We start from the raw sequence: 72,089 nt of genomic DNA, 5'->3' as shown, positions 1-72,089 counted from the left end.
GAATCAGATCCTGGCCACCACAGATTTTGAGCTCTTCTCATGTACTGTCTCCTGTGGGATGATTTATGCAAGTGTTTCAGTGAACAACACTAATGTAGCACATACTCCTACAAATGCATGCCCAACAACTCTCAAGTACTGCAAGATATAAAGTTTCAGTTCACCGTAGAGTCCTTGGTGTCTTCTTACGCTGATCAAAACTTCCCCTTGCACTGCTAGGGCAGGAAGCAGATGCTATTTGTAGATGGGCATCCACACTGGACCTGGAAAGACATTCACTGAAGCCATCCCAGAGCTTTTCTTTAATAAGGACCTTCTTAAAATTTCGTTTCTATACCCAGCCACTGAAACTTGAGACTTGGTGTCTATTTCTCTCTCTGTAGCTCCAGTCTATATTGATCACTGGGTTTGAATTAGCCTGGTATGGTTAAGGGTGGTGGGCATTATGAGCATGGACATACAATAAAGCTTATTCTTCTAAGTAACCAGACTAAAACATTTTAAGCTGCATTAAAAAAAAAAAAAAAAACAGCAATTGACTAAATTGTCTCTACTTTGGGTTTATTTGTTTGGTTTTTTCTCCTAATACAAACCATTTAAACTTCTACTTAAACATAGGAGCCACATCCACTAATCTAGACAAAAAATATTTACATAACGGTTTGCTTGCTCTTTAGGTCATATCTCTGGCCTTGAAACTGTCAGCTCAATATGTAAGGCAGGCAGACACCATTTCTGATTTTCTGCAATACTGGACAAAGTACTACTTATACTGAACACTGAATCCTCCCTTCAAGTGTTAGGCCACATTGCTCCTGTATTTCTGCAAAGGGTGTCTCAGTTATTGACCACTGTGTTATCCTTGTTCAGGATATTGTGCAGTTTTCTCTGAGTAAATGAGATTTTACAGGAAAAAGATACCAAGACCAAATATCTGAGACCAAACTAGATTTTTCTGGGAACTTTTATCCATGTACCAATGTTGGTAGATCTCACACCCATTTTAATAAGCTGCCTAGCATGTAACAGCTCACTAGCTGCGACCATCACTCATCCCCCACCAAAATACAAGCAGGCTAATATGAAGTTAAGGAGAAATAAAGAAATTATTATAGGGGTGAAACATCTCTCCTGTGAGGAAAGGCTGAGTCAGAGTTGCTCAGCCTGAGAAGAGAAGACTCTAGGAACATCATGTAGGACTTTTCACTGCCTAAAGAATCTGAAGAGTGCCGGAGAAGGACTTTTGAGTAGGACATAGTGAAAGGAAAAGGGGCAATGAGTTAAAACTAAAAAAGTTTAGGTTGAATATTAGGAAGAAATTCTTCACTATGAGGGTGGTGAGACACTGGCACAGGCTGCCCAGACAAGTTGTGGATGCTCCATCCCCAGCAGTGTTCAAGGCCAGGTTGGATGGGGCTTAGAGAAACCTGGTCTAGCAGAGGGTGTCCCTACACACGGCAGGGGGTGTTGGAACTAGATGATCTTTAAGGTCACTTCCAACACAAAACCTTTTATGATTCTGTAAAGCAGTAGAAAAGACAGGCATGTAAAAGTCAAAAGGCTCTTGCCTCCCTACCAACTTGAATAACAATTTGGTGGGATAAAATACTCTTGCTCCTGGTATATGCATTCCTCAAAACCTAGTGCTCAAAGCTTGTTTCAGTTCCTAAAAATATATTTTGCTTACATCCTTCACTCTTACTATATAGAATATCCACAGAAACAGAGTCCACACTACTGGCAGCATAATCTCTGAGAGCTGGAACACCGCTCAGTATTCCAGCATTGGCAAATGAAAAGTAGTGAGTACAATTAGTTGAAACAATACTTAAATGCCTTGGTACATTTTTAATCCTATGCAAACACCAAGATGACTGCATCCCCACAGTAACTCTGATGACTTTAGTGTACTTAAAATGGATTTAGCTCATCAAGAGAAATGCTAGACATGTCTCACTCTTTAAATATATTCATTTCCCTTTGAAATTGATTTAATGAGGAGGCTGATTTAGCCTATACAATCAGCAGAATCAGACTTTAAAATTGCATACTATATTACATTATCTATATGTATATATATGTGTGCACAAGCACATGTACATCTATAATTTTGTACAAAAAGATATATAGATAGGCACTGGTTTTGCTCTTTGGTCACCTCTAGTCATCTTTCCACAGAAGACAGTTAAGAAAAATAATTCAGGAATCCTATGCTTCCTTAAAAAAAGAATATAATCTGGCCTTCCAAATAAAAGGTTTATAACACCTGAGGCCCTGAGTGTTAGAGGATTCTGTAGAAAAACAGAAGAGGGTAATTGCAAAGGCAGTAGCACATATTGCACTCTTATCAGATATTAAATTATATTAATTTTATTATATTAACATATTTTAATTACATATTATTATATTATATTATATTTTATTATATTTATAATATATATTCACCCTCACTAAACAAGCAGAATGAATACCCTCCCATTGATTACAATGATACATCCCATTTGGTATTTGAAAGAAAAACAGGTTATGATTTATGTGTGTGCAGAGTATTTAAAAGCTGCTAGCATTTTAGGGAAAAGTGCAGTAGCTTGTTTTTTCTACTTAGTTAATGTTGAGTTTTATGTACTAAGACTGAATTATCTTAATTTCTTTCCAGGGGAATAAGAAATTTGTGACAACAGTAGATTTTGAAGCAAAGCAATTTAAATTTTATAATTACTAGGTAGTAAGAGAAGGGGTAAAAGTTCAGGAAGTCTTCATTTGAGGCTGTGTGTGCTGATTAAGTCAGGATGGAATTGCTGAAGAGCATTAGCTGGTTTCTATGGGATGCGTGCAAATTTTATACAGAAGATGTGCAAAATGCAATTTTTCATATTGTTACTGTATAAATCACCTTTGTAAGCAATTCATTATCTCTATTCTCACTTTTTGCATAAGCCATATCTTATTTACAAGGCTAGTTTACACATAGTAACCTAAAAACATAATCTAATAGGAGAGATCTATAGTCACTAAATGTCTCCTTTCCATTCGTGTTCTATTTGCTGGTTTTTTAGGAATAGCAACATGCCTAGAGATGTGGAGAGGAAAATGATAGCTGCCTGAAGCTATTTGAAAGGTTTTAGTTAAAAAAAAAAAAAAGAATTAATTTAGTGTAATGCTGGATATGGCTATGAGTTATTGGATAAAACTGAGAAATGGAAAATAATGGCTGATTATTGAGAGGAGAAGTGGGAAAAGAAGACGAAAGAGACTGAGACCTATTAATCCTTAGAGTAGTCTCCAAAGGGGAATAATGTAAACCCCATTTCTTGACATTTAAGAGTAGACTGAACAAAAGGTACATTAGGGAACAATACCACATTATCAAAGAGATTAATGAGAGATCTAACAGAGCTTTGCTGCCTGTGTAACTGTCCACTGATACAAACTAATAAACTGTTATGGAAAGTTCTCGTTCACTGCAAACATGACAGGAGTTTTCTTAACTTTGATCAGAGGTATAGACCTGTCTTTTTAATGAAAAAAATATCATATTCTCCCCCAGTTCTTTTCTCCAACTCCTCTCTTTCCTGCATCATGAGCTCTTATAGCCATGTATCAGGTAGGAAAAGCCCCAGGAGTCAGCCATCCTTCTGATGAATCCCAAAATCATAGCCAGAGCTCAAAACTGTGGAGACAGTAAAACAACATTGATGAGTAGCTGTACTACTAAAATTTTTGTAAATATCTTTATCTCACAAGAATTATTGTGTGAGTTTAGTGAATGGTCCATTCATGCTATATTCGTTAGATCAGCTGACAGGACATCTTTCAAGAAGGATACCAAGATCTTCAGGGAACTGCTGAAAGTAAAGATTTGATCAATTTTTCTCAAAAGCATAAGGAATGGGACTGGATTATCTTTTTGTTTGTTTGTTTGTTGTTTGGTTTGTTTTGTTGTTGTTATTTTTGGAGTTTTTTTCCTGCTCTGTCAGGCTGCTCTATAATTTCTTTTGTAAGTTGCTCAAACTTCTTGGATAAAAAAAGTTCATGATATCATAGAACCATAGAATGATATTGTTGAAAGTGACTTTAAAGGTCATCTAGTCGAACCCCTCCTGGAGTACTGTGGGACACCTTTCACCTTCTGAGATGACTCAGAGCCCAGTCCATGCTGACTTGGAATGTTTCCAAGAATGGGCCATCTACTACTTCTCTGGGCAACCTGTTCCAGTGCCTCACCACCTTCATTGTAAAAACTTCATTCTTGTATTTAGGGTAAACTAACCCTTTTGTAGTTTAGCAATTACCCCTTGTACCATCACACCAGACTTTGTTAAAAAGCCTGGCCCCGTTTTTCCAATAAACACTTTTGAAGTGCCCTCCCAGAGCAGTCTTTTCTCTGGGCTGAGCAACCCCAGCTCTCTCAGCCTGTCTTCACAGGAGAAGTGCACCAGTCCTCTTATCATTTTTGTGGCCCTCCTCTGGATCTGCTCCAACAAGTCCATGTCTTTCCTGTGCTGAGGACCTCAGAGCTGGACACAGTATTCCAGGTGGGGCCTCATGAAAGTGGAGTCCTTTCACCTGGCTATACTTCTTTAGATGCAGCCCAGCATACGGGTGGCTTTTTGAGCTGTAAGAGCACATTGTTGGCTCCTGTCCAGCTTTTCAACCCCCACCCTGTGTTGATATTGCAGATTGCACTGACCCAGATGCAGAACCTTGCACTTGGCCTTGTTAAACCTCACAAGGTTCCTTTGAGTCCATTTCTCATGCTTGTCCAAGTCCTTATGGATGATATCCTACTCCCCAGGTATGTCAACCACACAACTCAGGTGTATGTCACTTGCAAATTGCTGAGGGTGCCACTCGATCTCACTGTCTATACCCCTGATGGAGACACTAAACATTACTGGGCCCAGTACAGATCCCCAGGGGACATAATTTGTCACTAATCTCCATCTAGATGTTGAGCCACTGAGCAAAACTCTGTAGATGTGACCATCCAACCAGTTCATCACCCACTGACAGTCCACCCATCAAATTCCTCTCTCTCCAATTTAGAGAGAAGGATGTTGTGGGCACCTTGTCAAAGACCTTACAGAAATCCAGGAAGATGATAGTCACACGTCTTCCCTTGTCCACCAATGCAGTCACTCCAACATGGAATACCACTAGGCTGGTCAGGCTAGACTTGTCCTTGGTGAAATTGCATTGGCTGTCTTAAATCACCCTCCTGCTCTTCACGTGCCTTAGCAGAACATTTAGGAACACCTGTTCCAATGAATCTAACTAACGTTTTCTCAGTTCTATATATTGTTTGCATGGCCATTTCTTCTTCAGTTCCAATTCCATTGATTGTGACTGTGGTCACAAGGGTTTTCAGGATGAAGAAGAGACGAGAATGTTGACTCCATGATCAGAAGGCTTGATTTATTATTTTATGATATATGTTACATTAAGACTATACTAAAAAGCAATAGAAAGGAAAAGGTTTCTTGAGAAGCTAGCTAAGCTAAGAATAGAAAAGAATGAATAACAAAGATCTGTGTCTCAGACAGAGCAAGAGCCAGCTCTGCCATGAGTGGTCAAGAAATCCAAACACCCACAGGAGACCAATCACCTGTTGCATTCCACAGCAGCAGATAACCATTGTTTACTTTGGTTGCTGAACTGCAGCTTGTCACAAGGAAAAATCCTAAGAAAGGATTTTTCATGAAAGATGTCTGCGACATGTCACCTTTTTTTATTTAGTTAAATTAAAAGGAAAAAGTGTTTGTAATTTTCTCTGCTGTACTCATGCCGAAGAAAAAGACAAACACTTGACAGGTTATCTGTTGCCAATCAAACTCCACTCAAGTGCTCCTGTGGAATGCACTGGGAATTTCTTCACCTGTAGAACATAAAATTCTATCATATTACTAAAACAATTCTATAATATAAGAAAATGCAAAAACAATGCAAAGAAAATTCAAGTCCAAGCAGCTGAGTTTCAGGAAAAGTCCATGGCTTGAAGATGTTCCTCTTTGCCATATCTGAAAGTTTCTTTTGGTCCTGAAACAGGCTTGCTACAGAAAGGTCCATCAATATTTATCAAAAGTCCATTGACAGTCTTCAAACAATTTTGAGAAAATTTCTGAAATGTCTTGCCACAGCCCTTTATTGAACAACTTGGGCTGAAGCCAATCCCTGGCTCCTCAATGCCTCTGAGCTGCTGCCAGCTCTTTCACCCTTTTTTATTCAATTTAATTTTTTTTTTTTTTTTTTTTTTTTTTTGTCTTGTCGGAAAGAGCAGCAGCAGCAGCAGAGGAGCCAGAGAGAGGCCCTTGGGGGCCCTGGCCCATGTGGAAGGATCAGGAACCCCAGACCTGGCCCACAGAAAGGTGGCCCAGGACCAGAAGGGGGAAGCAAAGCCCCCAAACCCAACAGGAGGCTGGGAGGTGGCCCTGGCCCAAGCAACCAAGGCAGACAGCCCAGCCCCAGCCCCCGAGGCAGGCTCTGCATTGGCACAGACCCGCACCCTGCTGCCAGTACAATGGCAGAAGGGGTGACCAAACGCTTGCTTTCCCCAAAACCACCGAGGCATGCCGGCAATGGGAAGACAGAAGCTGTCCCGAGAAACTTCGTCTCGGGTCTGGGGATGTCCTTTCCCCACAGCAGACAAGCGATGCTCGCTTCCTGCTGTGCCCTCTGCCTCTGCAATGCAAATGCACCAGGTGTTCCTCCCATCTGCCTCACGGCACCACCTCCACCCCCTCTGGGCTGGGGACCAGGGGCAGAACTTTCGGGACCCACCTCCCCCTCGCCGCTGGGGCGCGCGAGGGGCGGCAGAGAGATTCGCATCCCCCAGGGGGAAACCCCGGACCAAACACCCCCCAACCCGCCAAGAATGCTGATCTTGAAAACAGGCAGTCGCGCTGCGCCCACAGCCAGCTGTCGGGCCATGCCTCCTCCACGGAAGGACAGGCTGACGCCCTCTTCCCCTGTCCCAGCTCCCCCCGTAGGGGCAGCCCCGGGACAACCCGAAAAACTCGGGGAGGAAGTCACGCTGGATGCAGGAGGCGCCGCTGCAGCTGCCGCCGGCTCCAAGGCAGCCTCTGACGCGGACATGGAGAACGGAGTCTCCGCAGGGGCGGGCAGCGGGGCCGCCTGGGGAGGCGGCGGGGGCGGCGGGGGCGGCACGGGGTCGGCAGCTTCTTCTGCGCCGGACTCTGACATCGGCCGCGGAACCGCAGTCGCAGAAGGCGGCGGGACGGCCGGGGGGAGCGGTGGATCGCTGTTGCCCAGCAACATCGGCGCAGCCGCGGGAAGCGGTGTCTCTGAGATAGATGCAGGCAGGGAAGCCGGTGGAACCGCGGCTGGAGCGCCCACAGGCTCCCCCGGAGGGACGGCCGCGGGACGGGCCGCGGGGGGAACCGCCCGCACCCGCGGGGCGGGTTGGGGCGGTGCCCGTGGCGCTGGCCGGGGCGGTGCCCGTGGCGCTGGCCGGGGCGGCGCTCGGGGCGCTGGCCGGGGTGGTGCTCGCGGCGCTGGCCGGGGCGGCGCCGCCCACTCCCATCCCCCCTGAGAGCAACGGGAGGGGGGAACAAACGGCTCCGTCTGAGCATGCTCCGAAGACGCAGTAAAAAAAACTTCGGCTGCGGGCGAAACTTCGCCCCCCCACTGTGGTTCAGGGGGGCTGGAAAGCAGCAGAGCGTCCCCCTCCAAAGGGTCTTCCCCCGGAATTGGGGGGAACGGGGCTTTGCCCTTGCAGTTAGCAATCCAGGGAAAAACAGCTGCTCTCCGTTTCAAGACTAGAAAGAGCTTCAAAAAGGTTGGATAAATCGAGGGGCATCCGAACCCCCGGTATAAAAAGAATTGGAAAATGGAGCCCATACACTCCCAGACAAACACATCGAGGGCATATAGCACATTCGTAAAAAAACCAAAGAGCTTTGCCCATCGAAAAAACTCAGAGAGATCTGCCTCCAACAGGAGAATTCTGTCCTCTTCACCCCATTTTTGCCAGAGGGCAATAAGTTTCTCCTCTGAAGGGGAGAATGGAACCTCATCCTCTAGGGGAGGAGTCCTCCAGATGAGCAGCCACAAACTGCGAATGACCTCATCTTTAGGAGGGGAAAAACCAACAGTACCTTGTGACAGTGTCCAGGACTCTCTGGCTATCTGCATGGTTCTGCTGAGCTTTCTGAACATCTTCCTGGAGGCTTTTCAGAAGGTTCCCTTTGTGGTCAGCCTTGCTGTGAACTCTGTCCAAATTCGGATCTTCAGTTCTTCAGCTCCTGGCTAGAATCCACTTCTGTGGTCACTTGTGAAGCAACCATCAATGCCACACATTTGAGATTTACCCAGTGCAGCAATGCTCCTCTGGTGGTCTCACCAAGTGATGATTGTCCTCCTCAGTCGGGGGTCACCAATTGTGACTGTGGTCACAAGGGTTTTCAGGATGAAGAAGAGACGAGAATGTTGACTCCATGATCAGAAGGCTTGATTTATTATTTTATGATATATGTTACATTAAGACTATACTAAAAAGCAATAGAAAGGAAAAGGTTTCTTGAGAAGCTAGCTAAGCTAAGAATAGAAAAGAATGAATAACAAAGATCTGTGTCTCAGACAGAGCAAGAGCCAGCTCTGCCATGAGTGGTCAAGAAATCCAAACACCCACAGGAGACCAATCACCTGTTGCATTCCACAGCAGCAGATAACCATTGTTTACTTTGGTTGCTGAACTGCAGCTTGTCACAAGGAAAAATCCTAAGAAAGGATTTTTCATGAAAGATGTCTGCGACAATTGATAATTATTAAATATGAGTGTCCTAACTGGGAACTGTGCACAATATTCTAGGACTGGAATACCTGTTGCAAATTTGATAATATTTTCAAATGGTGGTGGTGTTAGTACATGAAAGATCATGTGGGTACAGAATCACATTTGCTATTTTTCATGGTCATATTACACATTGTACTGAAGGGTGTCCTGTGATTGACTGGAAGAAACAGAAGTCTCCTTATCACCTCCAGATAAAAGCATTCAGTTTAAAGTGGACTTTATGTTCCAAGTTCCTCAAGGCCTGAATCTCAATTTTCACTATTAAATGTCCTCCCTCTTTTTTTTCCCACGCTCAGAATGATCCCATTTACCCTGTACAATATTCTGCCTCTGACTGATCTTGCAATCAATGTATTCATTACATGAAAACACACCCCTAACTACTTACTCCATGAATATCTTTTTTCTCAGTTATAGCTCCTTTTCCAACACACCTTTTATAACTCTCCCATCAACCTGTTCCATAACCACTTGAGTACTTAAACTAAACTCATCTTCCTTGATTTAAGTAATTGTTTCCATCCAGTCTTTCACAAAAATTTTGATAAATCAAATCCTCCCATGAATCACATAAGGCTTTTAAACTCAATCGAAATTGATTAAATATTAGTACATTTTTCATTTATTTTTCATTTAAGGAAGAGTCTTTTGATTTACATTCTGAATAGTTTATCTGATATACTCCAACCAAAGTAATCTCAAATCCAAACTGAGACACAATTAGTTTCATTATCTCCACTTGTCTGTGGTCATGCTAATTGCCAGTTTTTGAATTCTTTTTATAGATCCTCTTGTTGAATACATGTTGAATACATTGCTTCTGAAGCAAGACACTTGCATTTAAACTTGTGTTGTGGCTTTCAGGATTTTCCTCACCAAATCACATATTCATGTTCTAGGTCCTAAAATTCATACTCCTGGCTGCCAGAATTGAGGCACTGCCATTACATGAAGGATCACTTCTGTAGGTTGGTAGGGAAGAATACTTGAGGTGATTGACTTCAATTTCCAGGCTAAAGGGATTGGGTTGTCTACACTCATTTATGAAAATGAAATCCTACTTAACCAGATTGATATTGTTCATTCCATGATGATTGGCTCAGTGGATAAGAACACTGGTTGGTGTGTTCTCTGCACAATTCCACATGCACACAATTCCATTTCAAAAATAGAAAACAGTATTTTTATTGTGACAATGGTTGAACACAAGTTGCATAGAGAAGTGGTGGGTTGTCCAAAAGTGGGTATATTCCAGCCTGGACTGGAATTATATTATATTACAGCCCCTAAACAACCTGCTCTAAGAAGAGGGGTTGGATCATGCTATCATCTCCAGAGGTTCCCCACACTAACATCCAAAACAACAACATCACTTCTGTGATACATTATTTTGTGGTTTGAATAATTCACATTTGAGTTGTTGAGTGCGGAAGTTTCCTGTCAAGGTGTTATTCACTAGGGTAACTGAGAATTTCGTCCTTTCGCTTTGCCCTGCAAGTAGCTCTAATTTCTTAGCTATAAGACTTTTATAGACTGTTGTAATTTTTAGGTGTTCTTTGTGGAGGTCTGAAATTCGTATGAGGTTTGTATGTAAAAATATGAGTTCTTTTCCTTCTGCCATCCTCTCTCAGAGAAATGCAGATGGATAAATTCAGTATGCTAGACATGTTTTCTTCTACAGAAAGAGCAAAGAAGCCTTTCTGCCCTACTTTTGGTAGAATCTGAGTCAGTTTGAACAACAACAACAACAGGTAGTAAAACAGAGATTTCTTGTTAACAGCCTTTGTTTAAATAGATAAGATTTTGGTGTGCAGCTTTTGTAGACACTGTAGCTAAGTTTTGACTCTTAGTGCTTCCTAAGGCAGCATCCAAAGATGTGTCACTTCATGGCAAAGGGTAGCTGCTCAAGGAAATACCCACGCTGAATAGCTTTTCCCCATTTCTTTCATTGTTACTATTATTTAAGAAATATTTTCTTGAGTTAGTGAGATTTTACATTTTTTTTCCTTTTTATACACATGATCTGGAATAACCAAAACATACTACAAATGGTCATATAATTCTGATCTAAGGAAAAGTTTTTGGTAGAATTTATTTCATGTCTAGGAATGGTTTGTTTGGTTTAGAGACCTGTTGTGTTGTGTCTGTATAAGTTGGACAGTTCTGTTCCCCCCTATCACGTAATGGTTTTCCCCTGGTTCTCTCTTCCCTCCCCTGTGCTGCCAGTTATCCCAACTCCTCCACAGTTGCCTTGGAGATTAATGTATCCTTTCTCAAATCCCTCCCCAGTGCCCTGTCCATCACTTGGCGCTCCCACCCTTCTCTCTAGAACTCTCTAGAAACTTCCAGCTAGAGCGTCGAGTGATTGGCTCAGGGGCCGGGGCCCCACCATCAAGTTATCCCCATTGGTGTTCTCCCTAAGTCAATCTTTTGTATCCCACTCCCCTCTGAAACCCTATTCGTCCAAGGACTGACTCCTCCCTTGTTTCCCTCCCTCCTTATAAGCTGTTGCAACTTCCCCTATCTCTTTTTGGCTGTCGGTTTTCCCTGGGGCCCAATAAACCTGTATTCACCACAGCTGGAGAGTGCTCTCTTCTTATTTCTGCTGACTGTAGCCATAAGCCAAGCCATGTCCTACCACAAGGTCACGCGGCTGTCATGGCACAGAGCCTTTGCCTTAGCTGCTGTCCTGAACCATGGAAATCAGGATAGTACTCCCCTACTGGTAGCAGTGCTGGATGGCTAGCTGGGACGTCCAAGAAGGACAATTCTACTCCAGCGTGACTGCTTCAGAGACCTACATTTCCAACTACCATTTTGAGGAAGAAATGTGGACACAGAGAGGGACAAATGGGTGTTTAAAAGTGTATATGCACACACACACACACATAAACACACACAGACACACATACACGTAAATTAGAGTCAAAAGATAAAACAACTCTTTTTTGTTTTCTCAGATAGTTATAGCTATGTATATTTTGGTAATGAGATAGGCCTCTTAAACAGAGGTCTGCAGCAGGATAATAACTTTGCAAAATGTGACTGACAGTTACTGCAGAGCCTCTTTAACTGTGCTTTTACTTCTATCAAGAAGGCCTTATACTTTTATCACTTTTCAAACACGTTCTAGCTGCATGTGCTACTGAAGCTTCAAAGGAATGAATAGAGTTTGTATGAGCTAGATGAACTGATATGTTCAGTGAATACATGACAAAGACAATGCTGTATCATACAATCACACCAATAGAAAGGACTGCTTTACCTTCTGGATAAGGTGTTCACACAAACAGACTGCATTACAAGTGATATTTTAGGTAGAATTTATTGCTAGTGGGTGTCTGTGCTGAATATCTGTTGCAATTATATACCCAATTGTATTTGACACTTTTAATAAAATCAGAAACACAGGATTGTTTTGCTTGGAAGGGACCTTTACAAATCATCCAGTTCCAATCCTGTTGCCATGGGCAAGGATTTCGTCCACTAGATCAGGATGCTCAGAGCCCCATCCAGCCTAGCCTTGAACATTTCCAGGGAGGGGGCACCCACAACTTCTCTGTGCAACCTGTGCCATTGCTTCAGCACCAGCACAATAAATAATTTACCCTTGATATGTAATCTAAATCTACTGTCTTTCAGCTTAAAGCCATTCCCCATTTTCCTATCACTGCTTGTCATTGCCAGAAGTTCCTCTCCAGCCTTCCTTATACATCTCTTTGAGGTAGTGGAAGGCTGTTCTTGCCATTCCTGTTTTTTCCTTAACTGATGTGGTATGTTTTCCTTTGGGAAAGAGCAGTTTTAGAACTGAGCACATCTTTCTATCATGCTCAAGAAAATAAGAAATTAATAAATTATGGCTAAGACTGATGGGAACCTGGGACTTCTATTGTACGTGGATGTCATAGGTTTGGTAGCAAACTCTGAGGTTCTTCAAGCTTTAGGGTCATCCAGCTCCAGTCCTCAGGAAATTATCATTTCATCATATTTCTATTTAATTGATATTCATTGCAGAAATAGAAAGCAGAGGTATATCAGGCAGATGTGCATGAGTAGCTCCTTGACTGTCCAGCCCAACTTCTACAAAGGATAGAGGAGATACAAGCTTTATTAACTCTAATTTCCTACAATGGAATTGTTTTCAGCCCACCACTTCTGTCACTTGTACATGATCTACTAGCAAAGATTTTTTTTTCTTGCGAGGAAGGGACTACAGAGCTCTCTCTGGAACTAAGATTTCAAGTCCTTCAGTTGGAACTTGGAGCTTAATTATGTTTGAGGATTTGGCTTAATCAAAGTCCTGGATTTTGGCATCAAAAAGTAAAGCAAAACTAAATCCCATTATTTTAGAGGCATAGAAATGTACATATAAATCCTCTGAATGAACTGCTGGCTTCGGCTTTAGAGTGTGAGTGTGTGAAATCTTAAATTTATACTAGAAGTGATGCCTCTTCACAGCAATACAATAATCATTATGTGTTAATGATTCCCTAATGACAGATTTAACTGAACATTCAGCAAGAGTTTGTAAGAGATTAGAACTTGGCAAAATTTGCTTTGATGATCCCAGTGAAAATAGAACAGTCCAAGAAGGAAGACTGCTTTGAATTTTATGAGTTTCACATTTTTAGAAAAATCATTTTAACTGAGCAGTGGCCATCTTGGTGGTGGGCTTTGTGTTAGTTATGTTGGCTTCATCTACAATATCATTTTTGGTCCTGGTACCTATGCCCTCCAACCTGTGGACCACACTTAAATTCATTCCCTAGATGTACACTCATTTCTTTCTAAAAAGAAGGTAGGAATGTCGACTGAAGTTTATGTATCCAGGTCCCATCCCTATAGGGGGTTAAATTATGAACAGCAACATGCCCATTAAAGATAAGAAAAAAATAACAGAAACTCTGAAGAGGTTGTTCATCGTGAAATTCTCTTTAACAATGTTATTCACCATCCTCTGTCAGAGGATCTAGACTAATGGCAAAAAAAAATACTATCAACCTTAAAACAATTTATTCAAATGTAATCACTGCACAAAGTAGTGTAGTTTAGCTACATGGGAAATTGAAAAGACCCACATTATCACAGTGATAGAAGAAAAAATATAAAACACGGATGTGTTTTGTAAAGATTAATTTGGAGACTTTCTGGAGGTTTATCATATGAATTTTGTGGTATAACTCTGGTCTGCAGCTAAGCACCAGGCAGCTGTTTGCTCACTCCTCACTGCATCTGGATGGGTGGAAGTGGATTCAAAGGCCAAAGTGAGAAAGCTCATGGGTTGATATAAGAACAGTTTAATATAATTAATACTAATATTAACAATAATTATAGTGATGAATGGAAAAATAACAAAGAGCCTTCAGATCCCTTGTATCCTTGGACCAAAACTGTACCTGCTGACCTTCAGTCTCTCCAGGCATTTTCTGCCAGAGGCTTCAGGTGGGTCTGTTATCCCTGGCTCAGAGGTGCAAAGAACATATTTCACACTTTGTCTTGTCTGGACTGTCCCAAGTACTATTGCACAGCTATCTCCCATTTGATTTTTTTTTAAGGCTTGTTTCTGCTCAGGGCCCATTCAAAGTCACAATTCTGGATCACTCCATAGAGAAAGCTTATGATCAGACTGTAATTTGGAGTGTGCATTCTCCAAAAACCTACAAAACTTCAGAAATCCTGTGTTTATCTTCTGTTAAGTGGTCAAGACAGAGCTATTTTTTTGCCTTTGTGAATGGCTTTATCTTTATCAAGTGATCCCAGCTGCCAGATTTCCTTATGCTCTAATTCCTGACTAGTGGCCCCAATAGACCATCATCGGTAACTAATATTTCATATATCTCGAGGCTCACTTAGAGAAAGGGACAAAGAGGTTTCTGTTGCATTTATTATTTCAGTCTTTTCCTCATGTTTTTGTGACTGCTTTTCTGCAGAACTGGCTGTGTCTTTTGGTTCTTTCTTCTTTTTCCTCTTAAGAAAACCTTCTTCATATCTTACTAAATGAGTCCTCTTCTCCTTCACAGGAGATCTTCCAGAACCATCTGGACTCAATATTGTGTAATGTGCTTCAGGAGTTTTTCTTGAGCAGGGAGATTAGACCAGATGACTCCACTCTGGGCCTTTCTAACCTGACCCATTCTGTGATTCCATTTCTCCCTTTTAGTTATGGAGGTGACTGATCTAGTGTCTGGATTAGCTCTACTGTTTTTTGGTCTGTTTTCCATCTTTCTCACTGAGGGTGATGCATCATAACCAGCAGGGTTGTGCCTCTTTGGAACAGCCACAGCATTTGTGGTTTGTTTTTTTATTTGCAAACATTCTACAACTTTGTCTGGATCCTGTAGCTTTTGGGAGTTAAGTTTCAGAACATTTGAGATCACCTTTGAGACACCTCCCCATATTCTCCCACATGTTGTGCCATGCATCACCATACTCTTATAAGGACTGGGTGATATTCCTATATTGCTTGTTAGCTTTAGGCAAAACCAAAGCAATAGTCCTGAGAAATACCAATAGAAATATTCTAATTATTCTCAGTTGTTCAAGATACTGAAAAGTTATTGTAACTTTCATAGAAGAAAAAAGCTGTCATTCTGTCTTGCCTCCACAAAAAAACCCCAAAAAACCCCAACAAACCACAACAACAAAACAAAACAGAACCAAGAAAACCCCAAAAACCCCACCCCCACCAAGAAAAAAGAAACCAATCCCCCCCCCCCAAAAAAAAAACCAAATAAAAAAACCCAACATCCAAACAAATGAGTAAAAGCCATTATTGTTAATTGTCCTCATGAAATGGCACCTACAATACAGAGCCCAAATACCAAGGTCAGTGTTTTTAATAACAAATCTCCCCAGCAAAATATCTCTAACCACTACAGAGCACAGCAAACTGCAAAAGCCAACACCAATTTTTAACATGTACAGCAAGAAAAAGGGAAGGGTAAAGATCAGATAAAATAATATCAAGAACAGAAGGATCGATATTGTGACCCAAAACTGTTAACAAGTATAAATCCCTTCTAATACACTCTGGTCAATCTGTTATTAAATGAAACCCTTTGAGACTCCCATTGAGTGTCAAAAAGATCTCTCATGGCTTAAGCCCAGCCAGCAACTAAGTGCCACACAGCCACCCACTCACTCCCCACGACAGCAGAATGGGGGACAGAAAATTCAAATGGTAAAGAAAGGAAAACTCACACATTGAGGTAAGAACAGATGAATAACTGAATTAAAATTAAATATTACCTTATTACTACTACTCCTGCTGCTACTAGTATTGCTTCTGTTAGTACTACTGCTACTACCTCTACCATTATCCTAATGAAAATGAAAACAACAGAGAAAGACGAGTGATGTAAATGAAAACCATTGCTCACCACCAGCTGGTCATTTCCCAAGCAGCAGCCTCTTGGCCAGTCTCCCCCTCATTTATTGCTGAGCATGACACCATATGGTCTGGAATATCCCTTTGGTCAGTCAGGGTCAGATGTCCTGTCTATGTCCCCTCCCAACTCCTTGTGCACCTCCAGCCCCCTCATTGGTAGGTGGGTGAAGAGCAGAAAAGGCCTTGGCTCTGTGTCAGCACTGCTCAGCAATAACAAAATCATCCCTTGTGTTATCAAAACTGTTTTCTCCACAAATTCAGAACTTAACCCCATACCAGCTACTCTGAACAAAATTAACTCTACTCAAGCAAAAACCAACAGAATAAAATAACGTTTGTCATTTTGGGAAGATATGCTGTATTTTTTATGTCTAGCACATAGTTTGCATTTCAAAGCCTAAAATTCAAAACAAATCTACTTAGCGAATTCTGACCCATGCTTATGGCATGAAATAAATCTGTCTCTGAAATTTATTTGTAAAATGCAAGTTTTGGAGAATGTGATCTTTGCCAGTGTCTTCTAGTGGGAAAGGAAATGAGGAGAATGGTCTTTCAAATGGAAGCCAGTCTGTTTTTCTTCAGTGGAGAATGAGTGTTCATCATACCACAGTTAGAGCAGAGGCATAAAAATAGAGCAGATCCATCCAATATTTTGAACTCACCCCCCAGTTAACTGCTAATCTCTAGTAATTTGCAGTTCAGAGACTCTTGAGGCCTTTCTGCCCCTGGAACATGGTCAAGGTTTTCTCAGAAAAATTAGGACAATCAAATAGTGTCTTTGGAGGTTGTCAAAAGACAAATGCAATTTTCTCCCTGTGCTCCAAATTTTAAAAAGGGAAAAAATTGTGTTAGCAGGTTCAGCTCCTCTTCATTTTTATACTTCATCTCATAAAACATAAGAAATACTAGTTTCAAGCATTGGTACATATTTAAAACTTTTCACACTAATGAAGACTGGTTCATATATGGTCTTGAAGGTATCATTTTCTGTCATCAGCTCATTCCTTAATTAGTATGTTTATGAATGTAACTAAACCAGCTTGCCAAAAGTGATAGTAACAACTCTCTTTCTTCCTGCTTTCTTTTTTCTATGCTTGCCTGCCCCTGCCTCACAGTTCCCTTAAATAATTTTCAGCTAATAATATTCACACAAAACTAGAATGAATTAAAATTGTAATATTATGTCGGCTCTAAAATTCATTTAGTCAGCAACAGGACCAACATGTACCTGTTCACCAGTCGGATGTAACTTTCTTGTCTGTTTTCCAGATAAATATAGTATTTCCTGAAATGTATGAAAATATGTAATATACTGATTTTTTTTAAATGTTCACCTTAAATTGGTGCATTATATAGAACCCAATAGCCTTGATCTGGTTCTGATTTTTTTTTCTTATGGTCAGGTGAGCTTTATTAATGGAATGGAGACACAATGTAAAAGATAGTAGAATCACACATTTGTATGTGTGTATGAAAATTTTTTGTAAACTTTGTTATTTGGAGCATATGTCCAAATCCTCCCCTTACTCTCCAATCTTGACACAAACTTCATTTTTAAACAAAGCTATTTTAGACATGATTAAAGGCATCCCAAATTATGGGTAAAATAATGATTATATTGTTCACAATTCCTACTATCTAACTATGCAACTGTAGCTCAGCGTGAAGCAGATTGATCTTTTCCTATCTGATTCAATTCCTCTTTCAGGCTTGAGTGTTGACTGTAATTTGCGGACATGTAAATATGTAGAAGTGAACCATAAATAAATTAGTAAAGCCAGAAAAAAAAAAAGCCAGGCTCTTTTGGAACTCTTTCTTTCTTACAAATCAGCAACCTAAAATCTCCAGCCTAAGAGACATACAGGAGTTCAAGCAGTATATTACTCTGCACAAACACCTTTTTACTACATTCTGACAGCTTTTGACAAATGTAACACAGAGCAAAATCATTTGCAATGGCTGCATCTGCCTCTTTAGAGTCTGTGATGAGAACTGCAAAGACTGGTTATTTATTTAAAAGTCAAGTCTATGTGCGGCAGATTTTGTGAAGTGTGAACAGTGAAAGCACTTCAGTGCCATCTTTTCCTGTGTCTAAGTGCAATGCAAGTAGTTTCTAATTTCCTAACCTATACCTTTGGTATTTTAGCTTATTTCCAAGGAACATTTGGCAAATAACCTGTGGAAACAAACCCTTGTGAATTAATTCACAGCATCACCTCTGAAATGAGGATGCATAGGCTTGTTTTGCCTGGGAAACATTGTTGTGACCTGACTGTATAATTGTTCTTGGGATCAGTTGAATGGTGGACACTTTAATCAATGGAAGCATTTCTTTATTTATTCTAAACTTGATTGAATATTTCTTCCCATGATACATCAACTTCTAGCATCTCCTGGTACTGAAAAATGGTAAAGAAGTATTTGCACTGGTTGGCCAGCTCTAGTGTTTAGTGTGGCTTATGATGGTGAAATTTGTGAGAGTCAGTTAAAGCAAAAAAAACCCAACGGATTCACACTTCCAAGCTTTGATGTAAAGATAAGACTAGAGATGTTCCAGTAATGCAAATGAATCAAGTTTTCATGAACTGCCTGATTTTCTCTACATAAGGACTGAACTGAATTCTTTCTCTCTTACCAGTTATCATTATCAGCATCTGACAAATAACCAATTCTACAAGTAAAAAAATCCGGCTCTTTAAATTTGGTTGCTGTGAAAGCAACACAGATTTTATTCAGGCTCCTAGTGTTAGCCTGGTTATTTTGCTTGTTTCCCTTCTCTTACCATTTTCAAAATATACTTTAAACTACAAGAAACAAATCATATTATCTATCCAATAGCCTAATTCAAGTTGCTATTAGAAACACAGCAGCAGAATTATCTCTATTATCTGCTAATTTAAGTATATTGACTTTCTTTCCCCCTGCTTCCTGCCAAGGACTAGCATTTAAGAGTTTGCATGGGTATAGATGCTTGTGTTTCTTATGCAACACTTCCCAGCTACAGGGGCTATACTTGCATGAGATGATTCCTTATTATCTTTCCCCAGGAGATTATCTCCTTCATGGCCTTAAGATTGATTTTTTTTTTCCTGACACTGAATTCCTGAGCATACTGCAGGCAGCATTCTTCACAATTTATATCATCTGCCAAAAAAGCCCAGCCCAACCTATTCTTCCTCTTAGGCAGAAACACAAACTCTTACTCATTATCTCCAAAGACAACGTGTTTACTCTGGAATCTGCTCTTCCATATCTTTCACAGCTCTCAATGCAGTAAATAGTAAGTGTGTTTCTCTTCTACCTGAGAGCAAAAAGTGGTCTTACACTGATTTTTCAATTTTTTTTTTCCTTTGGAAAGGGTGAATTTCTTTTTAATTGCCTGGGCTTTGATCCTGTAGTCAAAATCATACATGTTACAGAACAGGTAAGAAAAAAGCCTTGAGTTTAATGCAGAGGATAGAAACTTAGCAAATGGATAGAACATGGGATTGAAAGGCAGGAGGTTTGGGATTTATTCCTACCATTACTATTTGCTTCTACATGATCATTGTCAAGTCATTTAACCTCTGTGTCACATGTTCCTCTATATGCAGAATTAAAAAATAACATTTCTCTATTCCAGGTAGATACTGTGTGAGGCCTAATTAAAGCCAGTAAAGTGTTTTGAGATCCTTGGATAAAAGGTGCTATAAAAAGTTCCAACTATTAATTGCTTTGTGTTCCCTAGAAGATTTTAAGTCACATACCTCTTTGAATCATGGATCTCTATTAAATGAAGATTGCTATCTGTACAATCATGCAGTTGTTGGCTTTTTAATTTCAGAAACAGATGTCTTGTGAGAGTGAGCCATCCTTACTTACAAACTAACCTACAATTTTAGCTAATACCTCCAGACTTCAGGAATAACACATGAAAACAACATACCACTAACCCAGTTTATTCTCTTTGTAGGTTTCTGCAAATTCTTTTGACTTTCTGTTTTAAGTCCACCACTTTATGTCTTTTCCCGGGAAGATCAAATCTAATCTGAAGTCAGTTTCTGTTATGTTTTGTTTCCTCACCCCCGTTCTGGATAGAGCACCTCCAGGAGGAGGTGAAGGGGATGGAGAAGGTGTATGAATTGACTGAAATCCTATGCTTCTCAGATTACCAAGCTGTAGACTATGCTCCATAAAATGGTAGTATTAAACCAACACGATCTTGCATGAATTCTGAGAAGTCAGAGTTTCTTCTGAACATTTGCATGGATGTGAACCACTGTGCAATGCAATCACTTTTCCTTTGGTCACCTTTTCCTCCTACAGGGTTGAAACAGGCAAAACACTTAGCAGACACCCAAAACCTGTGTTATTTCAGTTCTCCTTTAAGGAATGCTCTGTTTTCTTGCAACTCTGGCAAAAACTGGCCTTTTTTTTTAAGAGAGCCAAGAAATTTATTGACTATCGCTTAATATGACTTCCCAGACTCTCTAGGCAGGTATTTGGTTAATGGCTGTATTACTTTTCAGCAGAATGAACTATTTCTTTTCAAGAAGACACAAACACAAATTAAACCACACCTTTAAAAGACTAAGCATTCTGTAATTGTAATCAATACACCTATCACCTTATGTTAACAAGAGTAGCATGACTAAGACCAGCAAAAGTCAGACATTTTAAATAAATAACACACATCCATGTACAGTTAGCTTCACTATCACTTGGCCAAAAAAATCCATTAAAATATATAAAAGCCCAATTTTTTACATGCTGAATTAAAAGCCATTCATGATTTGGACTTTTGCAATTAATCATGAAGCTGGTAAAAGGAAGAAAGTAAAAGAAACATGTCTTCGGAAAAAAAAGGTGAAACTCTTATTACTGAACCATCTTACTGCTCAGTTTTGAACCCTAGCATTGATTCTGTCAGCACACTTTATCCACCTGAGTGCAATTTAGAATCTTAGAACCGTTAGATGGCCTGTGTTGGAAGGGATCTTTAAAAACCATCTTGTTCCAGCTCCCCTGCAATAGGAAGGGGCACCTTATACTTAACCAGGCTGCTCAGAGCTCCATCCAGCCTGGCCTTGAGCCAGGGTGGGGCACTCACTTCCAGGGTGGGGCACTCACAGCTTCTCTGGGCAACCTGTGGCAGTGCCTCACCACCCTCAAAGGGAAGAGTTTCTTCACAATATCTAATCTAAACCTACCCTCTTTCAGTTTGAATCCATTCCCCCTTGTCCAACATGCTCTTGCAAAAAGCCCCTCCCCATCTTTCTCATAGGCTCCCTTTGAGTACCAAAAGGCCAGAATCAGGTCAACCTCAAGCCTTTTCTTTTCCACTCTGAGCAATCCTGATTCTCTTAGCCGTTCTTCTAATCATCTTGGTGGCCCTTCTCTGCACTCACTCCAACAAGTCAACATCCTTCCGGTGCAGGGAACCCCAGAACTGGATGCAGTACTTGCGCTGGGGTTTCACAAGATCTAAACAAATGCAGTGGTGCTGAGAGGGCTGTGAAGAGTCAAATTCCAAACAAATTTTCACCTAAAAATTGACTTTTTTAGGTGATTCAAGACTAGAGAAAGAGACTGTTCATTGCCAGGCAGAAAATGTCCATAAATGTCAGAAAACCAGCAATGATGATGAATGTAACTTTTCTAAAGTAAAACTGCATTTTTAAATATTTCCAAGGATAAGCTACAAGTTTTTCTCCATCAAAAGCAGGATTAATTACTTCCTCTTGACCTGGGGTCTCCTATAAAAAAGGAACCAGCTTGCTGTATTCAAGTATGGAAGAAAGCTCCCAGACTCTGCTGTGTGTTGTATTTAACTATTTATTCTAAATCCTCCAGCTGCAGCTGGAGTCTCTCCCTTCAATGTTTATTGTTATTTAACCCATAAGGAAATGTAAAGGATGGAAACATTTTTGATTAATGGATTCAGTCCTGGAATTTCTTTGGGTGTGGCTGCCTATGATTTCTGCAGCGTGAATATCTACTTCTAACTTGACTCCACAATAATTTGCCACTCAGGAAAAGGTTTTTGAGTGGATATTAGCAATCTTATTGTCTTTGCCTGTATTATTGCTACTGTTTTGATCATCAGAGAGTGAAAGACTGGAAGATGATACATGTGCAATCTTACAACTGCCTTTACCTAATGCAACGGCAATATTTTTGAGATTGCCAGTCCTATTTCTATGTTTTATTTCAAGCTGTTTCCAACAATTATATAGTAAAGCACCTGTGCTGGATGCGCATCAATAGTGTTAAGGCCAGAAATTTTTGCAGATAAAAGAACTATTGTTTTTATCTTAAATTAATTTTTTCTTATTCAAGCAATCCAGCAGAACAGTCTACACCCAAATTTAGGAATATGCTAAGGCATGAGAAGCAGAAAATTAATAGGTGACTGTATAGCAGCAGCTCTAATTGATATTATTCAAGCTGGTGAAGTACAAGAGCACAAGATATGAAAAGCTAGATCTCAGTTCTAAAAAGCCTTTGTCAAAAGAGTTCAGATTCTACTAGTTACACAGAAAAGAACTGTTATAACTACTTATATTTTTATACAGTTGAGATATACAGAGAAGTGTCTCATCTCCCAATTCATGCACCTAATTGTAAGGCATATAAACAGCATGATTATTTGCTAAAAGGATTATGATTCCTAGTGTTTGGAAACAGAGCTGTTACTTCTTGTAATTATCAATTTAGTTCATAATAATTTCATTTCCAGACACAGTGCTGATTTCTTGTGCTTCCAAAATGATATTCTGCCCATGCATGTGGTACAGTTGCTGTGTATGTCCATCACAGCTGTTTTCTAGTGTGTTTAGAAGCCTTCAGATTCCCAATATGGCTTTGGTTGCTGCTAAAAGCATCAATCTTTGACTTTAATCAGTAGATATGTCAATGTGATATGATCATGTATGGAATATAAGGGCTGTTGGTTTCAGATAGGGTATCCAAGCCTTTTGCCCTTTTAAAGCAAACAGGGCAAATAGATATTGCCTTTATGCTTTTCAACACATTGAGAATGCAGTTTGAGATAGTTGTTAATGAGAGCCTCCTGTCAGGGATTCACCTTCCAACAAGCCCAAGTTGATGCTGTTTACTCCTGAGACAGACAGTACGAATTTCATCAGGTGAAGGTTGCATTTCTTGGCCACTATAATGTACAGGAGAGAGGTGACTTTATCCACAGCCTCCCTTCCCCCTCCACCCTTTCTACACAACTGTTTCCTTGAGCAAGATCATCTGGTAATTTTTGCTCTGGATTCAGGGGCAGTGTACTAGAAACAAGCAGGTCTGGGAAAGACCACAGGAGATGGACTTAATCCTATATCCCAATGGGGATCAGTTATATCTGACTGAAGATTCTCCAACCTGTTCTGAAAACCCTCCAAAATACATCTAAGCAGTGTATTCCAGCACTGTGTATTTTTCCAATCTGCCTAAGCTCTCTGCTATTACCCACCCTGAATTGAGTTCAATTTAATTTCCCAACATTCTTCTCTCTCCAGGATTAATTTAATGGAGAAAATAAAGCATTTATTTCTTTTTTGAAAAGCCCATCACTTATTTTAAGCTCATCACTGTAAATCAGCTCAAGCAATTCCACCTTTCTTTTCATTCTTGCTCATGAATCTTGCATACTCATCCTTGTTTATCCTCAGAGGTCCATGTCCAGCTAGTCTTTAGCTTTTTTTTAAGTGTCCCATCATGGATATTCCTGAGGTTGTATCAATACTGAACAGAGCATAGCAGGTGGTTAATTTTGCATTTTGCAGGCTATACTTTTATCCACACTGCAAAATGACATTTTTCCTTTTTACAGAAACATAGTATTCTTCACTCATATTCCCTTGTGGTGTTTCATGGCCCTCTGCTAGGGAGACTGGACAGAGTTCCCTCTGTAAAATCAGTCCTGATTCCCCAAGTGAGCTTAAGTTTTGCTCAGCATGTAGAAATCTGTGCCCTCCAGCAATCAAAGCATTCAGTGATCATACAGGCTTCTGAGAGCAACTCATACTTTAAAACAAAAGCATTTAAAATAAAATCTTAAAACCACAGGAAAAAATATGTGCACATCTACGGTATTAAGTACCTAATTATCTCCCACAGCTGGATCCTAACCTTACTAAAGTAATCCCACTTCCCCTTTTCTGGCTCCCCAACTTCCCTCAGCATCTTTAGAGGCCCGTTGCTCTCATCTCATATTAAATCATGAAATTTCTCTTGAAGATTAAGTAAAGTACCTTGGTGTGTGTATATCATAAAATAGTTTTCTGATCATCACACATTTCACCCAACTACATAGATCCCCAGAATGTTAGAATAAGTTAGGTTGGAAAGGACCTCTGGATGTCTAGTTCACCTTTACTTCAAAAGCAAGTCTAACTGGATGAGGTTGCTTTGGAAATCATCTGGATGAGTTTTGAACACTATCTGTAGAAATAATCCCCCTTCTGCCAAGGACATATTTTGATCCCCTCCTCCTAGTACATATCCAGGTAATGTGTGAAAATGCAACACTAATACTTTTCCCAGATATTTTCTTTCTTCCCAATAAAGACTTAACAGAGGAGACCAACTCAAGACATTTCAAAGTGTCAAGTATTTCAGTCTATTTGGCTAACAACAAATAAAATGTCCTTTGTATTTCATCAGTCTCTAGAACATGTATCTTTATGCAGCAACCTAGCAATCCAAACATAGTGGTTTCACCTTTGGTCTCTTTTCCACATTTTTGATACAAAATCCCAGCACTAACAGCATTTCAAGTGCAGATCTTAGACCCAATGGATGGAAGTAGCAATCAGCATTAAAAACAATATTGAAAATGCAAGACTTGAAGCAACTCCATTTAAAACAAAAAATATATTTTATATTATTCATTTTTGTTAATATTTTAAGAAGCAATAGGTTTTATCAGGCCTAGTGAAGCTAAGTGACTGTTTAGTCACTCTTAAGAGCTACCTGGTGATCTCTCCAATGACATAAAGAAGAATAGTTCAGTTCATACACTACTGTACATGCATTACTGTACCTCCTCACAGATGCACAGTTTCTGCTCTTCAGAAATTACTCACTCAACATCATACAGTAAACCAGAGGTACCAATAGGACTATAACTTGGGCAATTTTGGCCAGTGACCTTAAAACTAATCTTTTAAATGTGTGATTTTCTTTAGCACCTGATGTATATTAATCAGCTACAAATAAAAGCTGCACTGATGTTTCTAGCCCCACAAACACTCTTTAGCATCAAAACCAAACCAAAAGCACAATATCTACAGTAAATAAAACAAGAAAAATCCAAAAAATAAAAAAAAAAAAAGGATTAAAAAATCTCAAGAAGTTTTATGACTCTTGCAGTAGCCTGTGAAATGAACTTTGGACATTTCTGATGAGGGAGTACCTGTAGATAAAAAAAACTTAAAATGCCTCATGATACACAATAGCACAAAGTGGAAACTGAAAATGTTTTTCTAAGGGAGAGAGGAAATGGGACATAGTAGTACTGAAGCTATTTAGGAAAGGGAACTGCAAATATTTAAAATATACAATTTAATTTGTTTTCTTCTGTTTGTTTGTTTTTTTTTTTTTAAATTAGCAAAAATCCAATTGAACGTGATTATAAACCTGCCTTCACATTGTCGGACCTGAAATGTGGCAAAAGAGAAGAAAAAATATAATGACTTACCAGCAAGTCTGTTTGCCAGGTAAATATTTCATCCAGTACTTGTACGATACTCTATCTGTCTCCAACAGAATCCATATATTATCACCAATGTCCTGTAAAATGATAAAGACAAACCATAATTCTTTGAGGAATATTGTAAATAAGAAATGCAAATACAGTGTCAGTGAGAATTACTGTATGCTATTGAAATATCATATCTACTAGGAGAGTGTAACTATTATTACAAGGCATTTAACTAAGATTACTGTTGGGAAAAATGACATTTGAAAACAATATAGCAAAATACTGGCAGGTCTTAATCATTAAATTAATCAAAAAGCTTATTAATTTATATTATAAAAAAGCATATTCATGATAGAAATGAATAAAAACTAATTTGTGTTGATCTACTTGAATGAAGAGATTTTTCTGGTGCTCCTTGAAAATCCAATGTCAGTCTTGCTAGAGGAAAAACTGTTTGAAAGTATAATTTGTGAAGCTTAGTCTAAGGTAGTTATTAGACTCTTATCTGAAGCTGGTAGAGAAGGAGAAGTACCTCTGAGAGCAAACCAAGTCACCTGTGTGGATGTTCCTCTCTTCACACGATTTGTTTAGATGGTCAGTTCAGCCTCTATGTCTCTATGTCAACCTGCCAGCTGGTTGACATAGAGAACATGAATCCCACCCAGAACGTGCAGGGGAAACAAGAATCACATTGTCTATTTTTATTTTGACAATGTTTAGCTGTCTCCCACTCCTGCAATCTGCAAAGTGGCAGTGGCTCAGAAGGCAGGCTTCTTCAGGGTTGTGAAATTTTCTTATATGAGAGTTCAGGCTTTAATAAAACTAACTCCCCGTGAACAAACCCATTGTATAGGGTCAGAAATACTGCAGATTAAACTTCATGCACCTTTCCCAAGGCCTCCCCTGAGATGATGAGAGAAGTCAATGGACAAACCTTAAAGCTGTTGTTTCATAGTGAAGGAGCAGAGCACACAAACCCGTGTTCAGGGCCCCTATTTGAATACACTTTTCATCTCCTGAGCATTAGTAAGACACATAAAGCTCAGTGTTTACAAAGAAACTGCAAATATTTATAACATAAATATTATACAAGTGAGCAGAACCTGCTAAAAAAGATCTTTTCTCACTTTTACTAATGCATCCTTCATACCAATAACAACCTTAGTACATGTAATCACTTTATGTAAAAGGAATAGCCTTGCCAAATATGAAATGGTTGCTGAGATACAGACCAATCTGCCCAATAAGAAACAAATATTATATTTCAATCTGTTTTTAGTGAGTCCAGGAGCATCCTCATCTTAAATGCTCTTTAAGAATATTTTCTCTCTTAACATGCACCAATTAGAAGGAGGAAAAGCAGATGGCCAAAATAAATTAGAGACAGCATACCAGCCCTGCCTCAGATCATCACCATTGGCAGATCTGAGCAGCATCTCCACCCAGTCAGTAGTTAGGAAGAGAGGTATGTGGATTTTTTTCCTCTGTTCCTTTCTGGAATAAAATTGGAGAGACACTGCAGCTGTCAGAGTACTTGGTTAGCAGATCTGAAGAAAGCAGAAATCTGGCCAAGGATATATAAACCCTTCTAAGGAAGAAATTTTCTTAATATCCAATTTAAACCTCCCCTGGCCCAACCTGTGAACACTTCCTCCTGTCTTATTGCTTGTTACTTGGGTGATCAACCCACACCTTACTGCAACCTACTTTCAGGTACTTTTAGAGAGTGAGAAGGCCCCTGAGCCTCCTTTTCTCCAGACTAAATGCCCCCAGCTCCCTCAGCCTCTCTTCATAATTCTTGTGCTCCAGACCCTTCAGCAGCTCTCTTGCCCTTCTCTGGATAGGTATAATGACATGTCTAACATGACATCTGTGCTACTCATCAAGAAAAGTCCTAAGTAGAGTAATTTTTAGATTGTTTGTTTTCTTTGGTTTTTTGGGGTATTTTATGATGATTTCTGCAGCTGCTCCATGGTGCTGACATCAATGGACAGCCATCCCAGATTGTAACATAGAATTATGGAGTATACACGTAGTGGAGCTGAGGAGCAGAAGTCAGGGCAATAACTGGCTGATGGGGAAAAAATGGGACATTAGGGATAGACTTCATCCTGTATGTTGGAACACTTGAAGCTTTCTGAGGCAGGTGTTCCGACTGACCTGCTTCTGTGCTTGCAGAAATTAGTCAAACCAAACACAGGTTTTGGCAATCCCAAATAACTTACCGAAAGTATTTTATCTTTCTGGTGAGAGAGTTTGAAGAAAGATCTAAATGCACAGTTTCACTACTGGACCAAAATAACAGATCAACCAACCATGAAATGTTATTGTTTGATTTATGTGATTATATAAAAATTACCTAAACAAGCTATGAAGAGTATTAAGCAATCTGAATGCTGAGTGAATAAAGAAAGTGATTGCAGAGTAGTTAAGCATGAAAGAATATCTGAAAGGTTTTGTGTTGTTTTGCTATTTTTTTCTTCTGCCTTTTAAGCTGAAGATAAATTGCAGGCCACACATGAACACAAGTTATAAGCTGGCTTGATTTTCACACAGACTTATTTTTTGCAGGTATTTTTCCCCAGTTGAACTACTAGAAAGTGTAAGTACTATATGCTGCATCTAATTGACACAGCTGCATTTCTAATTAAAAAACTTCAGGCATGTTGCAGTTCAGAACTGAGCATTTAACATGCCATGAGCTTTATAAGATACCATTTGTCTCCAATATGAATTGGGTAGCCCAGTCTCTGCACAACTAGGGGCTATTGTGCTTTGCCATGCCATTTTGAATGCCTTTTATTTATGATGAATAATCCTTGTTGGTGTTTCCAGTGTTGCTGGAGGGTTTTCTACCGCTTTACATTTTACTTTTCTTGCCATTCTAAAAGCTTTTTTTTCCAAAAGAATCAGCTTCTAAATACATTTCTTTTGTCCCTTAGACCTTGTATTTATGATATATTTTATAGCTGGGCCAGCATTATTGTAGACAGGATTTTTCTTGGGATGAAGATATGTCAAAAATGTGTTTGCCAGAGCTTTGGGAAAGCCTTGCATGTGGGGACCTGTGCCAGATATCGCAAAAGAATAGATTAATGTAATTCCAACATTTCCAGAAATCCACTTTGTTAGAAATAACTTTTTATAGTGTTTGAGCTTTTTCAGGCTCAAATCTGGGAATTGCAGAACTGTGGAAATATCATGGCATATAACACCATTTGAATTAGAGTCCTGCTGTGTTAGGCATTGAACACAAATTGCATCCAGATTGTCCTTTAGCCCTAATTGCTCTCGGTTTTTATTTATAGTTTTAAAAGAAGAGACAATCAACCATAGAAAGTTCTAGTCCTTCTTAATAATTACTTACAGACATATCTCACTGAGAACAAAACACAGTTGCCATTTTCCATTATCTATGACAATCAGTCACAAAAGAATACAAATTCACCCTCCTAAAATAGTACCTCTGACCTTCAGAGAAAATGGTGGTTTGTACCAACAGCCTAAAGTAAAAACTAATGTAGCCAACTGGAATCTGATGGGGCAAAAGTGATTTTTGAGTCATAACTAAGCTTTACCATGAATTTCAATAGTTGCAGTAATATAGCCATAAGAAACCTAAAAATTTGTTTAATGGAACTTGTTTATTGACTATTTTGCACTGAATTCTCAGGATTTACACTGCAGAACTGAAGATGTTTTGACACGTGGACAGGAATAGAAGGTAGAGCAGGACTGCAAAGAAAGATACATCTGCATTGTGGTATCATTGTGAAAAGAAACACAGCGGAGAGGCTGGAACTAGATGACCTTCAAGGTCCCTTTCAACCAAACCATTCTATAATTCTATATGATTCTGTGGTTTGCTAGGATATGTGGCTGCTTGGAAACATGATTTTGAGTGGAAGTCAATTTAGAGTCAGGAAATGTGAATTCTATGGAGATTTTTCTTAAATTAGAAAGTCAACAACATAGGACTTCAGAGAGTCTAAAAGGCAGCTCAGTTGTCTCAGCCTAGTTGCCACAGAATACTGGCCTCTACCAGATACATAACAAGTGGCCTCTGCCACTTACATAATTGGGTGAAGCATCTCACCTTAGATTCCAAAGAGCAGGTCAATTCCTAAAGGACACACCTCAGAGGTCTTGCATCAGCTTACACACCATCATGTAAAAGGCTGGGATGCACCCTGCAATATCTCTGGAATGGCAGAACACTCCCTTGTTGAGGGAGTTTGTATAGAAGTGTAAAAAATGAGTATTTGCATATATATACACTCACAGGATTGTACTGCACCTTCTCAGGCCCCAAATTTGTCCAATCCATCTTGCTATTAAATCATACACACAGGAGATGGATAAAAGGAAGATAGACTAGGAGCACAGCATGAAAGATTTAATGCAATGAAATGAAAATCTGGCCTTGAATTCCCTTTTTCCTTACAACTATCTATTGCCATTCAAGTTACCTCAGGGAGGCAAGTCACCCACACTTTGATTCCTCTTCAGATTTTGGGGCTGACAAAGGGAATGTTAGAACTCCATGTACTTCAAAACTTATTTATATTTACATCCATTTTGCCTATGTGTTACTTTAAGTGTGATGTGAAGGAGCAGTCAGTTTAAAGACTATAGTAAGCATTTACACATATTACTTTGGTATATCTCACAGAGGGATATTCACAAAGGCTAACTCAAGTCATGGACAACTTAAGAATAATTTCCCCAGGCTTCCATTATAGTCAGTTCAGGGAAAGGATCCTTCAGAGAGTGATCCAGATTAGAAGACTAACTTTTGCTAGCTTTTCTAACTGTCCCCCCAAGAGGATCTTTTTATGAGTAATTGTCAGTCAATTCTCTTGCAAATAAACACCTGCTTCAAACATACAGACAATATAAAATTGGTCTCTTGCTGGCATCCTCACTAATTTTTCAGAGTAGCATACATTCCTATCAAGTTACAATTATCTTGCAAAATACCACTTTAACAGCAGGGTAGCTGTGTAAAGCAGCACTCAGCACTTGAACCATCACTGCATCACCTTTTTCAGTAGCCCTACACTGAAATGTCAAACCATGCTCCACCTACTTGTCTAGGTAGTCTGATTTTAGGGATCTCTATGTGTGATCAAAGCCCAGGTTAAAGATGATGCTCCTTGAGTTAATACTACATGGAAGATAAGTTCTGATGAAAGCTACAGAAAAAAAAGGGGGACTGGACAACTCTACAGAGTAAGCATCTACTTGCATTCTTACATCCACATGAATATCCAAAGAAGTATGATCTTTGGAAAGACGAAGAACAACACACTTGTACCCCTGCAACCCCCTCACTGTTGTTTTTGGTTTTTTTATGCAAAAATCAATTTTCTACTTGGAATTTCATGGAACATGGTAAAATGCTCATGAAACCAGCACTGTTAAGGCAGTTCAATTTCTGTTATCTAGTAATGTGATGAGTCATGTATTCCTCTCCAGAATTCATCTGTGATTTAAACAGAGTCTTGAGCTCCTTGTCAGCAGCTCAGATATTCTTGTGAATGCTGTATAGATTTTGTGGAAAGAGAGAGACTGACAAACTATGTGGTGATGTATCTGGTCACTGTAATGATTCATTTATGTATTGCTAACTGGCACTGCTAGTGTCAGTTAACACCAGTTCGTTCATAAAATTTCTTTAGTGGCAGCTAGTTTCTGGTTTACAATAGTTAGAAATCTGTCAGTCATGGTGCAAAGAAAACAAAAACAAGCTTCTTAGGTGCTACATATTTACAAAATGAAATCCAAAGTCCTACAGTTCATAATAAGATTTTGTTTTTACTTTCTGTATTATATTTTTGTAGATAGACTTGGAGTTTATATTTGTATCAAAATTAATCCAAGACACCAAGTTTTAACTTCAAAGAAATGGCAACATGGATATTTTAAGTATTTGAAAATATCAGTAGAAGGATGAACACAGTGGAAACTGGACTGAAGTGATTTGAGAAAAGCTCAGCAATTTTACATCTGTCTCGGGGCATATTTTCGTTTTTTAACAACCCAAGCATTAAAAAGGAGAAAAGAAGAAAAGACTGTTACAACAAAATGAGATTATATTGAAGGCAAGAGAAAGAGCTCAGGATACTTGAGTAGGAAAACAGTGCAAAAGTACACAGCAGTGCTGGCTTCCAGCTCAAATGTTCTTTAGTCACTGCTCACAAATGCTTGAAATGGCAAAAGTTTTATAATGCTTTAAAGCCATAAAGATATTTGGCTTCCTACAAGATTTATTTCCAAAGTTTTCAATCTGAAGAAGGATTATTTCTATAGTTAACAAGGAGGGACAGGAGAAACCCTAGAGAGAGATTCATCACACCTAAGTTGGACATCTGCATCTGAGCCAGTCACCCTAGGCTCTCTTTCCAGTCAGGAAGAGTGAACAGCACTGCTACATTATGAGACATCTGTCTGTTTTGGACTTCTTCTCCAAGATGACATGTTTTTTCACCCTAAAACCTCTTGTTTCTCATCTTTGATTATAACTGGAGTCTGCTTAACTAGCTCAGATAGTAGATGTTTAAAATCAGATACGAAAGTCCTTTCTCTGCTCTGTCCAAACTCCCCCAGAATGAGCATGGGGCATTTCCCAGTATCAGCTGTCATGCTAAATGTACAAAACTGTGTCACTCAAGTTGAACTTTCTCACAATATTTGAGAAAAGCAAGGAGCTAGAGTTCACTGCAACTGAGTTCTTGATAAAAATATTTAGCTAATTAAATTAAATACATTTTTCTTGTCATATTTAATACTGATTCTGATGAATAGACACTTAGGGGACATGTTCTTTTATGGGGTTTTTTTGAGAGGTCTCATAATGGGCCAGATATACAACTCTCCACTTACATGTATCTCTCCACTTTTCAGTAGGAGATATATGTAAAAATTCCTAATAAATATTTTCAGTCAGAACTTTCACATCTTTTTAACTCCCAGTGAGGAGATTTTCCTCTCCATGTTTTTTATAACCTTTTTAAATACACGTGAGTTTTTTTTACTCCTTATGCATTTAGTTTTGCATTTAGACTGTTCACAATTATATGTATTGACAGGAAATGCTGTTTTGCATCCAAACCTACACAAGACAAAAAAAAGATTGTTGCTTCTGTACATACCTTCAAGAAATAAGAAAAATGGTCTTTAAAGAAGCATTTGGAAAAGCTTTTGTGATTTACTAGACAGCAGCTAAACTACAGAGATTCAGGAAATTCCCTAACCTGAAGATGGTTAGAGGATGGAAAAATATTAGGTGTAAGCATCAAATTTGCATGTTCGGTTCATCCTTTTTTCCTGCAGTGTGCTTGCAGCTACTGCTGGAGAAGGAGAAATGCTAAATGAGCCCAGGTTCTCCAGCTCAACCCCTTTTAACATAAATTGAAAAGCTGAGGATATATAATGTGAGATGGTGGCCAAATAACAGAGAACACTTGTCAGCTCTAATCCAACTCATTTACGTAGCTGGAAAACATTAGTGTTATTCATTGCTCTCTAACATTTCATCAAATGTTCTTCAGGTGCATACTTAAATAGCAATGAAATAAAAATATTGAAAGTTCTATACATTTCCACATAACCCACTTCAGGTCTGACCTTTTAAAAAGTGTTTGCAACTCATTAAGTGGAATCAATACCCTTAATTAGCATTCAATTGCTAAGAAAGGCAAAGTCCTTTAAAATTTTATATAGCATGTGTAAAAACTGAGTTAGGTGTATCAGTTCCTTTATCAACAGAATGAGCCTAAAGATTGCATTTTTATTATGTGCTGACAAGTATCTAAACTCTCTCTACTTTCTGAGAGAAATCACGTGTGAGAAAATTAAATGGGCAGAATTTTAATGTATCTATTGAGCTAAACCAAAAAAATGTTACACTGTATCCTTAAACAGAAAGGTCAAATCGGATTCTTACGGATATTTCCGCAGGAAGAAAAGACCTAACATCTCTTTTACTCTTTCACCCAAACACTGCAAATAAAAAACAAGGAAATCTTCTGATTTCTAATGCCATTGATTCAGTCTTTAGTTTGAGATGAATATTCTTCCAGCATTTCCAACACTAACCTCCTGAGTATTTTAATTTTTATTTTTTTTACATTTGGCTAGATTAGGAAAACAAAAAGAAAAAAACCGGTTACTGATCCTGGCTTTGTAACAAGAACCTCAATCACTACTTTCTGCTTCAAATCAAGAGTTTTCAATCATAACATTTTTTTGCCTCATTTGGAAAAAGGAAACATGGTGATCTAAGACATTGCACCACTGTCCAGGACCAAATTCAGCAATAAAAAAATTGAGGGTGGAAAATAAATGTTGATTATTGCTATCTTTCATCATCTGCATTGTGAAGATTCATATATCCCTGTTCTAGCTTGGAGAGTCATTGCAAGAACAGACTTCATTCTAGTGTTCTGGATAACTATCAAGAAACCTGTTTTGGAAAGCAAGCTCAGGAGGGAGGAAATGTGTCCCCTCTTTTGTCTGGTACCTTTTGTCTTACACCGGTGTACTTACACTAAACTGTTGTTTCAATCCCATTATGTGCAAACATCTGTGGAGTTTCCGAATAACATAAAAAAAATATTCAACATTTGCCTAGTCTGTGTGGATTTAAGGTCAGAACAGATCAGTAAAATACCTGTCTGATTTCTTGAAAAGCACATAAAGACCTTTACATGCTAATTCCTGTATCAAGATTATGGCTTCTGCTTGAACTATCACAAACTCCAGTAAAGGATATCTAACCTCAGCTTTTAGACTTCAGGTGGTGAGGAATCCATCATGTATCCAAGAAGGCTTTTTCAGTGCCTAATTAGTTTTACTTAGTATATGTACCTCGGTTCTAGCCTGGCTTTATCTAGCATCAGCTTCTACTCACTGCAACTCATTATGACTTTCCAGTGAATTAAAAAGTCATTACCATCAGATGGCTTTTCTCACTTAAGTGCTTGTAGACCTTGATGAAACCGCCTCTTAAACTCCATTATAAGATAGATTGATTGAGAATTTTACTATATCTCCTCAAAGGGCATTAATTGCTTGTTGAAGTTATTAGGTAGCAAATATACCAGTATGTTCTCTAAAGACTTCCACAACCTCTCCAGCACAACATAAACCCAATATTCAAGTATGGTGGCTCTTTCTTTAAACACACCTTGTCAGTGCATGCCAGGAATTTCTCAGCCTGCAGTAAGTTGCAGAAAAGAGAGGTGTGGTTTTAAATTCTGTGAAATTCTTCCCCTCTGTCTGCCTTTCAAGCCTAACTGTTTTCCAAATGTTTTAAAATGCAAAAGTTCTTGTCTTTTGAGAATGGAACCAGTTAGGCTCTCTCAAAAAGATTTTTAAATCTTGCTCATAAAATCCATTCTGTTACTCCCTTCCAGCTAGTTATCCTCAATCTTCTATCAATAAGGGGATTTCCCCTTCTAGTTTTATATATAGGAAACACATTGTCTAAATATGAAAGGTTTTACACATCTATATAAGAAAAAAATCCAGCCTCTCTAATCTGTAAATAATCCTCTCTTGTAACCCAAAGCAACTCTTTTATATAAAACTTAGCTATGTAAACCTGTTTTATCTCACACACTTAGGCAGAAACTCAGTGTTAAACAAATAGCTAAGAGCTACAGTTAACTTCAATATGGCCTATAGACTCCACTTCTCTCTCAATACATAAATTTTTGTAGAACTTACTACTCTGGAATGTTTCCTCCAGCAAGAATATGCCATAAGAATGAAAAACAATTGTCACTAATTTTGAGATCAATTCATGGCAGCAACAGCATATTCCTCTTTGAATGGTGCTAAGTTACCCCTTGCTTGCAATGCCTGCTACTCAGTGTTTGCTATACACCTGATTTGGATTGATCTGACTTGGACTGCAAAATTCTTGTGTGTGTGTGTGTATCTATATGTATATATCAGTATTTTTTGCCACTTTCAGTAAAAAATGAAGTGATCAATGTATCTTTTTCCTTTGTGATAGTACAGCACAGTAACAGCAGTCATGTTTTGAGTCCTTTTAGCTGCTGCTGAAGGTAAGAAAGGTATCACCCCACTATTAAAGTTGCACATATGAGCAAGGAACTTTATTTTGAGCAGTCCTTGTCACCTTTTATGGGTGGAGTTGAAAATGTCAGGTCTGAAAAAAAAGAAAACTTCCATAATCTGGAAGGTGTTTTTATTTTAGCACTTTATTATCCTTCAGTATATTTTAAGATGGCTCTGAAATATGAAGCTAGAAGTACACCAGTCTTTGCCTTGGTTCCAGAGGGGAGGTGGTACAGTGCAGGCTACAGAGTGGTACAGTCACATCAGGGTATAAGGTTTCCAGGTGCACAAGTAGAAGACATTAGCTTCTCAATGCATTGTGCTGTCTGGGCATTTGGGTCTCCATGTAGTGTCCATAGGTTTGGACAAGTAGCAGTGTCAATCTTTAATTCAAAAGTTGTGTTATGACATCATGGGTTGACAGGTGAATAGAGTGAATTATATTTGTATAGGGTTATTCAAATATTCTGTTTTTCGCCTTGGTTCTCCTTCCTTTAGATTTGTTTTCTAAGTTATTATGTGAGTAATACATCCATTAATTCATATATAAAAGGGTAGCACAAATAGTTACTTGTGCTGATTTGACTTGACAATCTCTTTTGCTTCCTTTTTCTCCTATTTTTTAACTATTTGTCTTGACATAACTCCAGCAACTTCTTTCAGCTTCTGAGTCCCAAAGCTACCATCTGGCCTGCAGCTTGGAAAAGCTGTTCTCAATGTAGAATCTTCCTTATTTGACACTCCAGCTAAGACTTTTTATAATCTCTACTCCCACTATCCTAGGCATGCTAATAAAAAAACAACAACAAATATTGCCAAAAGAAACTGAAGCAAAACTTTTATGGCAGGAAAATAATTCATGCCAATGATGCTAAGAAAATTTGAATTCACTTCAATACTAGCAATCTGCTTATTTGGGGAAAAAAAAAGGCAAAAACCCCCCACAACCAACTCCCAGATACCAAAAACCCCACCTGATGTGACTGTGCAGCAGATACTATGGGAAGAAGTACCTGCTTCATCATGACACTACAATACTTGAGCTGATGTTCCATTTGCTGCTGTTATACTACTAGGCAGAGTCATGAAATGGCCAGTCTTTTTATTTCTTACATAAAACAATAAAGTCCATTAATTTTTCTTTAGAGGGTTTATATTTTTATGGGAGTGTATCAAAATATTACTTTTATTTTCATCTTTTGTCTTGTTGAGAACAATGAGTGAATCATTGCTTAGAATGTAATATGCTATGCTAACTGTACAAATTTCCCTGAAGTAAACACTTTCCAAATCTGATTTGCAATACTCATACCCTGGTCTTTGATTTGTCAGGAACTAACTGCACAGTAGTACAATAGCAAGCAAGGACAGAACAGCAAATCACACTAATGTAATTTTTATCAGGGACTGTTTGCAGTATTCTGAATAAAATAAAAGAAAAAAGACTCTCAGAAGCTGAATCCTCCTGGTGAAAATAGTTTTCACAGAAGTCTGCAAGAAGAAACCAAATCTAAACACCAACTGTAGCTTGAAATAAACAAAGGAGACTGGAATGTTTCTTACTCCAGCATTTTATTTGACTCGTTTAAACAGTTCTGCACATTCCATGATTGGGAACCATTTATTTATAAAGTCTTTTGAATAGCTCACTAAAGCTAAAGACCCACGGAGAAATATTTCTTAGAAGGTCATATTGGGTCACTTGTTAAAGCTGTCATGTTTGGAGACATCTGTAGAACTGGCCAGCACCAGATGCAACAGAAGGATACATAAACGTCACACAAATGGGTATTGCTGGGTCATGGAGTTGTGATCAACAGAATGAAGTCCAAAAGAAGTCCAAAAGAGTGCTGATTGCCAGTGGTGTTTCTCAGGAATCACTCCTAAAGATAATTCTGCTTAAAGTCAGCTAATGGTTTGGCAGTGGGACAGAGAGCACCTCAGCAAGATTTTGGGTGAAGCTAGATCAGTGTGGGGAGCACTCAATAAGCTGATAAGGTCAGTCATAAAGAGGATACTCAAAAGGCTGGAGATATGGATTCGAAGGAACTTCACCACAGAGAAAGTAGGCAGTCCTGGAATGGAGAAGGAATAATCCCATGCAATAACACAGTCTGGGATTTGGTTGTGACAGACTGTAAGAAATGGATTTCCTCAATCTGGAGAACAGAAAGGTAAAGGGAGAACTTGCTGTTGTTTATAAGTGTCTAGTCAGACAGTATAATGTGGATGAAAACAGACACAAAAATACAGAACAAAAAATGGCAAAGGTGGAGCTGCAGGATGGGAAATTCTGATTATACGTGATGAAAGGTAACAAAACATTGGAAAAGATGGCACAAAGAGGTTGTGCCACCTTTGGAGAGAGATTGTGCAATGTCTATCTCTTAATTAAAAATCCAACTTGGAAAAGATTCCAAGAAATCTGGCTTAGGTTGGCCCTGCTTTGAGGAGCAGATTGGACAAAATTGGCTTCAGTGATCTCTTCTGGTTTAAACTAATCTATGAAATAATATTTTAGTGTTTAAAGCCTAAAAAATGCTGTAATTTTGTTCTCTCACAAAATCATCTTCTGCTCTTGCTGTTATTTCTGGATATTCTTTTGGGCAATAAATCCAGCTCAATTCTTGTCTTTAATCTCTTGATAACAGAATTCTGCTTATCTCACTAATAAATTTTTACTTGGATGTCCAGTCTGATTAATCTGGTCTCCTGTTAAACTTTCAAATGACTATTAATTTTGTTTGATTTTACTGATCAATGGTATTTTTTGTACAGTGGGAATTCTACTCTTCGGGTTTTTTTGAGTTTTTCCATGCTGCCTATCTTTTCTAAATCTCAGTTTCTGCGATATTCAGTGTGAGATTAGTGGTCTACTCAACACTGAAGCAGGGACACCACTGGTCTGTTGGATGGTATAATCTATACTGCTTTTCTTTCCTTTCCTTGTTTACTAAAAAATATTTTGCTTTCTAGTACCAGCTGCACCTTAAGAAAAAGGTGCTATGTGTAAACATGCCATACATAAAATATATTAAGGCTGGATTTCTAAGAGTCAAAAATTTCATTAGGATTAACAGGCAATAAAGGGGGTGGTGGTGGAGGAGCAGGAAAGCAATCTCAATTGCAAGGTCCCTCTGCTACCTAGAGAAAAAGTCACTATTCTGTGGAAATAATTCCTGGCTGAGGAACAGTATGCAAAACCACATCACAGTCTCTGCTAGCTGAGGATCCATTCTGCACTAGTATGAAGATGTACAAGGATACATCTCTTTGACTGCAGAGGCTTTCGTTGTGTCCTTGTTTCCAGGCTAGATGGGAAGCATTATTATCCTCTAAAGTGTGTTAATTTCTTCTAGACTCCAATCCTTATATTTCTATTAATCCTATGAGGAATCTATTTCATGAAGAAAGGATGAGGTGTAAGTCTTAATAACTTAGGCACTAATATGGATTTTCAAGAGACTTCGAGTTCTGATCAACAGTTAAAATACATTTTCTTTTTATGAGCTTCTTAGGGCTGGTCACACTTTTGCCTAGAAGAATGGTGGTTATGTGGCTGATATTGACAGCTCAATAACTCCATCAGTTCTCTCAAATTACATTTATCTTAATTATTTGGGCTCTGCAGTTCACAGACATGCATGAAAGAACTTTTGTGAGACTGTCAAGTAAAATGATCACATTTACTTGACCACAGGCTTGGTCACATAGCTACCTTTGCCCCAGAAGTCCTGTATTCCTGTTGGTTTACTTCTGGGATCTTCACAGTGTGTGACACACACCGAACTGAGAAATGCAATGCAGATACCCAGAAACTAGAGCACCTGAGAGGCTGTGCCCATGTGCCATGATGTGACATGAAGTGGGTCTAGCCTGTGTTTTGGAAGTGGCATTACCATATCAGCCCACTGCTATATCAGGGGAAACACAGTCTTTTGAGAACAGAATGCACAAAGCCCTGTTATCTTGTTGCACTTTGAAATTGCTAGTGCATTAGAAAAAATAAAGCTTTCAATTGTTCTGCTGACCTTTTTTGAAGGCAGATCAGAAGCTCTTATTGGGAATTTTGTACATTTACATGTATATGATCACATGGAAAATATTTAGGTTTCTTAAATTCTTGTTTTTCTATATGTTACACACTACAGTACACAATTGTTCTGTGTGAGGGCAAAATACTACATAGGCTGCAATTTAAGAGAAAGAGACTATTAGTACAATGTCATATTTCTTTGACAAGCACATACTTTTATACTGTATTAAAGCAAGGTCAACTCAAATTTTACATTGCTTTTCCTGGAAAATGCCAAGAGGCACGAAAGTGCAATGTAACATCTCTTGATTTTATATCCAGGTTCTCACAGAACAAAAGGGAATTAAATACTCAGTGAAAAATTTTACCATAAATATGTATGTAGAATTTCTATTCATTGAGAACTGTCTAGGAAGACTTGATTCCCAAGTTTTAAACTTCCATTTGCCTTTATAATTAGGTGATCATGTCCACATAGTAATAAACCAGCACACAGTGCCATACAAATAATGCACCTGAAATTATTTAGAAAAGAACATATTCCTTTATTTCATTGAAACTCACCTCACATAAATTAAAATATTTAAAGCTAGGGGGAAAAAAAGCCCTCCCTTTTACTTCTCTTGTTTTGCAGTATTATTTTATCATTTGGGTAAAAATGTGGTAAGACACTCCAGATCAATATCTTTATTAATTTCATATGTCTACTGTGAATATCCTGGTGTGTTAAATACCAAGTAGAGAAAAACTTTAACTTTGCAGATGACTAGAAGAAAAAAAAAACCAAGAAAAAATTAAGAAGGAAGAAGGAAGAGTTCAGCAATGTGACAAAAATATTAGCTAACCATTGATCAAGTGAATGAGTATTTCAATGAGGGGGGAATTAAAACCGAATAGCATAATAACGAGAACTAACAACTAAGGAAGGTGAATCATAGTAAGGAGTCTGAACACATTGCAATTAAACATGGAGTATAAGAAGTGGTATTCAGAGGAGAAGCTTTGTGTCCCTAAATAATAGTTCACATGTGCATTCATAGAGGAAACAGTTTTAAATGAGAAATTCCTTCAACTCCTTTCATTAAGAAGTGACAAGTTTCATTAGAGGAATATTTGGTGATATATTTTCTTCTCCCCATCCCTTTGGTAATTCATCCCTACTTATGTCACATTCCATTTTTGTCTTTGGTGAATTTTCCACTTTATCATAAAAGGAGCAAGTCATCAGGTCCATATTTTACTAATATGGGGCAAGAAAGTGTTAATGAAACTTCACTCAAAAGAGAAGAAAGCCCAGTAGTCTCCAAGAGCTAATAAACAAGAATTCTACCCAGTTTGGGGGAATGTTTTTTCATTTTGGTTTGGGTTCTTTTGCAAGGTTTCTGCTTGCAGAGGACACATATGCTAAAATGTATTTTTTAAAAGGTCATTATTTGATATTTTTCCAGAGAAAATGGAAAAGACGTGAAAATATAATTTTTTAGCTTGAAAGGGCTACTGAGGTCAGTGATCAGAGAATGAACACATGATAATATAGCAAATAAGCAAAGAAGTCAGAGCTGGACTATTATTTCTACATTAAAGACTCAGGTTTCTGGCAGGCAACGTTTATGTCAAAACAGGATATTGAAATACAATACAGGCTGCTGTACATGAACAAATTCTGGGGAGCTTTGAGGGGGTTCTGTGGAGGGTTTTTTTTCTCTTCACAGGCTTTATCTTACAAAAACCTCCTCTTCCAGCTAGAGGAGAGAAAGCTAACCCACAGACAGCCCATGAGAAAACCAGCTGATTCTGGCATGGGCACAGTAACTCTGATCTAAGTGAAGATTGCTGCTCAGCAACAAATGTAATGGTTAGGAGAATAAGGAAGTAGCATAAGTCAAAGGGGTGATGGGGCTTGAATGAAATTCAAATCAACATATTCATAGTATTTTGAATTAATCTTTATAAACTGAGTACAGAATGATAAACCCAGGCTGAAAGAAAAAGAAAAACTCTTCAAGCATTAAATAAGAGATACTTAGAGTGATTTGCAGCTATGATAATTTATTTATGACTTCTAATTGAAATATTATTTATAAGGCAACAGTAGCTAATGGCCATATTTTTCTGTGAAATGTGTTGAACTACATAAACCAAAGAGAGTGCCTGCCTTGTGAATTAGATGGAAATTTTGATGATTAATTTGTTTCTGATCTAATCCTGACCAATAATAACTCCCTGAATTCCTACAGCACCTTCATAGGAAAAAGGGAAAATATAAGGAATTCCTCTGTGCCTTATGAGTAAGAATCTCTGGATGAATAATCATTGCAACTGATACTTTTACCTTAATCATTTAAAAATTCTGTGTCTTGTCTTTTACAAGCTGGGTTAAAAATATAAAGTCACAATGCTTAAGTGAATATCCAAGAATAATTTTAAAAGGGATTATCAGAACTTTATCTCCAAATTCACAACTCTTCATCTATCCTGTTTTCCTACCCTATTCACCTTCTTTCATCTACCCTAATTCACAACTCTTCATCTCTTGCAAGAACCCTAACTGGCTAAGCGCATAGTTTTCAATAAAATAACATCATTTGAACAGTATTTCAAAAAAGGCTACACAGCTTTTTGGGGGAAACAAATGAATTATGCATCTTAAATATCAACAAATATTTACACAGCTAACAATCTGCATCCTAAGTGGTCTCTAGAAATTTAAAGAAAGGGCATACTGTAGTACTCCGTGATAAACTCAATTATAATTAGAATTCCTAGCAGGCTGTTAACTAATGCAGACATATTAACACGAATTTTTAGCTGAGCTTATTTTGTTTTAATAAAATTTAAAGAAGCATAGCTGAAGGGTAAGAAATAGTAGCATCTGCTCTACTACCCGCTCTGCATTCTGCTGTGCCATTTAGGCACTGCCAGTGTGTATGTTTTTGAAACACTGAAATGAAGACCTGGATTGATCCGCTATTACTACTTGAAAATAGTCTGTGTATAAGTCTCTGCTTCCAAATGCTGTGATACAGGATTTCTGGAGGGCTGCAACCCCAAAAGTAGCAGCCTAAATTAGACACTTAGCTCAACACAAGTGATGGCACTTGATCTTTATGGCAGTCTCAGAAAACAGATTCTACTGCATCCATCCCTACACATAGCTGTGTGTTTCTCTTTGATGTCCAGTCTCATTAAAAGTTTTCAGTTTTTTAGTTTTTCAAAATATTTTTGCACATTCTAACACTGCAAGGTTGGTATCTGTTTCATGACTTGGAATCATGCTAAAACAAGATTGGCACAAATGTTAAATGGAAAGTGATTTCTTTTGTAGTACTGATGTTTCTTAAGTGATACAGACTTATTTAAAGGACAAATTTCAAGGTAAAGAAGAGTCTGGGCCTTTACATATGATTTGGGGGAGTAAATATTGCATGAAAAAATAGTTCTTGGAATCTTTGCAAATAGTTTGCTGCATGCTTTCACCCTTCCCTTCATATCTGCTTGCAGGCTGGTGCAGTCAGGGTCCTGTCAGTGGCATTTCTAAGATATGATGGGTTAATTCTCATCTCTCTGGGCATCACCAGTGCTTGACAAGGTGTGAGATGTGAGGGCACATCGGCAGTGTGGAGCATGCTGAGAACCTTGCACAGAGTAATTCAGACAGTTCAAGGAATATCTCCCCCAGGATGTCTCACAGAAATGAAGTTATAATCTGAGAAGTTGTTCCACTAGATTTGCTTTCCTTTAGGAGTCGTGAAAAAATATAATTTAGTTGTCTTCAGGCAACAGGACAAATCTCTTCAGACTTCACACACCAGACAGGCAGAAAAAACCAGCAGATCTATCCTGTTTACTAAGTATAGCTTGATTTAAGTGACCAAGGTAACATTAGAAGGAATGTAGTAACTTTTGGGAAGACACATGTTAAGAATTAATTTAATAATTTGTGAAGTATTAAAAAGAAATATTTTACCTTTTGTTTTCTTTTTGGATGGAAATTATATGTAATCTATGGTGTATCTCTGCAAATGCAGTCCTCCTTCCTCAAATATTTACTCTGGGGATCTCAGTATATGAGCACCTATTATTGCAATGTAATTTGCCTACAATAGTGGGAAGGGAAGGGAAGGGAAGGGAAGGGAAGGGAAGGGAAGGGAAGGGAAGGGAAGGGAAGGGAAGGGAAGGGAAGGGAAGGGAAGGGAAGGGAAGGGAAGGGAAGGGAAGGGAAGGGAAGGGAAGGGAAGGGAAGGGAAGGGAAGGGAAGGGAAGGGAAGGGAAGGGAAGGATGAGCCACTGCAACAATTATCCAGTTACAGCCAGGGATTGCAGCTCTGAAGCAAAATTGGGAATCCTGTTAGTTGTGCCCCTTACAGATGGCACAGGGACATAAAGCACCTACATGAGTGTGGGTTAGTAAAGGAATCGTTTGCTGGAGCAGGGTCAGGATGAAATTTCTCAAGCTTCCTTTGTCAGTGTGTTTTGAATGCCTGACCAAGAAAAGCATCCTAAGCCATCATCAATAGAAGTAAATAAGAACCTAGCAGGAATATGATCCGTATTGCAATGCAACTAACTGGTGTCTAGAGAGTAAGAAAGTGTTTAAGTAAGAAAATAAATGGGAATGTTATTGACGACTCCTTTTCCTCCAGAGAGATGATTTTTCATAAACATCTTTTGGTTTTCAGCACCTTGCTCATTTTTCCAGCAGGGGTATGGGTCACCTTATAGTAAAGCTGAGTCTAGTGCCAATAGGTTTGCTTTTTAATTGCCTTTCACAGGGGCTTTAGTAGGAGTGCAGAGATCCCAGGAGAGACCCAAGAGTACAGAATGAAGAGCATGGAGGTAGGACTGTCTGCCCACAGACCACATTAAGAGACTAAATATCCCATATGAGAAAAACAAGAAAGTTTGCACTGCACTTACAGTTTTTTAATATCATTACACTGCTACTCAATGCAAGAAAAGAATTCCACAGCTCTTAACTCTTAAGTGAGTTCCTCTCGAGGAACTCACTTAAGTTCCCTTCACTTTTCCACTTTTCCTCCTGTGCTGCTTTCTCACCATGCCAACCACACACTTTCAGTTGTACAGCCTTTCATAGCATCTGATAACTGCATAAAACAAGAAATTACTACTTTTCAATTGTTTATCTCTAAATATTAGTGCAGAAAATTGTTATAGTTGTCTTGTTTTTTAGTTAAGTGGGAAATTTGAACTCAGTTTTTGTGTGGCTACACAAAGTGGCAAGTAATATATAAATGTAATAAAATATTTTGCATTTCTCAAGAAAAAGTTTATTTAGACTATTTAGAGATTATGCTGTGTTTTATAAGCAACTTTACTGTTTATATTAATTTTTTATCTACTCTATGTGCTTACACAATTACTATAATACCTTGGAGCCTCAAAACCCTTTGAAATGGAGATGTTAGTAAGATTAGAAAAGAAAACAACAGTGCTTAGCTATATATACTTAGCTAATAAAAGAGGGTCAGAAGCCCAAGAGCCTTTTGACATTGTCATGTCAGTTGCAGTTCTATGCATCTACACCTGTAAAGATTTAGAAGAGCAAGTAGAGGCTGGTTTGGCACAGTATATGAACAGTTAACTATATATGTCTAAATTTGAAGGAATTTTCAGAAACTAGTCCTAGTTTACATTGGTTATAACCATCAATGACAAAGACAAGAGACATTTAAAAATATCCACCAAAGTTCTCTCTGTTGCTCTGATTTCCTAACAAGTTTAGAAAAATTGAGTTCTTTTGGCTTTTTATTTTATTTTTTTTTAAGATTGTTGCATAAAATGTAGGTAAATCAGGGTTTTGACTTTCTAGACTGCTGGACTACCTCGTATTACAATATTCACTATGTTTGAATGTATTTATTTTTCTTTGTCTGAGGCAATTTTAACCAGTCTCTAAATTTCAGCAATTCAAAGAGCATAACTTTTCCCTGAATGCTAATTAGCTTGATAACTCTGTTTATTTACAGATTATTAAGCAACCTGTTAAATTAATATGTAGCATCATAGCACACCTTTCAGGTTTCTTGCAGCTGCTTGCTTGGTAGGTTGTTTAACAGAGGAGCTGTGGCTGATGGAATGATGGTCTCACAGGATTTGCAATTTACTGAAGGAGCAGGTTTTTTTTGCACAAGTTGTATTTGTGGCTCATTGGATTTTCTCAGAAGTCAGATGTTAATTGTATCAATAAACATAGCAGCAGTGCCTTCCACCGGTCCCATGATAGCCACTTTTGCTTCAGCTGGGGTTCTTAAAATGTTCTTTGACTGTATTTTTCCACAGCTGACTTGTACCACACAGCTAGCATTTCTCTCTGAGTCATCTACAAAGAAAATTGGAGCTGCTGGTGAAATATCTACAGGCCCCACTCTGCTACAGGCATATCAGGAGTTTCAGAAGAAAATCAATAAATTATTCCCACAGACCACCAATCAGTAATAAAATGAGATTTTCATCAGTAATAGTAGAACACTTTTGCATTAACGCAAACCCCACCATTATTGCAAATTCAATTAGCTCTGATATTCCTTGTTAAAATATTTTAAAACCTGTAAAAGTGTATTCCAAGTTCTGCAGCCTCAGTTTTATGATTGGAGGGAAAAGCAAAGGGATACAAGCAGTTCTGCGTGTATGTAAGATTTTTATAAGAAGTTCTCTCAAAATGAACTCTGAAATTCTTTATGTTCACATTATGCTCTTTAGCACACCATTACAATTTCAACCACTTCTAAGATCTTCGATTATTAGTTGCATTGAATCAAGCACCTATCTCAGAAGAGCTGAACTTTATATCTTAGATTTTAGGGAAAGCACTCTAATACTCTAATAGTGGAATCTGAAAGAAAATACTGTTGGTTATTGCTGAGAACATTATAAATATTTTAAAATGTCATTTTTCAGTTTCTTATTACATAGTGATTAACACAAAATTGAAATAAATTCTATGCAGTACACCTCATCATTTCCTAGCTGGATAGATGACACTGACTTAAAATACCTGCACAGCAATAAAGTTTATAAACCATTATGCAGCACAAAAATATAATCATTAATAATGGAGTGCTGAATAGGAGCTAAATTCTTTTCAGTCCCCAGCAGAATTTAATAAAACAGATGAGTTGAGTATCTATCTCCTGAAAATCCTAATTCAGTAGTTCTCTCTTTTTTTCTTTTTTTGAGAGAATGGTTATGGTTGGAAATGACCACTGGGGAGAGTTTTTTTCTTTTTTTTTTTTCCCTACTTGAAAACAGGCATTGCTATTTAGCACAACCTGGTAAATGTCAGTAAGAAGGGCTTTTATTTATTTATTTTTTAAATCTATGTTTAATTAACCAGAGTAGAGAAGGCAGTGTTACCATTGTGGAGCTCAGAATATTTGCCCATGTCTGAATCTGCTCTGAAGTACATGGTTATACAAAGCCTTGGCTGCCCTGATCCAGTGCTGGCCCTGGTCCTCTCTGAGCTTGGAGGTGGCTTCCACAGTCCCTTCCAACTGTCCCTTCTATGACCCTCTGATAGTTTGAAAGGAGTGAGATTAACCCCCATTAAAAATCTTGGTTTTTCTGCGACTGATTTCCAATTGATTGATCCTTTTATTTATTTTATAATCCCCCTTTGTCTCACTGCTGATATTGTCCATCAGGTATCACCAGAGAACCCTGTGTCAGTCCTCCAGCATGCAAACTCAATAACTTTTCAATGTGACTTTTCCCATGGCAGAAAAAAAAGGAATTAATCTGTTAAAAATACAGTCATTTGAAACACAGATAGGCTATTTTGAGTTCACTAATTTTTTTCTTAATGTAACAAAAGTCAGGGTAGAAGTCATGGCTTAATTCTTTCTGGATTACAGTCCAATCAGGACTTGTTAAAATTGCTCCCATGTGGAACAATAATCCATAAACAAAGAAAGAGAGGAGTTGAGCCTGCATTTCGAGGACAACCCCCCACTACTTTGAAGACCAAAACTCTGTTTTTCTTGCCATGGTAGGAAAGCTTGAAACATACATAAGTGATGCACAACTTGGAGGAAGTCTGCTCAAATGGCATTATGAACAAAATGTATGTTGAATGACAATAGAACTGTGGAGATTCCCCCCCCCCACTCTCCCTTTTTCCATAAGGAAGGCTAGAAATATATGGTATAATAAAGGACTTAGAAAAAGTATGTTCAAATGGTATTATGAATATACTGTGCTAACAGAGGAGCTACTTTCCATGCCTACATGAAAATAAACCGGCTGCCTTCACTAAAATGGATGTGGCTTATTGTTATTCTGTCTTAATTCAGAGATTTCCCTTCTGGTAGAATTCAGATATATACTTATATATATATATATACTTTTATATATATATATATACTTGTATATATATATATATATATATATATATATACTTTTATATATATATATATATATATATATATACACTTATATATATATATATATATGAAATAAAAAAATAAAATAAGTAAAAGTTCCTCCCCCCCCCAAAAAAAAACCACTTAGGTAAAGAACATAAAAAATGCCTTTGATTTTCTCTCTGTTATTTTTAAAACCTGTTCCTCGCAGACAGTTTTAAAACTGACTATTTAGTGCAGCTCTGGACACCTGATGATTTTTAATGCAACAGAAAATTTTTCTGTTCTTTTCAAAAAGAGAAACCATCTCCATGTGGGATTGAAGACAAATACCAATCAACATGACAGGCAGAAACAAAGACATGCTCTACTGTATGTTCTAATTCTCTCTTCATCCAAAATGGTAGATATTCAAAAATGACAGAAATTTATACTGGTTTTTAATTATGAACATAGGTCTCAGGTTATTCCAGAAGTGCACACTTCAGTGACTGGTGCATTCAGTGGACAGACTAAAGATTAAACAATGAATTTTAATTTGCTTAGAATAAATGCAGTAAATTCCGTTTTATGTTATGCTGTAAGTACACTGATTGCAATAAGCAGTGTATATTGCTCTGTAATTCCTATTTTTCCCTTCAGCTGTTTCTGTGATATTAGTAATTTCTCTGTATTCACATTCTAGCACCCTCTCCAGGTATCAGCATACAACATTAGCTCAGAAATATAAAATAATCCATCTATAAACTCTGTGCATTCTGTAAAAACTCACAAAGGCTGAGAAACCAGATATTACATAGTATTTAGGTATAGCATAATAGAGACTTGCAATAATCCGTGGTTCTCTGGGCTTTATATAAGTCCAACCCGGCTAGTTCGAGCCCTTAGCCCACACGGACCTGCACGGACTGAAGATAAAAGACGAGGAGCACTCTTCCACCACATGGGACGAGTATCCTGTCTATTGGGTTGTGATGGGACACTGCCAGCCACAGCTACCACCCAGGTGGCAAAAGAGGCTGAACCTTTACCTGCAGTGGGGCTTTATCCCCAGGGGATGGGGGCGGGGAAAGAGGACCGTGGCCAATGGGATGCCATTGGGGAGGGGCGAGGGGAGGGGTATCCATGGGGCAGACCACCAGGTGTGTAGAAAGGAGTGCATGGGGAGAAACCAAGTGATGAGGAGGGGGGAATAATCTACATGACACACCACACTCAGTACAGAATTCCCATCACCCAGTGCAAAACAACTAACTAAATGAACTATTTAGTGCAACACAACAGAGACTAACACTGTAATTCTGCTCCTAATGAACACCATGGACTTCTGTCAATGGCTTCTGTAAGAATAGGACTTTGCATAAGAAAAACATCATTGTACAGTCACCCACTATAATCTGCATAAACATCAGAGAAATCAATCTAGTAACATTACTGAATCACTTCTCATTATACTAGAGTACAACCTTTAAATCCAATTTGAGCATGAAACTGTTAGAATTATAAAATCAAATCCATGTTAAATATACCTAATTTCTCTCTACTTTGAAATTGCCTACTTTTAACTTCCAAGCACTTGATCCACCTGTAATGCTTTTCTGCTGTGAGAAACCTTCCACAGTTTTACAGCACAGTTACTATATTTTAATATTCTTTAGGATGTATTTGCTACAGGGAGCAAAATCTTCAATTTGGTTTGGTCTAAATCAGCTGTTTTCTCTGTCTTTAGGATGATTTCTATTTGCATTATATCTCCTTTCAACAGCTGAGCAAGACAAAGGGGTTTTAAGGACCATGAGTATCCTCATGGTCTCCCACACTCAACAAATATATTTATGATGGAGACACACTTAGGGAAAATTAACAAGAAACACTGGTTTCCCCTGTTAATTAAATTCTTAGTGGATTTCTGTAAGTAAGCTTTCCCTGTCTTCTCTCACAGGCCAGAGAGACCTTCCCAGGCTCAGGAAATCCAGAAAAATAGCACTACATGTAGCCACAGGCGTCTGCTGCAACACCTTCCCTAATGTGAGATATGTGCAGTGGGTAAAGCTCCATTTGAGCCAGTAACCCTAGAGAGCCTTTCCCAGCAGTGAGAAAAGCAGCCCCTGCTCAAGTGCAGTTTATCTCTCCGAAAACAGACATCTGAACTCAGCCAGACGAGTCGAGGCCTGAAAGGACCTTCCAGCGACTAGAAATGGGAGCCAGGGCAATAATCTCAGATGGAGGCATACTTAGAGGGGCTACATGCAGTTACGTTTAATTAATTCCACCTTCCCTGTAATACTTTTGAAGAGAAACATTGGTTTAGGAAAAAAATGCCAAGATTCAAAACTCATTTCTTGTGTGGGGAACAGGGGAGTTTAATCAAGAGTCCCTGATTCCTACGGATACAAATAAAATTCCTGGTTTCCAAACAGATCCTGTTGGAAAAAAAAGGCCATTTCAGTGTGTGGATATAATGACATAAAGGGTCAAGATGCTAGCCTGACTGGATGTTCTAAAAAATGCTTTTTTACTGGTAAAATTGTATGGAAATTTCAGATTTATTAAAACTGTGATCAAATTTCTAATAAATATTCTTTATTTTATACTCCTTTCGCATTGACAATAGTTAGATTCAGTTAGTGGGGTACGAATATGAATTAAATATTTGGGTATTTAGGATTCTGAAAATATTCACTATTTTCATGCAGAAAATATGTTTTCAAAGGAACTAATTTATTGCTAGATACAAACATCTCATATAAAAATCTTACATAATTTAGAATTTGTGTTTCTTCCCTTTTCAGGTCTACAAATATTTCATTTTCATTTTAAGAGTGATTTGTCAGAGTTAATTATGCAACTAGGTATTTTTTCCAAGATAAAACAATGAACCAGCAAAAGAAAACAATTTTTCTCATAGGGTTGATAGAGAACCTGGGTTAAGTATATTTATAGTTACTGTAAGCATTATTTTAAAGCGGTAGTGATTTCATCTAATTGACAAAGTAGTTTGGAAATTAGATAAAAAAAGAAGTGAAATACCACTTGGAATGGGAGAAATTTTTTAGTTACAACTCTTTCCTTATAAAGGGAAAGATGCAAATCCAAACAACAGAAAAAATACTCTGCTGCAGTAACCTACACAAACTGAATAGCAGATGCAGAACTGAACTAATAAATAATTTATTGAAAACCTTCAACTCCAAACTAGCAACTAGTTAGTGTATGTTGAAGTAAAAAGGTTTTGTCATTTTACTTAAATGTTGATTTTGATGAGTTTAAATGATAGAGAAATATTGTTGATGAAATGTATTACATTTCTTCAAAACATTTGAACTGATATCATGACAGGTCCTGTTTCATGAATTCAAATTACAAAAGCTGCAATAACAATAAAAATATGCACATTATTTTACAAACTGCTTTACGTATAATTATGAAAACATCATTATTAATATGGAACTTTATCTGAGTACCTGTGTTTCCCCTCAGTTAATCAGAGGACTCCCGTGTTCTATGTTATTTGGACATTTTAAGAATGACTGGGATAATTACATTAGTGCTGAAAAAAAAAATCTCTTAGTGACAGAACAGGGGTGGGAGTGGTTAATGAAAAATTTTAAAGTTTGGTTTCAGTGAAACAGTATCTATTTCAATATGGCCAAGGACAATGTATATAGGAAAAGAATGCAAACTACAATAATGATATGGGTTTGCTAACCTGGGAAATAGTGATGCTGAAAAGTATTAGGGCCATGGTGGATAATCAACTAATAATGAGATCCCAGGTGACACTGCAGTAAAAAGAAATAATGGATAGAAATATGGGATGGTGTGTGGGAGTTGTGAGATTATAATACATCTGCATTTGACAATAATGAAACCATTCATGGAATAATTTGTCCATTTCTGCTATTAGTGCACTGAGAGATGCTAAAAAACTGCAGAGAATTCAGAGTAGAGCAGGGGAGTAACTAAAACCTGGAAGGTGATGTGGCATCCTAGCAGACAGAAGGTACTCCATCTTCCCAAGGAGAAAACTATGGGGTCAGTCGATGGTCGCTAAGTGTCTGTGTGGACCACAGAAATTCAACAGAAGTCTTTTCAGTGTAGAATATTATGGCAAAACAACACCAATATAGGCAAGCCAAGATGAATGGCACGTAGGGATGGAACAATTGGTAATTTTTAAGGAAACTTCCTGGTCTGACCATTAACAGACTGTGGCAGTGGCGCTGCCAGCTCCAGGGACTGTCACTGCTGGGACCGAAGCCCCTTCACAGCAGCGGCTCCAGTGACCTGACGGGTCCCCGCTTGACTCCCCCTGCACTCCCACTCACACCCACACCCACACTGGATTCCTGACTGGCTCAACCCCGGATTTCCCATGGCAGGGTCTCTGATGCCTTGTTCCATAAAGCCATTTATTCACAGTGAAGAGCTGGTGGCTCCAAGGAGGGACCCAAGAACAAAGGAGCCCCTGTGTTTTTTTCCCCTCCCACGCCAAGCACGGGAACTCTGGAGCTGTGGTCACCAGGATGGACCACAGGTGTCTTTGTTATGTGAAGGGGCAGCTGTTCACAGCCTCTGGGCTCAGCCTCCCACCCCTGGAGCTCGAGCATGCAGCTCCAACTGCAGCTGTTTACCCAGATACCTGCACTGAGTGTGTTCCTCAACAGTAATGTCTTTAAACTGGCAGAGGGAAAGTTTAACTTCAATATTAGAAAGAAATTCTTTACTGTGAGGGGGATGATGCACTGGCACAGGTTGCCCAGAGAAGATATGGATGCTTGATCCCAGGAAGTGTTCATGGCCAGGCTGGATGGGGCTTTGAGCAAACTGGTCTAGTAGGTGAAATCTCTGCTGATGTCAGTGCAGTGGAACGAGATGATTTTTAAGGACCCTTACAATCCAAACCATCCTATGAACATCCCATTGTTTGAATTCAGCAAGAAAAGAAAAAAAAAGATAATTAAATGGAAATTATTAATCTGTGGAATCACTTTCAAAATTTTGTGGTGAAGTTTCTGTTATTAGAAACTATAAAGCTGGAACAGGATGTTTGTTTCACAAGACACCACACACTTTTCTTCAACTCTGACTATTGCACTTTGGGTAGGAATTGATGCATGGTACTCTCATGGTTTGAACTTGTAATAAAATTGGAGTCTTCCCTAAGGCCCACCAAAATCTATGAATGGTGTTTATTGATGTGGAGAAATAGCTGGCACTTCCAGATGTGATTTGGAATATTGCCTCTCATTGTGAACAAAAAAATTATTTGAACTTTAAAGACTCCAGCTTATGTACACTTAAGATATTATGACTACCTGGAGGCTGAGGTCTCAGCCAGAGGCAGTAGATCACAGGCATGACTTCATCTTACAGATGCTGCACACATGGAAGCACATGTCAAACTGAGAGCAGGGTAGGTCTGCATGATAATTGCTCTCAGCATGAAGGGTGCAAAATTTGATCACCTCTGGTCCTGATGTCCTGTGCCCACACTGGGAGGAAATCTGCCTAAGCCAAGAACTTTTAAAAGAAGAACATTAAAGGGCCAAGAGCCATTTGGTTTAGCCAATTGATAGTTTGTGGTGGAGACCTCAACAATGATGAAGGAAGACACTGAAACTGTTCCCTTTACATGGAACATTCTCATCTGGTTCCCCTTACCAGAAACAGACTACAACATCTTCTGCCCTTGCCACCTGGGGTGCAGCTCCTGGTCCCTTTATAGGAGTCCACAGTCTGCAATAAAGGAAATTACAACAAAAAGAGGTTTGGGGGAGAACACTGCTACCTTAAGCCTCAATTATTCAGAAAGACCAGTCTGATTTCACAAGTTATTATTCTCCTTCTTATTTGTTACACCAGTGGTTTGTTCCAATGCCTTTCCCCAGGAGGCTGAGCCTGAATTGTATTCCAGAGGCAATTCAGAAACTAGAAGGCAAGCTGGGCCTCATTTTTGAAAATTAACATTTAACTTTAATTGTTCCTTCCCACACTACTTTGAAAATTATTCCTCTGTGCAAACTGAACAAGAAAGGAAAAGGTCACATTCAAATGTAGATTTTAAAAAACCCTGAACTTTATCTGTAGTTTACCACCTTGTCTTCATCTTAAATATAGCAATAAAACCAAAACAAGCCTTGTCTGCATGCCTGCTTTACATTAGAGCCTTACAAGAAAAGTTATATGTTGTCTGCCTCTTTGCTTAAAAGAAAAATAACCAATTTGCTCTTGTGTGGTTCAGGGGAAAATAGCCTTGAGAAAATGTTATTGATGTAGTGTATTTATGTAGGGTTGCATGACAAATTATGCCATCAGCAAATAAGGTCAGAGTAGCAGAGTGAATTACTGGCAAAAATAGGTTCCTTCAAAGGACAAAGGTTCTTTTAAATGCATATAAACCTTGAAGCCATATGAGAAGAAATAATACAGATTCAGTGTGGAATGTAGTATTTTAAAGCTCCCCAAAACTCCATATGATTTTTTTGTGGATGACTTACTTTTTCAGGAAGGATGAAGAGGCCTGCATGGCAGACTATCTGCCTGTGATTACTGGGAGGCAATTTAAGGGCTTCCTTGAAGTGTGGTGTAGCTGCTTCAATTAGACTTTGGACCCTGCCTTCAGAGTGGAAAACATTGCATTTAGGGATGAGTTCCTACTGCTTCTCATAGAGTCCTAATGTAGTTTTCTACAGCGGGGGAAGAAGGAACACATCAACAGATGCCAAACAACCTGCTTAATCACAAGTATGCACAAGAGCATACTGCAGAGAAGAGCACACTATTTAATTTTTAACAAAGAATTCTGCTCTACAGTTCTGAGTATCTCATGTAATTCCTTATCTGTCTGAAAGCTGTTTAACACAGGTGCTGCTAAATTATTCCTAGTGCACTTCAAGCCTTTCGGTGAATCATAAAAGTGAGTTTTGAAGGTTTGTTTCTGGACAAGTTCTGGGTTATTGTAGCATAGTTGTTTAAGAAAAGAATCATAATCAGATTAATTTGATAAATAATCTTTAAATAAAGCAGCCTATTAAGCATGCACTCAATGCTTTGCAGTTGCAATTGGCAATAGCATTTTTAAAAGAGCAAAGTCATTGCTTATCAGATGCATCAGGGTCCTCAAGCTACATATTTCACACTAGTCATTCATGACAATGCAAACTTTGGAGAACACAGAAAGATCTTCCCCTTTTTAGGCATGCCCTTACTTTTGGGATAGAGCAACACACAGGATGAGTTCACAGGCACAGCCAAAGCCAGGACTGTATTTGCTGCTCTGATGCAACCTCAAGACCATCTGCCCATGGTGACCACCAGCTTGTCGGAACTGATACTGGAGAGGGTGAATTTGCGTGGCCCAGAGATGAGCCTGTGAAGGAGCTGACCCTGTCCTTTCAGGTGATGAAGGTCCCCAAGGCAATCTCCATCCTAATCCCATACCTGACTGGCACAAACCACATGGTTGCATGTGTACAATTGTACACATCGGGGCTTGAATCCTGACATGCAATGATCTCTTCTGTTCTCAGCATGTTTCTCGTCCCAGGCAACAACTAGACATTGCTGACAGGATCATAGAATATCCTGAGTTGGAAGGGCCCCACCAGGATCACTAAGTCTGACTCCTGGCCCTGCACAGAACAGACCTAAGATGGTCAAGTACAGTCCACGATCTGTTCCTAATAGGCACTTTGGGTATCAAGAACTTATTTTCAGGGCTTAGGAGTCTTGCTAGGACATCACTGGGCTGCATCTGGGACTGGCTGTGGTTGTTGGGATGGGCTCTGGATGGTGAGACACTGCTCTGATCTGAGGGGATGCCTCTGTCTTCTCCCACCCCAGGAGCCACCAAGCCCTGTGCCCTCAACTCCTACTGTGGGTGACAGTGGGCAGTTAGGAGACAAGCATTTAACAACTGTTCTTTCCAAATCAGAACTTTCTCCTTTCAAATCTTTAAATATCATTGCTGTACTAGTCTATCATGATAGTGAATCATACAGTATGGTCACTGATGTAAAACTGACAGTTAAAACTGCTTTTTTATGCTTTACACTGCTCATTTTTAGCTTTCCAAAACATTGTAACATCACCTCTTACTTCCTGGGCATCTAACATTGTCACTGTGCTTTTGCTTTCCCAAATGTTACTTGCTGCATAAGACTAAAGAACATATCTGTCCTTTGATTGTGGCTTAAGAACAAAACCCTGTGAAAGAGGTTTATGCAACAAGACAGTAGAAGGGGACTTTAAGCAGTGTGATTGAGAAGAAATTATTTTCTTTACACAGGAGGAAGGTGCTTAGATATATACAGTTCATAATTATAGGCTAAGAAATAGGTCTAAAGAGTTCTGGGTGGATCAGCTGTTAAAGTAATAGCCCATGAGACTGGGTTCCTCGACTGCAATCCTGATTTATCATCAACTTCTAATTTAGTGGTAACTAAGATCTTTCTGAGTGGAAATCCAACATCTTTTAAAGGTGCTTTTTTCTGATGTAATTCAATTGATTCTAATGGAGTCACTTTCACTTTACATCAATGAAATCGAAATTGGGATATCATTACAGTCTCAGTTAACTCATCTACCAGGTAGATTCAGTTTATCGATCAGAGCTAGGGGACAGTTTAAAGCTGGAATTTTTATTTTGTTCTTTAAAACCACTGCTTTTTGTAATTAGAAAAATCAGTAGGAAACATGACAACTGTTCTTATTTAAAGACTGTGACTCAAAAAAGAATGTGTTGGACTCTTGCACTGAAAAATTGCATGATTTTTATAGAATCGTAGAATCATTGAGGTTGGAAAAAACCTCTAAATTCATGGAGTCCAGCCACTTACTTCTAAAAGCAGGCAAGGAAATTTAACAGGAAATCACACCTTTACAAGTTGTGATTTTTTTAAACATTCAATTCCTTGATAATAATTTTTTGTTTGTTTATTTCAGCTCACATTTCAAGATGTGAAAAAATACTTAAATACCAAATTTTCCTCAAGGCAGTGTTTAAAATATTATTCGCATGACAAGTTGAACATATGTCAGCAGTGCCCTGGCAGCCAGGAGGGCCAACCATGTCCAGGGGTGCATCAGGCACAGCATCACAGCCGGGCAAGGGAGGGGATTGTCCTGCTCTGCTCTGCACTGGGCAGCCTCACCTTGAGGGCTGGGGGCAGTTTTGGGGACCACAGTAAAAGAAAGACATTAGGCCATTAGGGTCCATTGAAGGGAGGGCCACCAGGATGGTGAAGGCTCTGGAGGGGAAGCCGTATGAGGAGTGCCTGAGGGCACTTGGGCTGTTCAGCCTGGAGGAAAGGAGACTGAGGGGAGACCTCACTGTGGTCTGCAACTGCCCTGGAAGCAAAGGGGCAGGCACTGATCTCTTCTCTGTGGTGGTCAGTGTCAGGACCCAAAGGAATGGCCTGAAACTGTGTCAGCAGAGGTTGGATATCAGGAAAAGGTTCTTCACCCGGAGGGTAGTTGGACATTGGAACAGTCTCTCCAGGGAAGTGGTCGCAGCACCAAATCTGTCTGAGTTCAAGAAGTGTTTGGGCAATGCTCTCAGGCACATGGTGAGACTCTTGGGAATGGTCCTGAGAAGGGCCAGGCACTGGGCTTGATGATCCCTTGGACTGGACTTGGGTCCCATCCAACATTCCAACTCAGGATATTCTATAATTCAGTGATTCTATGACCTCTAGTTCTCATTTACTTTACAGGGGTGCTTGATGGCTCAAGTTAAGTCTAAAAAAAAATAAATAAAAGTTTGGGTAAGAAGAACTTAAGAAGAGTTAAACCTGTATTCTACTACAATTTCCACTAAATATCTGTTACCCACATTCACCCTTCTAGCTTTCTTTTTATCCCATGTGACACATTTCTAGCATGTTTTTATTCCCTTTAGGTTTCATGCTTTCTTGTGATGGGCCATCTGGCTTCCCTGGAGGAAAAGGCAGTCATAGAATCATAGAATGGTTTGTGTTGGAAGGGACCTTAAAGATAATTTAGTTCCAATGTCCCTGCCGTGGGCAGTGGCACCTCTCACTACACCAGGATGTTTAGAGACCCATCCAACCTGGCCTTGAACATTTCCAGGGATGGGGCAGCCACAGCTTCTCTTGAAAACCTGTGCCAGTGTCTCACCACCCTCAAAGCAAAGGATTTATTTCTAATGCCCAATCTAAACTTTCCCTCTGTCACTTTAAAGCCATTCCTCTTTGTCCTGTCACTACATGCCCTTGCAAACCATTCCTTTTCAGTTGTCTTGTAAGTCCCATTCAGTTAAACAGAGTGGGAAACCCTAGAGCAGCATGCTCCATTTGGCTTGTTTGTAGAATCTAAATAAAAATCTGCATTTTTCTATCTAGAAGGCTTTTTTTTGGTTTTTCTTCTTTCAATTTCTGTGGGCAGGGTGCAAGTTTTTACATCTTGAGCCCAGCTTCAGTAAAAATTGGAAGCAGTTCTGTTTTCTCACTTAATGGTATAGAAGAAAGGACCAGCTTACATCTCTTGATGTGAAAAGGGGTATCTCATTTGCATTCTTAGTTATAGGAAATTGTCACCATGGTACATAAAAGGACCATTTAATATATTTACTCTACAGAGAAGCACATAAGTACTTTATCCCTGTGATACATATGACAAAGCAGAACCAGACAGACTGTACACTAGATATTAATAATATTGAATGACTAATTTTCAGAAAGCCAAGATCAGGTGTCTGCTAAAATTAGCCTTGTTTGGGTTTATTATTATCGTTATCATTATTATGATGATAGTGACTGGACACCTGCTCAAGCAGCAGGTTAAATTGTATTAGTCAGTGTCTAAATATACACAGAATAAAAAATCAGTTTCTGACTACAGTACTTATTGTCTCAGGATGAAATGAGAAACCAAAATGGGATATGGACAGAGAGGTAGCTACAGAGGGGTGAGATCCAGAGCTACACAAGGTTTCCAATACGATATCCTCAAGAGGCATCACAGACATTTTATGAGCTAACTGTGCAATCGATCTGAGACTGCTTCTATATTGAATAGATTTATATCTTTATAGGTGGTTGTATATACACATACAAATACTCATTATACAGTTTCACAGAGGTTTGCAATAAAATCTTTCTGTTCCGCAGAGGGCCAGGTGAAAAGCACCAAGGTGCCTTTTTGAAGGTATTGCACATAAGTGCTAAGGGTGGACTTCTGTAGCTGGTAACTAAGACACTGTGTCTTAGTAGGTGGTAAGTCATGAAGATCCTTGAATCTGAAGATTGATGGTTTTGTTTAATGCGATGCAAGAGCAAATAAAGGAGTGTCAGAACTGAGATTATCAGGGGAAAAAAAAAAAGGGAAGGCTAAGGGAAGCAACATCCTTAACAAAACCAGAAGTTACCACATTTTACTTTGCAAGACCAAAAAAATCAACTAATAAGTCAAATAATTGAGCTGTTGCATCACCACAATAGGCTCAATTCAACTGATGTGAATGGAGGATGCTGAAAAAGGCCTAAGAGGTTGTTGTCGACTAAGCATGAATCAGTATCTGCATGAGAATACAACAAAACTGTTCCATAAGGACAGCAAGATAAAAGAAACAGGTGTCTTCCTTTACTTACTCCCAGTGAAGCCACACTTGAAATAATGGTGCAGTTTTAGACCTCGCTAATTTAAGGGAAAAAATTGGAGGGAATGTGGCAGAGAGCTGCCAAGATTATAACTAGCCAAGGCAAGTGACATATGAGGTGAGTTTGAGAGAACTGAGCTTGTTTAGTCTGACAAAAGAGACATTCCATAGCAGTCTTCAACTTTGTGAAAAACCGGAGTTATCCAGGGTGGATATGGAATCCCAGTTCTTGTAGTTTTTCTATATTTGTCTAAAGTCATGGTTAACTTGATCTGGTGTTGGTGGCGGTCCCAGTCTGGGTGGAAAGTTCAACCAATGACCTCTAAAGGTCTGCAAACAGCATTTTTAGGAAGACAGAGCAGTAGCCATTCTGCTGCCAGTGGTTCACCTTTTTGAGGAACCAGAGAAAGCAGTCTGACCCAGACAACTGCATGTAAGAACAATTCTGATTAAGTGATGAAAATTATGCAAACCACAGGACTGGTGTTTATTAAAGTATTCCTGAGCATTGCTTTGTCACATAGCACTGATATGTTGAAAGGGTCCTTTAGTGCTGTGCCACAAAGTCCCACAATTGCCTGTCAGATATGGGTCAAGGCAATGGAGAAAGTGAATGAGCTTTCAGGGACAACAGTAGCCACTAAATTCCTAAGAGTTCCTGTCCAGTTCTACTAGGATCACCATCTATGAATAAAATATGAAAAGAAGACTCTATGTATTCCTGCACAAAAATTTAAAATACTGGAGAATAGCAAAGTAGCAGTGCATGGAAATGCATTGACTCAAAGTGGAAGTTGGGGGGATTGAGTCATTATAAGAATAGGCAATGAAGTTGATTCTTTATGTTTTGAGTTTTAAAGCATGATTGGGACATACTAAGAGACACTGTTAGTGATATATTTACAAGGGAAAATGGACAAGAGGGGCATGTAGGAGGACAATTTTTAGGTTTTGATGATTCCTTTAGGGCTCATGTTTGTGCAGAATTATTAAGGATATATCTAATAAAACATACAGCATCAGTCAGACATGCAGGACAACTCAAGATCTAGCTTCTAGCTTAGAAGCTCGTCCCACTCACTGACAAACAGTACATGAAGAAAATGAAAAAATGAAGCATGGAACTTGAAAATGAAACCTCAAAAATGTGAGAATCCTCTGACACAAAGCTGAGGTTTGGCTTCCTGCATTACCCAAGAAGCATGATGGCCTCTCAGAGATGTCTTTCCCCAGAGGCAGAGGTTTCAATTTGCACCAGGCTCCTAGAAACTATTCAGTGAATTATCACAAAGTTATTAAATCCTCAGGGCTCAACCAGGTCCCAGTTTAACTCCCACTGAGCATTGGCAGAAAGAAAGTGATAATTAAAAGAGAATGTGGTAAAAGAATGGACATCTATTTGAGATGTTGCCTGGTGTTAGGAAAAGAGGTGTGTTAATGTTCAAAAAACATATGAAACAATGCCAATTATAATGATGGTTTTCACCAGAAGGTACTCTTAAAGGGCATCTCTCATCCAGAATTGAATCAAATTATTTACTTCTAATGCCAATTGGCAATGTTAATTAGCACAGTCCTTAAAAATCTGTTCCTTGAAGAAGCCCTTTAGATGATGTAAGATGCCAATGTGATTTTAAGCCCTTACTTTTTCATGCTGCAGATTTTTAAAACAACTACCCTCTGTTCAGTACTGGCATTGCCAGGAAGAGCTGGAGCGCCAGGAAGAGCTGAACACCAGCTCCTGTAAGGGCCATCTTGCTGTCATGGTTAATCAAGAGCTGTTAAGAGGAGCAGCCTTTTGAAATGATAATAACAACAACAACGGTAATAACCATGGTGGTGGTGATGAGACGTGTACTAAACTACAGAAAAAAAATTCAAACAATGAAATCTGCCAAGTTACAATGAGGAATACTGCATAACAGTCAGCTACTCTAAGGCTACAAGTATTCAGATACTAAAAGTATATGGGTACAGAAGCAACTGCAAAGATAGGCTATGGTAGGTTTAGTTGCTGAAATCTTTTACTTCCCTAAATGCAGACACAGGTGCAAAGATGAGTGACACAGATAGAGAACATATTTTATGAGAAGGGATTAAACCAGTTTATTCATTTAACAAGATGAAAGTATTTATGGGATATGATTGCAACATATATAAAAATATGCTTTCCCCTTCTCCCTTTTTATCTCTATAATTATGTAGGGAAGATACACATAAACTGGTCATCAACATCACTGGAGTGGATACTAGTCAGATATTTATTGGTTCAGGGGCAGGGTGTCATAATAGCTCTCCAATAAAAAGACTGTGGAAAGGAACAGAGACTAGCAAGGAACTGAGATCTCTAGGACTGAACATACTGCAAAATACAAGGCAGTCTTAGGATCTTAGGATGGAACCTGACCACTGTAACTGGAAATCCATTTCCATATTCTGCCAAAATATTTTTAAAACCTGAGATCTCCAAGCCATTATCTTTTCTGTCTTGAAATGATCTAGTGGATTTAGAGCAGGGAGAAGATGTACTTTTAGGCATAACACCAGAGACCAGCAAATAGATTTTGGGGACCTGCAGAAACTGGGCAGCTTTAGCTCTTTAGTATTTTCTTCTGTGCCATGGTCCATGCCTTGGCTGTTGGATGGCCTTGCTGGTGTTCTTTCCAAACCAGTGCTACTTCAAAGTGTCTTCATAAGCTCTTCACAAGCTCTTGTGGCAGTGAAGGGTCTGGAGCACAAGTCTGATGAGTAGCTGAGGGAGCTGGGGATGTTTAACCTGGATAAAAGGAGACTCAGGGCAGACCTTATTGCTCTATTGGAAGTTGTAGCCAGGTGGGCGGTCAGTCTCTTCTCACGAATAACAAGTGACAGAACAAGAGGAAATGGCTTCAAGTAGTGTCAGGGGCAGTTTAGATTAGATATTAAGAAAATTTTCTACAGCAAAAGGATTGCCTGAAGAGACTGCCCAGGGAAGTGGTTGAGTGACTGTCACTGGAGGTATTAAAAAGATTTTCAGATGCGACACCTGGGGACATAGTTTAGTAGTGAGCTTGGAAATGTTGGGTTAACAGTCGGATTCAGTGCTCTTAGAGGTCTTTTCTAGTCTAAATTTTTTCCAAGTGTCAATTCTTGTTATTACTGAAGTTTCTTAGTGCTTTACCTTTGCTCCCTTTTACTTCTGCCATCTTTTTCTCATTTTTAAAATGATATCCAGAACCTCACACTTTCAGGACTTGTTTTTCAGATGAACTTCCTATAGCAATGCTTAGAGCCTGGAAGCTCTTCAGATCTCACCAGCTGAGATTTCTCTTGGCATTATAACATCCCTTGCTGGCACACAGTCAATGAACCCTGCGAATATACCATCAATCCTGACTGGCCCTGGAGAAAGGAGAGTGCCGGGACTTGGCCAGAATACTACTGCATTTGGCTTATTCCCAACTGGAGTTGTTTAAAACAGTCCCCAGGATGCTTTAACACATGCCAAAGACAGCTCAAAAATCAGTGAGCTGACTCCCTGAGCCACCCCATATCCTGCATCTTCTGTGCCCAGTGGTCTCTGGGCACATCAGGCAACAGGGGCTAGCATCTCTTCTGATCCCCTGCCACTGCCAGACTTCAGCATAATCAAAGCTCCCCAGCACACCTATCGCTCTGTCAAGTAGCTGAGGATTACTGCACACAGGAAGAGATGAGTTCTACAGAAATGTTGAGAGACTGAGGTGAAAGTTTCAGATATGTAAACAACTGTTTACACATTATCATGCTTTAGAACACTGTGAAACAAAGTTAAATCGTGAAGTCCACACAATTCAGCACATGTGTTTATGAGGCACAATCTCCTCTTTCTGCATGTGCATTAATTGGCACACACTACTAGGCCAGTAGTGTCTCTTGCCATAAAGCAGATGTGTAAGCAGTTGCAGAAATGTAGTCCATTACATCTGTAAATTCTTTATTTTTTTCAAATATGAGTTACTTTGAAATCAGTGGGCAAATTCAGTGTGCAAATTGCTACTTGTTGCTCTGGCTTTGTGGACATAAAAAAGGTGCAAAATAAGTATAAAAACTGTTGTTACTGTCTGTGTTTCCACTCCCTGTGCCCTCTGGATGTAAACAATGACATAAGGCAATAAATTGTCTTGGCTGAGACTTGGCAACAGAATATATTCAAAAGTCTTTCATTCTCCTCCACTAAACTCATCTGATTTATTCCTTAAATCTGCTGAAATCAATATGAAAAGGCTAACTTTTAAATGAAATAAGTTCTTTGTTCAGACACTGAGCCATCACCATGACAGTGTCCATTTTCCATGCTCAGTTGAATCAGTACATGCCTGCCTCCCAGCTCCACCGACTTAGCACGGGCAGGGAACGTGCACTTAGCTTTGTTGGGAATGTTTATTCTGAACATCATGGCAGGGGTTTTTTTTGGGCCAAAGGACACAGGAGGGCTTGTTTGTCCTGAAATTCAACCTGTCACTCTGAACTCAGGGATTAACCTTATTTTGCTAGTGGGTTTTGGCAGCTGTAGCTGGTAATTCTGTAACTTTTAACTTTCGTGGTTTTGATGTGGGTTTTGTTGCTGTAGTTGTTTGATTGTTTTTTAGTTATTTGGGGGTTTTCTTCCCTTTTTAAAACATTTTATTTTAAATAAAGCCACATCAATATCTGTCTTGTTGCTGTACTCAGGCCTTATCTTACGAAAAAATCTATTTAAAGATAGCACCATGGTGCTAAGTAATACTGCTGGAAATGTTGAAAGCTGCTGGGATATGTGCTTTGTGCTCTGATATGTGCTGCTGGGGTATGTGCTCTGTGCTCTGCAGATCCAGGGACCATAAACCCTTCAAGAAAGGGACATTGTCTTCTTCTATTCAGTTTTGCAGACTCTGTAAACACCTATCATTTAGGTATAAAAATTTGTTTTGGGTAAATGATGGCTTTCAGGCAAATACAGAGAATTTTGGGCAAATTCAATGCCTTCAGACAACAGCTTAGATTAATGTAGTCTAGTGGAATGTATCCCTGGGTATGGCAGAAAGGCTGGAAATACATGATCTTTAAGATTCCTTCCAATTTAAACTCATTCTGTGATTCTATGAATCTATGAAATGCCGTATTCAAATATCCAGCAATATATCCAAATCTGTTTCTACCAGCCTGATTACTACTAAAATACCAATTCCCTCAATAAGAAATTCATTGAAACTGCAGTAATCTTTTTAAAAACATTTTTAAGGCTTATCAAAATCTCTTCAAGTGCATATCTGTGCCTTTATCTGTGCCTTTATTATGGTTATGTCTCTTTTTATTAACCTTCCTTTATTTTCCTTATTCCACTCTCTCACCTGTAAGAAACACTTGAAATTTGACCAGTTTACTTCTGAATCCTGGGGTACACCATTTGTGCTGCACACACTTTCAACACAAATACACACTGAATGCTCTCACACAATAGGACTTTCCGGAGGGACAAATAAGGTAAGGAACAAAAGTTTAAAGCCTGTTAGTCAAACACATGGGCATTTGTTTGTTAATGGCCTAAGCCCTAATACAGTGTTGGCACAGCATAGTGCATTTACATACCACAATATCCACAAAAGGATTAAAAATAAGTTTACAACAAATTGTCACCTTAAATGCAAGAGTGTCAACATTTGGGGATAAGTGCATTACTTTAGATCCAATTACTGAATAAAGTAATGAAAAGAAATGTTGACGGAAGACTCTTCCTTTTGTTTACAATGAGTGAGCAGCACCAAATAAACTTCTAAGCCAAAGCATCAACTGTCTGCTGATCAACTGACTTGACAAGCCTCACAGTGATCCAATCCTCTGGTCCCAAAAAGTTAATAGCAAGCAGCAGAGGTCTTGTCAGGTGCCATGTACTTGCTGTGACAAACAACTTAAATTGTGAAAGACACAACTAATGATTGGAGATTAGTCTGAAATACATCTTGAACTGTACTTCCACATATATGGGAGAACTCATTGTGACCTTTCAGCAATCAAATGGGCATTACAAAAAGATTTAGAATGATTTTTGCATGAGAAAATAGTTATAAGTACAGAGATGAAAGGTTTTGAACTACAGGAAGGGAGAATTAGGCTAGATGTTAGGATGTAGTTTTTATTCAGAGGGTAAGGAACAGGTTGCCCAGAGAAGCTGTGGATGCCACATCCCTGGGAGTGCTCAAGGCCAGGTTGGATGTGGATTTGAGCAGCCTGGTCTAGTGGGTGGCATTTCTGCCCATGGCAGTGGGGTTAAATCTAGATGACTTCTAAGATCCCTTTCAACCCAAATCATTCTATGATTCTCTGAAAATATTACTCTCCCTTTCTTAACTGTCTTGAAATTCCTCATGTTGCTATCTGGGGAGAGAAGCCAATAGTCAGCACAAGCCTGGCTGTATGCAGACCTTATCAAGCACAGTCAAGACAAAGGCAGCATCTACAGCATGAACAAGAGGAATATTTATGAAATCATACTTAAATACATCCCTTTTGCCACAAAGAAATTTCTGCTCTAGGTCAGACCAGTGACTCATTATAACCAGAATGCAGTCTCTGGAAATCTCAGACACATGCTGCTTTGTCAAAAATATCAGAAGTCTCTGACTGTAAAACTCCCTTTATTCTAATAGCTAATGCTTAAATTACACCCTAAAGCACAAGTTTTGTATCCAAAAAGAAGGGAGGTGTGCACACAGATCACTCTTGTTCCAGTACACATTTAGATGGTGGGGAAGGCATGTGCCCACCCAGGGAGTCCAGCTTTATCCCTCTTTTCTAAGCTGTTTATCTGGCAATATATTTCACAGGCTGCATATCCTTGTACCACATTTTCTTTGCCTACTTTTAATTTCTGAGTTTTCTTCCTTCTTCCATTTTTATGTGCTAAGATACTTTGCAATGTGTTTTACCTTCCCCGTGCCATTCCTTATTTTATGCTTGCAGCATATATTGTAAATCTCTGAAAACATATCCTACCAAGCCTTGCTCTTTCATGAGCCTTATAGTTTTCATATCCAAGTCAAAAAGTTAAAATTTGCTTAGACCGTGCATTTAAATCACACACCAGGTGAGATGGGTGAAAGCTTCCATGTGGCACAGGAAGGAATATGAAATAATCTCTTTAAAGTAATTAAACATCTCCATTCAGTGTGGCTGTGCTTCTTTTCAGAAAGAAAATGGCTATAGAGAAACATAAGCTTGTAGGAGTCAGTCAACAATCTATGTCTGGTGGATTATCTATGTCAGATGGATTATCTGTTATGCTTATTTGAGTAAAAAAGATAAGTTGTATTTAACAAACCCTTCCAAATCTCCTTCGACTTGAACTTGAGAACAGGAAGACATAGCAACTAAAATCTGAACTTATTCTTTTTTGGCAGTCATAAAGCCAGAGGACCTGTGGGCAGAAGCCAACTGACAATGAACATACAACATGGAAAGACTGAGACAATTTTGCAGAGCCACTGTTGTGCACTGGAATATCTTGCATGGTCAACTATAGACTGCACGAGCAGTGGTGCCTGGAGTGCCATGGGCAGGCATATGGGCAAGACATGGGAATGCTGTACTGGGAAAAATAATTGCAGGCTTCAAATGGAGTCTTAAGGGAAATGGAAATAATCAGAAAACTAAAATATGTACCTTTTTATTCATCAGGGTATTTCCAAATATCTAAATAAACTAATTAATAAATACATATATAATTACGATGCACAGAAGGAAGCTGGACAAGATAAAGCAGGCTCTCTGCTTCAACTCTGCTTCATCACTCACAAACTTGTGTGTGAGCAGAGCAGTAAATGAAAGCTTGGGCACAGATATGGTTCATTTTGTAAGAAGAAAAGCACTTCCACTTCAAAAGCTGTGTGAAGACAAGCTACCAGGAATCCATTCCTGTGTCAAGGCAGGCCAAAGCTGACTTGGTTTTCAATAGTGCAGTTGGAGTTTTGCTTATGGCTCCTAAGATCATTGTTTTGGGCAACTGGCACTCTCCAAAGCCTTTTGATGCTGGCTTGTGGTCTGAGTAGGATCCTTCAGTGTCTTTCCTGAGCTCCCTGCAGGGACATTGGTTATCACCCCTCAGTTTCTACAATGAAACTTTGGTGTGGGGGTCTCTGGGACCCTCCCAGCATCTCTTTCACTTTTCACTTCCACAATGAAAATGCTCGGTGCTCACCAGTGATACAAAACCAGGGTGCAAGGAATGGCTCAATTGATGGCATTTTGAGGAGAAACAAAAGTAAAATAGGTGCTAAAACTAGAAGCATTATCAGATCACAGGGGTTGCTATCTGGATAGCTGCAATGAAACTTGAGAGTCATAGCAATGTAACATCAGTTGCGTCAGAGTAAGAGGTGTTTGCTAAATACCAAAAGTCTGGACATAACAAAGTGAACACAAGTGCCTTTGAGACCAGAAATGTCAGTTCTGTCTCCTGCCAGCTAGCATATCATCCAGGCAGGTTGGACAGTTGTAACATCAGTAACACAGTTCAGATCAGACAGCATCACTATCTGAAACCAAGAATAACACCAATGTGCTCTCCAGAGCAGATATATTTTCACATCAAAAAAATAGTTGCCTGTGTTTGAGGTGACACTCATTGCAATATTCAGTTTACTGAATTTTAATGTCTTTTCTTCATTGCACTTTCTTTATGACAAAGTCCTTATTTCCTGCCTTAATGTCTATGGTTTGGTACTTCACTTTAGATTTTCTGCTACCTTCCTTTTTCATTTTGTGTGATATTAATTTGATGAGGTTTCCCATGCTTTAGCCACAGTCTGCAAGCCAGGAGCATCAAAAACTCCGTGATTCTTTGCAATATAACAGAATGACGAATGCAGAAGGATGCAATAGGACAAAGAAAATCAGTTCTAAACTAAAAGAAGGGGATTAGATTAGACATTAGGAAAAAGTTCTTTACTCTGAGCATGGTGAGGCACTAGAACAGGTTGCCCAGAAAATGTAGATGCCACATCCCTGGAAGTGTTCAAAGCCAAGATTGATGAGTCTTTGAGCAACATGGTCTAGTGGAAGATGTGTCTACCTATGGCAGGGGGGTTGAAACTTGAGGATTTTTAAGGTCCCTTTTAACCCAAGCCATGCTATGATTCTATGAGATATTTCCAAGTAAAACAGAGAAAGAAATAAATAAAATGCCCTTATTTCTTTAGAAGACTATGGACTGACCTATCCAAACCAGAATATTTTTTTCAAAGCTCACAAGAAAAGAGAATAGAGCCAGAAAGTTCTTAAGGATTTTCCAAGGTGGACCAGATTCAGACAGTTCTGTTGAGGCTCTGGGGTTCATATGTCTTTCTAAAGGGTTGCTCAAGGCCTCTGCATGAATTGTCCCTGCCAGCTGCTGACTGTGTCTCCAGATGATTAAATCACTTCACTGAATCAGTTGTCTGGGCAGTTTTATAGCTGCAGCTGTCAACCCCAATACAGGAAAGGTAACAGCACTCTGTCTCTCAAGCCAAATATTAAGTATGTGCTCTGAGCTCTGAAGTGCTGAAATGTACAGGCTAACATCATACTGCATGCAGATGCTCCTGGATGATTGAAGAGCTCATTCCTGTGGTCAAAGTGCTTGGCTGAGGCTTTATGAGCAAGCAGTAGGTGAGATGAGGGGATCATCAGTAGAAGGCTCACATCATCTATCTCCTGTGACCATATGTTCATTTTTCTCCAAAAAGGAAAGCATGGTCAAGTTGCAGAGAGTCCTTTGGTGGCACTGTTCTTTGGGCCAGGTGTCAGGGGATGAACAATTGGGCTCTGTTTCTGGTGCTCCCAGTCAGACATCCATAGCAGCATCTTTTTCATGCCACTACCATATTTATGTGGACCACTGCAGCTAGACTATTCTGTGTCAAATTGACATGGAAGAGTGTATTAGCAGTTAGGGACAACAGGCAGCTTCCAGGTAGTTATTGTCAGTTGTTTCTCTCTGCTTGGTGAGAGTCTCATAGCAGTGATCTGTTTTCAGCCTCAGATGTTGCCCTGGCTTTCCAGGAATAAGGCATTTTTTGTCCCCGAATTTCTCTTATCACTACTGCTCATTCAGCTGCATAATCCTCTCCTGTTTTGCCTTGTACTCAGAACCAGCAACAAAAAATCTGCCCATGGTTCTAGACTAAGCATTTTTCAAGTATTATCGAGATATTTCCTTTGGCAGATTGCAAGCATGGGGAAGGGAGGCAAGATAGATTTGCTAATGCTGTGTAACACAGCATCTCAGGTGCAAACCCAGTGCCAGTGCTGTAGCACTGCTCCCCACTGCTGCTCGTGGCAGTAGAAGTAAGGGAAGGTCCACATAGTTACACATAGAATTGAAGAAAAAAGAAATTCCTATACATTTATGGATATTCTGTATTATATCAGTATTTATGGATATTATATATTATATTAATATGTTAAAATATACAAAATATTATCTTGAGATGTAGTAGCAGGCTAAGGAAATTTAAAGAGAAATAACTTCCTGATAACGGGATAAAATCTGGTAAAGACTTTATCTCATCATCGGAGCAATGGTGGAAACTAAGTCACATAAAGTAACCCTGGAGCCTTCTGGGGTGAAAAGAAGGTGTTCATAGGGCATCCAGCATTGTTCTTGATGAAATATCTCAAAAGACAGAGGAATAACAGCCCTTTTATTTTTTTCTCTCCTCTCCCTTTCACCTGTTGAAATAACTTGTAAGAAACATCAGCATGTTACCTTGATGATCACTGAGCAGTGGTCAGTTTCTTCCTCTGTAACTGTTGGAAATCATAAGAATGTTTTTGCCCATTTTTATGGTTTTTTAATAGTCTATTATCAATAAAATAGGTTATCCCTATTCCACAGGGGTTGATACATGTGAGAGTGAATGGACTCCATTATCTGTGTGGCAACATATCCAGATCAACAGCTATAATCATCTCCCTAAAACGAGACATTAAGGCAAATGTAGTTCATAAAAGGCTCTTCACTGCTCACTACCTCCCAGGTCATGTGCTGTCAAGATTTACTTTCACATGCAGCCATTTTAAACTTTCTCCTATGAAAAACCATACTGGGAATAGCTGGCAATGGTGCCTTTGCACCCTATTACAGGTAACCTTAATCCTTAGCAACACATCTTGTGTCTCTCGTAAAGAGGTCAAAGCAGGAGCATAACTGCTTGTTTCCATCTTCCCCTGAAAATGCTGACCTAAGAGTTATCCTGCAGCCAATCTAAAGGACAGTGTCACTGTCAGGGACTTTGGAAGTTATCCACAATACAAGGACCTTTCATTGCAGCTCTGTGTCAATATCTCATGCCCTTGGTTTTAAATCTTGTCCAAAAGGTAAGGAAGCCCTTCCCAGAGTAGAGTAATACAGGCCAGATGTTATGCTGAAAGAGATTATATATGATCCTGAATTTTTGGTATCAATTCAATTTCTATCTCTTGTAACTTCTATCCCTCTTCTAACTGTTTTCTATAAGTCTGTGCACTTTTTTTTTCTTTTCCACTCTACTCATCTCCCCTGCCCTTCAAGAAGTAGAGGTAACCACTAATATCTAGAGTTTTATGAGTTTATGACTTCCTGGTACAGAGGAAGACCTGCAGCAATAAATTTCATAAAAAGGCCCAAACATGGGCCTAGTTTTTTGTGTTTCAATTGGAAATTGGCTGCTGCTAAGCCTCTCCGTAGTCATAACATGTCAATCACTTCTTTCCTCACTTTCCCTGTACCCAGTCAACACAGCTGAACCTGAATACAGAGTTCTTTCATAGCACCTGTTCACCTCTTCATGTGTTTAATCTTTGTTTTCCTGATCACCCATACTTAATAAAAAAACCAGGCATTTTCCTCTATAAATACCCCTCTAGGCAGTTCTTCCTCTTAGCACAAAAACCCACCAAGGTGGGAAAGAAAAGGGCATTTTTCTCCTGGGTCTAACTACACATGATGTCTCTTACCTCTGGGAAAGGCAAGAATGATGACTACAGATTCAAAGAATAATAGAATGAAAGAATCATAAATCACTGAGGTTGGAAAAAGATTTCCAAGATTATTGGGTCCATC

Source organism: Molothrus ater, chromosome 2 (assembly GCF_012460135.2).
Source record: "Molothrus ater isolate BHLD 08-10-18 breed brown headed cowbird chromosome 2, BPBGC_Mater_1.1, whole genome shotgun sequence".
Lineage (NCBI taxonomy): Eukaryota > Metazoa > Chordata > Aves > Passeriformes > Icteridae > Molothrus > Molothrus ater.
Note: the sequence above shows the minus strand (reverse complement) of the source record.